At 35.8% G+C, this 72089-nt stretch overlaps 3 protein-coding genes across 3 annotated transcripts; 1 reads left to right on the plus strand and 2 right to left on the minus strand.

Moving 5' to 3' along the window:
* Positions 1 to 16728: 16728 nt before the first annotated feature.
* On the minus strand, positions 16729 to 18562 carry LOC131614357 (uncharacterized). The gene is made up of 2 exons (XM_058885952.1): positions 17743 to 18562; positions 16729 to 17672 (listed from the first exon to the last, which is right to left on the minus strand). The coding sequence occupies exons 1-2, from the start codon at positions 18560 to 18562 to the stop codon at positions 16729 to 16731; spliced, it is 1764 nt and encodes a 587-aa protein (XP_058741935.1).
* Positions 18563 to 37253: 18691 nt separating this feature from the next.
* Positions 37254 to 39592, minus strand: LOC131614358 (uncharacterized). The gene is made up of 3 exons (XM_058885953.1): positions 39142 to 39592; positions 38231 to 38298; positions 37254 to 37346 (listed from the first exon to the last, which is right to left on the minus strand). Exons 1-3 carry the CDS (start codon positions 39590 to 39592, stop codon positions 37254 to 37256), a joined length of 612 nt encoding a protein of 203 aa, XP_058741936.1.
* Positions 39593 to 47516: 7924 nt separating this feature from the next.
* On the plus strand, positions 47517 to 59268 carry LOC131609624 (ATP-dependent helicase BRM-like). The gene is made up of 15 exons (XM_058881383.1): positions 47517 to 47957; positions 48046 to 48235; positions 49553 to 50854; positions 51079 to 52395; positions 52577 to 52692; positions 52916 to 53003; positions 53087 to 53173; positions 53406 to 53498; positions 53586 to 53669; positions 53749 to 53952; positions 54953 to 55195; positions 55268 to 56797; positions 56892 to 57431; positions 57819 to 58070; positions 58246 to 59268. Exons 2-15 carry the CDS (start codon positions 48068 to 48070, stop codon positions 58867 to 58869), a joined length of 6648 nt encoding a protein of 2215 aa, XP_058737366.1. The 5' UTR covers positions 47517 to 47957; positions 48046 to 48067; the 3' UTR covers positions 58870 to 59268.
* Positions 59269 to 72089: the final 12821 nt, after the last annotated feature.

The following is a 72089-nucleotide window of genomic DNA, read 5'->3' on the forward strand; positions in this document are numbered from 1 at the left end:
TTCTAGGATTGTTGTCTCCCTGTGCTAACCCGCCTATCATGGCTCTTTTCAATGCAGCTCTTTCAAAAAATCACTATTTTCATTTCTTCTGTTTAAATACGTAAGCATCCCAATGATAATTTTGAATGAACATATGCATTTGAATATGATTGATGTTTACCAGGAAAAACAGGAATGGCATTCAGGAAATGTCCCGATCATCTGGACATCATTCCATCAGAAGGAAATCACCAAGAGAAACGCATTTCTCAGCAAATTCCTCAAAAAGATCTTCTCTTCAAAAGAAGTCTTATTCCCCAGCAGGTTTGTTCCAGATTACTATCTTCAGAAGGTGTGATCCCCGCACCCGGACTTGGTCAGATAGTGCATCGGAGGATTATGCATCTTCCTCATTCCCATTTGAAAGGGCATCAGAACTTCCAGTTACCTTTGGTTCCCCAAGCGGTAGTCAAAGATCCTTCAACGGGATACCCGGGTTCTCAAAGAATTTCCCCAGACGAGGGTACTCAAGCAAGACAAAAGATCATCAACGATCACAATACATTCATGTCCAGCTGACTAGCGGGAATTTATTTTTCCAATTAGAAGCTTGACATCACATTCATACATTCACATATTCATACATCACACATTCATACATTCATACATTCATACATCATACATCATACATCACACATCATACATCATGCATTATACGCATATTCATGCGCATATTCATGCACAACGTAACATGCATATTTCTCCGGGAATATCTCACATTTACATGCATCATAAACATTGCATATCGCTAACTTGATTTTTCAGGTAGGCAGATATCTTCAACAAAGATGTTCTCAATCACATGCCGTGTTCACCTGAATTCCATGAACGGTTCTCTCAGATATAATCAAGCCGAAGATTCATTCTGATCACTTACCAACTCAAAAACAAGCATCACAGATCAAAGTCGATACCTCAGACGGTTCCAGAACGATCTAGCATCACAGATCTAAAGCGATACCTCAGACGGTTCCAGAACGATCTAACGTTGCAGATCTAAAGCGATACCTCAGACGGTTCCAGAACGATCTAGCATCACAGATCTAAAGCGATACCTCAGACGGTTCCAGAACGATCTAACGTTGCAGATCTAAAGCGATGCCTCAGACGGTTCCAGAACGATCTAACATTGCAGATCTAAAGCGATACCTCAGACGGTTCCACGATGATCAACTTCCAAAATCTAAATCGGAAAAACTTTGGACAAGTTCCGTAACGATTATCTTCCAAGACTTAAAGCGGTAACCTTGGACGGTTCCGAAACAGTCAACACAAAGACTTTCAAATCCTTCATCAAGATATAATCAATGGATTCATTCTGATGAACAAACCCTCAACCCATTTACCAGGTGGCATCTGAAAGCCCATCTCAGGTAATGTTTCAATCTGCCAACAACATTTCGCAGACGACATTCAAATGCAACTTCCAACATCTCTTCTGATCAAGGTAAGTGCAAATTTTCAGGGCATCTAAATATTCAATCATCTTCTACCTTCAGATTTCAGACAATCTCTTCAGGTTTAAGAAGATTGAATAGGGGCAACTGTTATACCCCAAAATTTGCCCACATATTTTTCAAGAAAACTCCAATCTGAAAATTAAGGGTCTCATATAATCATGGATTTTTATTTTAACAAATATCCTGACATATGAAATACTTAGTTTTTAGAATTTTTCTTATACAGTGATTTGGCTTGCAGTTGAATTTATTCTTACGCAAACGCCAAATACTGTTTATTACTTCACACATGCTATTTATTTATTTACAGATAAATAGTACTGACACAATTGGTACAGAGTTAAATCTTTTTGCAGGCGCAGAATCAGGAAACTCAGACTGTACTTGTAACAAGTAGATTATTATTATCTTTTGTTTCCCACTAATTTTGGTACTATATTCCATTATTTTCAAAAATCTTTTCAAATCTCTTTTTCAAAAATCAAATCTCTCTTTTTCCAACACTATCATACACTTTCTTTCAAATCTTACTTCCACTCAAATTTTCCTTTTTGTACGGAATCACATCATTCCCCAACGTCTCTTTCCTTCTTTCCATTCTATAAATACCTCTCATTTCCTTCCATAAAATCTCACATCAAATTCCAACTCATCTTTCAAATTCCTACCTCATATCTATTTTCTCTTCTTCCCTAACAAGAATGGCAAAGTGGATAGAGACACTGTTCCTTACAGTCATCACCATTGCTACGGTGATCATGACTTTCTTCTGCCTGCATAGTCCTGAAGAGTGTGGACCTGCAATGGTTGCACTCCCAATCATCTACATGTTATTGTTCATAGCATGGGTCATTAATCGTCATTCTTAAAATTTGCCGTATTTCTTATTTCTTAAATGTACCGTTTATTCGTCGTACTGTTCAATATAATATGTGATATTTGTACTGTCAGTATTAAATGTTGTACTATTTGTCATAATATTGCTTAATTACTAAGATAATATTTTGTGTGTTTTCTGCCAGTCAAATATTCCTATTTCTGTGCATTAAATGATTTTCAGGGTTATTATCGGTAATTTTGCCCGCATACCGTAAATATTAGTTATTTATTATGTCTGTGTTTTTCTAACAAGTCAAGTAAATAAACTTTCATTTTTTTACATAAAACAAAAACAAAAAACAACAAAAAAAGAAAATTAACTTTGACTGTTGATTTTTCACTCTAACTGCTACATCAATACCTGAACGGTCAGTTGACAGCCAAACTGCTGGCAGTACAATTCTCAGTGTTTTGTACCATCAATCAAATCAATCTTTCACAATTCAAAATTCCAAGATTTTTGTTCTAGAAGTCTTCTGAATATCACGCGATTAGCAGAGACTCAACACTGCACAAAAATCAGGTACGCTTAACTGTCTCCTACACAAACAGTCCCTAATCAGGGTTTTTCTTGTTTTTACAGGAGCAACAAGTTTTTGAGAGCTCAAATGGATTTCATACACATCCATATATCTCAAAGTACCATCATACAAATTTTCAAACTTCAATTCACTCAGACGCACCGTCAGCAGCTCAAACAGTCAACAGACGACCCGTTTGACCAAAAAAGTCAACAGACAGTCAAAAATGAAATTTTTTGTCAAAGTCCATATTTTGTCAAAGGATTCATCATTTGATCATTGGATGATCATAATTCATCAAGGAAAGATCAAAAATCAACAAAACCCTAAGATTCAAAATTAGGGTTTTTGCCTGAAAAGTCAACTCAACTTTGACTGATCATAACTCTCTCATCCTTCATCCAAAAAATTCAAACCAAAGCTTGTTTTGAAGGAAATTCAATTATCTTTCAAATGCCATTGATCCCATGGTCATTGGATTCACCATTTGAAAAATATGATCAAAGACATTACAGGTCATTTTCAAAGTCAACAAAAAGACACTTTTTTCAAAAGGACACACAAGGAGCTTCAAAAATCATTTTGACATGAGACCAAAAGCATTGGTTAGAGGACTCTTTGAGGTTTCCAAAAAGTGCAAGATCTCCTTCATATGACAAAAATTGAAGGATTTAAACCTTGTTGAAGTTGGCTAAATTTTGGGAAAATACATGAAATCAACATTGCTCAAAAATGTATTTTTTCCAAATGGGGCCAAGTTTTCAGCATTCAAACATCATTTCCATGATGATATGGGCCTCCCACGACCAAGACTAAGCCCATACCTTTTTTTATCCATTTTTGCATGATTTTATCTTATTTTAAGATTAAAATTAAAAGGAAAATGCAAGGATAATGGATGGCTTAAATCTTAAGCATGACTCATCAAGGAATCTTCATTTTTCTGCAGAGAATTGAAGAGCAAGGCAAGAGAAGTAAAGGAGAAGAAGACTTGGTCAAATATTCAAGGATTTTTAATATTTAAAAATCAAACTTTCAACCAAGCAATCAATGCTCTTAGCTTCACTTCCAAGCAGCCCTTGGCCTATAAAAGAAGTGGAATACATCAACAACAAAGACACCCACGAAATATAGCAAGAGTATAGCAAGAAAACTCATCAAATTTCTCAAAATTTCCATACACTTTGTAATTTTCAAATTCAATATTCCAATCAATATCAATACAAACCAATCACTCCAATCATCTCCTGGGATCTAATATAGTAAGTTAAGATCATAATTCATGGTTACATGTACATAAAACTCATGCTTTAAAAAGTTACATATTCATGTATTTTTCTAATTTTCGAATCTCATAACTAAGCATGTTTTAACGCCAACTAACGCTTCTAACAAGTTGCTAAGATGGTTTAGGGAAGATTTGAACCCTTACATGCAAGTCTTAACGTGAGAATACACATGTGCCATTCTTGAGGTTCCAAATATGTGAACTTTCGAATCCCATGATGCAGGCGTTTTTAGCCAAAACTAATGCCACCATCGTGTTCAGGAGGTCATTTTAAGTCGACCTGGGTGCCCCTTGTTTTTGTTAATGACCATTTTTGTAGGTTTTTGAAAGCATGAGAATCTGAAGCAAAATCCGCAGGTAAAGTTGTAGGAAAATCCGCAGCAAATTCCATAGGTAAATTGAAGAAGATGATGAATAGTGATGAGGACCCTTTGACTGCACGCGTGGCCTGTCCTTGTCTTTCTATTCGCCAGTCAACTGAACGTGGGTCCCACGCTGGACTCTCAAAGTCAGCATGATCTCATGCTACACCTCTAATCACGTGTGCCATGTGACTCTAAATCTCAGCCCTTGATCTCCACTAAAAAATCAATCCAACGCATCAGACAAGCAGCCCTATACCATGGACTCTCAGATTAACCACACCTGATCAGTATCCTTTTATTTTCTATTTTTATTTTAATTTCTTTGCAAAATTAATTAAAAATAGTTTTACAATCCAAAAAATACACAAAAAATATTTTTAGACTTCTAAAATAATATATTATTTTCTGAAATAAAAATATTTTATTTTCCTTCAAAATTTCAATATTTTGCATAATTAATTAGTATATATTTATATATTTGCTTTTTAATTATTCTAACCAATCAAAAAATCATAAAAAAAATTGTTCTTTGTGTTAAATATTGTTTATATATTATAAACTAATTTTGTACATATTTTGAATAATTTTCTTTTTAAGTTTTAATTATTTGTATAATTATTTGTATAATTATGTATTTATTAGCTTAATCAATTTCCAATCAAATTTCAAAAATTCCAAAAAATTAGTTTTGTTTTAAAATTAATTAACACATATTTTTGTACATATTTTAAACTTAATTTCTAGGTTTAAATCTATTTTCATCTTTTTCTTCATTTTAATTTAATTAATCATGCATTAATTAATTAAAATCAAATCATAAAAAATCCAAAAGAACATGCCTTTTATTTTTCTTGCAATTTAAAATTCCTAGATAAATGTATAGGATGTCAAATTCATGTAAATAGGCTAGTTTACATTTCCCGCACAATCGATGTAATAGCGTAGATTTACTTTCCGCACTTTACATTTCCGCACTTTAATTTCCAGCAAATATAAACTGCGTGTATGTCAAAGATAAAATTGAACCGTTAGATCACTAACTTCAAAGATAAATATCTGAATCCAATCACAATCACACTTGCACCTCTTCAGGTAATCCCTTCTCATTCCTTTCAAAATCAAAGTCAAAATTCCACTGTTTTGAGTACAAAATCGAACCTTGCTTTTATATCCGGTGAAAGGATAGATTTTTAAAGGAAATAGGATAAAGACCTTACAACTCAGGGTAGACCTCCTAGTTTGCTTGCTCAAAATCAAAACAAACAAAATTCTCATACACTGTTGATTTTTCAAAACTTTCAAAAAAGACAATACTTTGTATACATCCAAACACGGGTTATTACAAAGTTAACGTTCTTTTCAAAACATCTTTCGAAAGATAAACAAGCATTTTGTATACATCCACACACGGATCATTACAAAATTCAATTTACAAAAGTATTTGAAACCACATATGAGCAATTTCAGAGCAATTGAAAAGTGATCGAAAAACAAGTGAGCTAAGCAAACTTAAGAGCCCATGGATAACCATGGATACAAAGGGTGCTAACACCTTCCCTTTGTATAACCTACCCCCTTACCCAGAATTTCTTAAAGGTCTTTTTTCTGTTTCTTTTATAAACCTTTCCTTAATTGGATAAAATAAAAGGTCGGTGGCGACTCTGTGAATTTTCAAAAAAATGCGAAAGCATTAAGCGACAAAAAAGAGTCAGTTCATGTATCTCTACAGATCAGAGGTATGGCCCGGTATTAAAAAAAAATCGGAGGTCCACAATCTGCTTAAAAGCTTCAATCAAGAGACACACACTCGTGCTTAAAAGCTTAGAGTGACAATTAACACAAACAACATATTCCAATGCAATCATCAAAGACAATTGCTTGGAGTACAAGAGACAGCTACTAAACTATGGTTCTTCACAATTAACAATCTTTCTCTCTGCGTTCCAAATTAGGATTGCAGACTTTTTATATGCAACTCTTGGGCCTTGGGCCTTTTTAAAAACAAATTAGGGTTAACCAAGTTAACCTAATTTACACACTATCTGGTTGTTACAGAATATGCTGTCAGCAAAATCTTCTGGACGAAATATTTAGCACACAATGAAAGGTTTCCTAAATTGTATATTGAGAGAAATCAGGAAATACAATCAATAAAATATAACAGCTTCTGCTGTCACACAAGGATGTCATGACATCGGTCATGACATTCACTACAAAACCTGTATTAGCTTAACACATATGCAGCCTGCATAACACACTATCAAACATGTCATGACATCAGTCAAGACATTAAATACTCAGGTATGTTCTGCCACAAATGCAGCCAACATGAAAAACATCTTCAATCTCCCCCTTTGGCAAATTTTTGGCTAAAACAACCTGTCACACCATATCAGAGAAACACTTGCAGTAGAAACAAAGCAAACAAAACACAATCAGAGCTAATACAGTACAGACAACATACATCACCAGTATGCACACAGTGCTCAAACAGATCAAAACCAACCACACCACAAGAGCAGCACAAGCACAAACAGATCACCAAAAAAATAAGCACATCAGATTTGTTGATCACACAACCACCATACTTGTTGTTCTGGGGTGACATTACTACTTCTCCCCCCTGTTTGGCCACAAAAGTTGCCAAAACAAACTACTGTCTTCTCCCAAAAATTCAAATAAGTTCAAACAAAACTTAAACTGAACTAAATCGAATAAAATGCAAACAAAGCTAAACGAAAGAAGGCAAAACAAAAAAAAACAAAAGAAAGAAACATAACTCCAGCTGCATTTACTGTCCGGAGTCAGACCCACTTGAGGTGCCTGCATAACTTCCTTTCTCAGAGCCATCAGTAGGACTGGTACTCTCTTCTTCCACATCTTCTTCAGGTTCTACTTCTTTCTCTTGTTCATCTTCTGTTAGAACAAGAATTGTTCTGATCAATAATCTTAGTTTTGATGATAACAATGTATATGAATTTTGCTCAAGATAATGTGGTACTCTAATCCTATGCAATTTCCTTTTCAGGAAATATATAAAGAGTATGCACAAATCAGCGCTAAGAAGCTTTGACTCAGAAGGTTCAGTATGCAACTTCAGCACATGGTCTGGCAAGACATCAGAAGATGGTCAAGCAGAATCAGAACATGGTCTATTAGAAGCATCAGAAGAACTTGAGTTCAGAAGAAGAAGCACTGAAGTCATGGAATCACGCTCAGAAGCATATCAAGATTAGAAGATCAGAAGATGCTCTGCACCAAGCTGTTTGCACTCTGATGATATTCAACGTAGTATTTACAAAGAACAAATCAGAATCAAGTACTAGATGGCAAGCTACGCTGACTGACAAAAGGAACGTTAGAAGCTATTAACTGCAACGTCAGTAGTCACAGCAAACGCAAGGCTCGAGGTAGTTGACAAAAGAGTGAAACATTAAATGCAATGCTGTACGGAATACGCAAAGCATTAAATGCTCCCAACGGTCATCTTCTCAAAACGCCTATAAATATGAAGTTCTGATGAGAAGCAAGGTTACGAATTTTGGACGCACTTTGAACGAATTCTGAACTATCTCTGATACTATCTTGCTGTTCACTTCAAAAGCTATCAAACTTCATCTTCAACCTCACTACATTACTGTTGTAATACTTTAGTGAGTCTAAGCTTAAATCTGTAAGAGAAATATCACAGTTTGTGATTATCGCTTTTAAGAAGCAATTGTAATACTCTTAGAATTTGTTTACATTAAATTGTAAAGGACTAGAGTGATCGGGTTGTGATCAGTATACTCTAGAGAAGTCTTAGAAGGTCTCTAAGCAGTTGTTCCTAGAGTGATCAAGTTGTGATCAGAAGACTCTAGAAGACTTAGAAGTTGTCTAAGTGGAAAACCATTGTAATCTCGTGTGATTAGTGGATTAAATCCTCAGTTGAGGTAAATCACCTTGTATAGGGTGGACTGGAGTAGTTTAGTTAACAACGAACCAGGATAAAAATACTTGTGCAAATTATTTTTATCTTACGAGTTTTTGAAACTACACTTATTCAAACCCCCCCTTTCTAAGTGTTTTTCTATCCTTCAATTGGCATCAGAGCGTCGGTTCTAAGGTGCAAGCACTTAACCGTGTTTAGAAAAGATTCAGGAAGAGAAAAACGCTTCAGTAAAAGATGGCTGGTGAAATTCCAACAAATACATCTGCATCTACATCTGGCTCTGCTGAGCAATACAATGGTAACAATGGTTATACTAGACCACCAGTATTTGATGGTGAAAACTTTGAATACTGGAAAGATAAACTGGAAAGTTACTTTCTTGGTCTAGATGGTGAATTATGGGATCTTCTGATGGATGGTTACAAACATCCAGTGAAAGCCAGTGGCGTAAGGCTTACAAGGCAAGAAATGGATGATGATCAGAAGAAGCTTTTCAAGAAACATCATAAATGTAGGAATGTTTTGCTGAATGCTATCTCTCATGCTGAGTATGAGAACATATCTAACAGGGAAACTGCCCATGATATATATGAGTCATTGAAAATGACCCATGAGGGAAATGCTCAAGTCAAGGAGACTAAAGCCCTTGCTCTAATCCAGAAAGAAGCCTTCAAGATGGAGGATGATGAAGATATTGAGAAGATGTTCTCAAGATTTCAAACTCTAACTGCTGGTTTGAGAGTTCTGGATAAAGGCTACACCAAGGCTGATCATGTAAAGAAGATCATCAGAAGCTTGCCCAGAAGATGGGGCCCAATGGTGACTGCATTCAAGATTGCGAAGAATCTGAATGAAGTTTCTTTGGAAGAGCTGATCAGTGCCCTGAGGAGTCATGAGATTGAACTTGACGCAAATGAACCTCAGAAGAAAGGTAAGTCTATTGCATTAAAATCTAATTTTAAAAAATGCACTAACGCTTTTCAGGCTGAAGAAGAAGATTCTGAAGAATCAGAATCAGAAGAAGAAGAAGATGAACTGTCCATGATTTCCAGAAGAGTCAATCAACTCTGGAAAAGCAAGCAAAGGAGGTTCAGGAGCTTCAAAAGCTCAAAGAAGCCTGAAAGAGGAGAATCTTCTAGAGGCAGAAGAAATGACAAGAAAAAGGTCGTGTGCTATGAATGCAATGAGCCAGGACACTTCAAAAGTGAGTGCCCAAAACTTCAGAAGGAAAATCCCAAGAAGAAATTTCATAAGAAGAAAGGTCTTATGGCAACATGGGATGATTCAGAATCAGAATCAAACTCTGAAGATGAGCAGGCAAATCTGGCACTAATGGCCACAATGGATGACGGATCAGAAACTTCATCAGAATCAGATTCTAAAGAGGTATTTTCTGAACTATCTAGAGAAGAGTTAGTTTCCAGTCTAACAGAACTTCTGGAATTCAAGTCTCAGATTAGTATCAAATACAAGAAGCTGAAAAAGCTATTTGAATTTGAAACTAAGAAGCTTGAAGTGGAGAATTCTGAACTGAAGGAAAAAGTTTTAAATTTATCCAAAAATACTGGATCTCCTTCTGTCTCTGAAAAATCTACTCCAAGTCTGAACAATATTCTGAAAGAATATGACTTAAGTTTCAGAAAGTTTTTATCTAGAAGTATTGGCAGAAGTCAACTTGCTTCTATGATATATGCTGTGTCAGGAAACAAAAGAGCTGGCATTGGTTATGAGGGTGAAATCCCATACAAGCTTGAATCTGTGGATGATATGAAAATATCATACAAGCCTCTGTATAACCAATTTAAATTTGGCCACTCCCATGATATTAGGCACACATCACATGCTCAAAGCTTTCACATAACACACACCAAGAAGCATGTGACAAAACCTAAGAAATATCATGGAACTCAGAACATAAACTATCATTCTGTTCCTCCTATTTCATATAATGCTAAACCCAAGTTCAATCAGAACTTGAGGAAAACTAACAAGAAAGGACCCAAGAAGATGTGGGTACCTAAGGAAAAGATTATTCCTATTGCAGATATCCTTGGCTGCAAAGAAGGAAAAGCACAACATGTCATGGTACCTGGACTCTGGATGCCCGCGACACATGACAGGAAGAAGGTCTATGTTCCAAGACCTGGTGCTTAAATCTGCTGGAGAAGTGAAGTTTGGAGGAGATCAGAAGGGCAAAATTATTGGCTCAGGAACTATAAAGTCTGGTAACTCTCCTTCTATTTCTAATGTTCTTCTAGTAGATGGATTAGCTCATAACTTATTGTCCATAAGTCAATTAAGTGACAATGGTTATGACATAATCTTTAATCAAAAGTCTTGCAAGGCTGTAAGTCAGAAGGATGGCTCAATCCTATTTACAGGCAAGAGAAAGAACAACATTTATAAGACAGATCTTCAGGATCTTAAGAATCAGAAGGTGACTTGTCTTATGTCTGTTTCTGAAGAGCAATGGGTCTGGCACAGAAGATTAGGACATGCTAGTTTGAGAAAGATTTCTTAGATTAACAAACTAAATCTTGTCAGAGGACTCCCTAATCTGAAATACAAATCAGATGCTCTTTGTGAAGCATGTCAGAAGGGCAAGTTCTCCAAACCTGCATTCAAGTCTAAGAATGTTGTCTCTTCCTCAAGGCCGTTAGAACTTTTGCACATTGATCTGTTTGGCCCAGTCAAAACAGCATCTGTCAAAGGGAAGAAATATGGATTAGTCATCGTTGATGATTATAGCCGCTGGACATGGGTAAAGTTCTTGAAACACAAGGATGAGTCTCATTCAGTGTTCTTTGAATTCTGCACTCAGACCCAAACTGAGAAGGAGTGTAAAATCATAAAGGTCAGAAGTGATCATGGTGGTGAATTTGAGAACAAATTCTTTGAGGAGTTCTTCAAAGAAAATGGTATTGCCCATGATTTCTCTTGTCCTAGAACTCCACAACAAAATGGAGTTGTAGAACGAAAGAATAGGACTCTACAAGAAATGGCCAGAACCATGATCAACGAAACCAATATGGCTAAGCACTTCTGGGCAGAAGCAATAAACACTGCATGTTATATTCAGAATAGAATCTCTATAAGACCTATTCTAAATAAGACTCCTTATGAATTGTGGAAGAACAGAAAGCCCAACATTTCATATTTTCATCCTTTTGGATGTGTTTGTTTTATTCTGAACACTAAAGATCATCTTGGTAAGTTTGATTCTAAGGCACAAAAGTGTTTCGTTCTTGGATATTCTTAACGCTCTAAAGGCTACAGAGTATACAATACTGAAACATTGGTTGTAGAAGAATCAATCAATATCAGGTTTGATGATAAGCTTGGTCTTGAAAAGCCAAAGCAGTTTGAAAATTTTGCAGATATTGATATTGATATCTCAGAAGTTGAAGAACCAAGAAGAAAAGTTTCAGAAGCTGAAAACCAAAGCAGCAAAGAATCAGAAGATCAAGTTGCTGCATCCTTGGAAAATCTGAGAATTTCTGAAGAACCAACTATCAGAAGATCATCTAGACTCACATCTGCTCACTCAGAAGATGTCATTATTGGAAAGAAAGATGATCCTATCAGAACAAGAGCATTCCTCAAGAACAATGATGAATGTCAGTTAGGCCTGGTTTCTCTGATCGAGCCAACTTCTGTTGATTAAGCTCTAGAAGATACAGACTGGATAATTGCCATGCAAGAAGAGTTAAATCAGTTTACAAGGAATGATGTTTGGGATCTTGTTCCAAGACCTAAAGGATTCAATATTATAGGAACAAAATGGGTTTTCAGAAACAAGCTGAGTGAGAAAAATGAAGTGGTAAGAAACAAAGCCAGACTGGTGGCTCAGGGTTATAGTCAGCAAGAAGGTATTGACTATACAGAAACCTTTGCACCAGTGGCCAGGTTAGAATCTATTCGTCTATTAATTTCTTTTGCCACTCAACACAACATCACTCTTTATCAGATGGATGTTAAGAGTGCCTTCTTAAATGGTTACATAGATGAAGAAGTTTATGTCCATCAACCTCCTGGTTTTGAAGACTCCATGTCTCCAAATCATGTTTTTAAATTAAAGAAATCATTATACGGATTGAAACGAGCTCCTAGAGCTTGGTATGAACGTTTGAGTTCTTTCCTTCTGGAAAATGGTTTCACTAGAGGAAAAGTGGACACTACTCTCTTCTGTAAAACATTTAAAAAGGATATTTTAATTTGTCAAATATATGTTGATGATATTATCTTTGGAACATCTAATGCTACACTTGGAAAGGAGTTTGCTGAGTCTATGCAGGCTGAGTTTGAGATGAGCATGATGGGTGAACTCAAGTATTTCCTTGGGATTCAAATCAATCAAACATCAGAAGGAACGTATGTTCATCAAACCAAGTATGTGAAAGAACTTCTGAAGAAGTTTAATCTTTCTGACTGCAAAGAAGCCAAAACTCCTATGCATCCAACATGCATACTAGGTAAGGATGAGGTAAGTAAGAAGGTAGATCAAAAGTTGTACAGAGGTATGATTGGATCTCTTCTATATTTAACTGCTTCTAGACCTGACATTCTGTTCAGTGTTTGTTTGTGTGCTAGATTCCAATCAGATCCTAGAGAATCTCACTTAACTGCTGTTAAGAGAATTCTAAGGTATTTGAAAGGTACTACTAATGTTGGTTTAGTCTACAGATTATCTGAAGAATACAACTTAGTATGATTCTGTGATGCTGACTATGCTGGAGATAGAATTGAAAGGAAGAGTACTTCTGGAAGTTGTCAATTTCTTGGAAGTCACCTAATCTCCTGGTACAGCAAGAAGCAAGCAACCATTGCTCTTTCAACAACAGAAGCAGAATATGTTGCTGCTGCTGGTTGTAGCACACAAATGCTCTGGATGAAAAGTCAGTTAGAAGATTATCAAATATTTGAGAATAACATTCCTATCTTCTGTGATAATACTTCTGCTATATGTTTATCTAAGAATCCTATCTTACATTCAAAAGCTAAACACATTGAGATTAAACATCATTTCATAAGGGACTATGTTCAGAAGGGTGTTTTATCTTTAAACTTTGTGGATACAGACCATCAGTGGGCTGATATCTTTACAAAACCCCTGGCTGAAGATAGGTTTAAGTTCATTCTGAAGAATATCAGTATGGATTTATGCCCAGAATGAGAAGATGAGAAAATCTTATGTATGGCTATCTTCTGGAATGAGATTGGATTAATGTTTTATAAGAAGTTCTGATCTTAAATCAAATTAGAAGTAGTGACTCGTTTATTTCTAACGTTTCATTGTCTAAGTTGATTCAAAATATCTTTTAAAGTAAATACAGCTGTATCTAGCTTTCCAGATGGTAACACGTGTCTACCCTATTTGGACAAGCATGCGTGCAGTTGAGGAGGCGCCTTTCCTAGGTAACTGTTCTATCACTTCATTTGTCATAGTTTCTCTCTCCTCTTGTCACGTAACATTAAATGCCATTCATCATTTCCTTTACTTTCTTTTTCGTTTTATATCTTGTCAAACGTTTCCCTTCCCTAGAACGTTTCCTTCCCCACGTTTCCTTCCCCAAATATCGGGGATCGCTGACTTTGATTTCAAGACAGATCTCTCAAGATTCCATGAAGTCTCAAGTCAGATCTCTTCTGTGATGCTGTTATCAACATTTATCCAAAGGAAGAAGACTTTCTTGAGATACTGGATGAAGTTAAGGATCATGTTCTTGACTTCTATGTTAAGAGAAAGCCCCGTTTGCGACATTAGCTCTCTTTCTGTGAACTGTCTCTCACTTCCTCCTTGAATTCATGCATCTCTCCTACAGTGGAGGTTCTAGTCTGGACAGGCTTATGACCAGGCTAGGGTTGTAGTCCTTGTGTCCTTGTAGTTTTCTTTGCTTATTGCACTTGTGTATTCAGCATACTTCTTTTGTAATTCTGTTGGTTTAATCAATAAAAAGCTTTTTCTGCATAATTCTTGTACTTCTGCTTATTTTATCAATGACTATTTGTTTCTCTTTCCATTTGTCCTGTGGTTACATATGAATCTTTTACATCCTTTTTGATGTTATGACAAAAAGGGGGAGAAATAGTGATAAATGATTTGATTTATATTAGCAGTTGCTGGGAAGAAAGCCCCCACATTACTAACAGAAGCTGCAAGCTTCATATGTTTCTAAGTTGTTTTGCAGGATTGAAAGCTCAACATTAGAAGCAAAATCATGAGGAATCGCAAATTCTGTAAAAGGAATATGCTCATGGAAACTGAAGCAAGCTGAGTGCTATGAAGCTTCAGAATCAGAAGTAGGAAGAAAGAAGTGTGATGATATTCTGATAGAATATGCATTAACTTATTTTCTGTCCTTAACATGTTCTGATAATCCTATATCTTATCATATATAATCTGATGCATTGTGTATGTTCTGATATATATATATGTGATAAGTTATGATTTATTCATGCTACAACTTTTGTTGTGGAGTTTGTTCTGTAACATTTCAGAATGTAGAAGATGCTCTGATGATGCTCAAGTACATTCAACAATGTTCTGATACAATCTAGCATGGATTAATTCAAGAAGAAATTCAAGCTCTGAAGCTGTCCGTTGGAAGCAAGAATCAGAATCTGTGAATGTTCCGAGGATCAAAGAAATTCAAGTTCTGAAGTTGTCCGCTGGAAGCAAGAATCAGAAGCTGTGAATGTTCCGAGGATCAAAGAAATTCAAGTTCTGAAGTTGTCCGATGGAAGCAGGAATCAGAAGCTGTGAATGTTCTGAGGATCTAAAGAAATTCAATGTTCTGAAGCTGTCCTATGGAAGCAGAAATCAGAAGCAGTGAATGTTCTGAAGTTCAAGCATATGTGAACGTCTCTACTGAAATACTCAGGGAAGTCTTTTATTTATAAAATTCTTCTAGTATTAATTTCAGGGGGAGATTATTCATCTCAGGGGGAGATTGTTAATCTCAGGGGGAGACACATTCACATTATGTTTATATGCTTATGCTATAACTGTGTAATTGTCTTTTGCCGTCTGTTATTCTGATTGCAAATTCATATCATTTATATATGTTTTTGTCATCATCAAAAAGGGGGAGATTGTTAGAACAAGAATTGTTCTGATCAATAATCTTAGTTTTGATGATAACAATGTATATGAATTTTGCTCAAGATAATGTGGTACTCTAATCCTATGCAATTTCCTTTTCAGGAAATATATAAAGAGTATGCACAAATCAGCGCTAAGAAGCTTTGACTCAGAAGGTTCAGTATGCAACTTCAGCACATGGTCTAGCAAGACATCAGAAGATGGTCAAGCAGAATCAGAACATGGTCTATTAGAAGCATCAGAAGAACTTGAGTTCAGAAGCAGAAGCACTGAAGTCATGGAATCACGCTCAGAAGCATATCAAGATTAGAAGATCAGAAGATGCTCTGCACCAAGCTGTTTGCACTCTGATGATATTCAACGTAGTATTTACAAAGAACAAATCAGAATCAAGTACTAGATGGCAAGCTACGCTGACTGACAAAAGGAACGTTAGAAGCTATTAACTGCAACGTCAGTAGTCACAGCAAACGCAAGGCTCGAGGTAGTTGACAAAAGAGTGAAACATTAAATGCAATGCTGTACGGAATACGCAAAGCATTAAATGCTCCCAACGGTCATCTTCTCAAAACGCCTATAAATATGAAGTTCTGATGAGAAGCAAGGTTACGAATTTTGGACGCACTTTGAACGAATTCTGAACTATCTCTGATACTATCTTGCTGTTCACTTCAAAAGCTATCAAACTTCATCTTCAACCTCACTACATTACTGTTGTAATACTTTAGTGAGTCTAAGCTTAAATCTGTAAGAGAAATATCACAGTTTGTGATTATCGCTTTTAAGAAGAAATTGTAATACTCTTAGAATTTGTTTACATTAAATTGTAAAGGACTAGAGTGATCGGGTTGTGATCAGTATACTCTAGAGAAGTCTTAGAAGGTCTCTAAGCAGTTGTTCCTAGAGTGATCAAGTTGTGATCAGAAGACTCTAGAAGACTTAGAAGTTGTCTAAGTGGAAAGCCATTGTAATCTCGTGTGATTAGTGGATTAAATCCTCAGTTGAGGTAAATCACCTTGTATAGGGTGGACTGGAGTAGTTTAGTTAACAACGAACCAGGATAAAAATACTTGTGCAAATTATTTTTATCTTACGAGTTTTTGAAACTACACTTATTCAAACCCCCCCTTTCTAAGTGTTTTTCTATCCTTCATCTTCATCTTCCATCTTTACAGCATCTGAAAATTCCTTATTCTCATCCATTTCCAGAGTGCTTATCATCTTTTCAAGGGATATCTTCCTAGCTTCCAGCTCTTTGCAGGTCTCTTTTAACATTGCTATGACTTCTGCTTTGCTGGCTGATGCTCTAGACGTGGATGTTTCAGCCGATGTCATGACAATGTCTGGAACATGCGTATCCTGAAACAATTTATAGTGGAAAGCCAATGGGCTTTCTCTTTTGCATACTACATCATGCTCATTGAGAATGTTGGGATACTGAGTCAGAATTATGCCACACAGGAGGGATGGAAAGGCAATTGTACCCTTAACACCGAAGGTTCCAGCATGCTTCATAGTTTGATCGAAAATATATGTTCCATAGTCAAACTTTGCCTTTGCTCCTACAACATACAGAAATCTGCCAAGAACAGTTGAAATAGTGGACTTGTGATTCGTTGGTACCCAATTAGCTGCTCCTATCTTGTGAAGCATTGCATACTTGATGCTCAGTTTACTTGCAGTTAGTTTCTCTTTTAGGGGCCAGCTATTTACCTGCTTGGTTGTGATCACTTGACAAGCTTTGTTGTCTCTCACAAACACCTTTCTAAAGTCCACACTCCTGTTGTTTCCACAATCTTCAGATAGGTTCACCACAAATTCTTTGACCAGCTTCTCATAACACTTGGGAAGATTGCAAACAGTCTTCAATAGTCTAGCTTCCTGAATTAGCGCTAAGACTTCCTTGTTCTCAAGAGCATTTGGAGTCAATTCCCTTTCAATATCCAGTCTCTTTTGGAGCACATATTTCCACCTACTGGCACTAGAGGCATAGCGGAATGACACATTATCAATAGGAACTTCATGAATACTTGCAGCAAGCTTGCTGGTTGTAGGCTTCTTCCTTGATGGAATGTCAGGAACATCCACTTTAACATCAGACTCAGATTCAACAATTTCCCACTCCTTTCTTTTCTTTGGATGGACCAACCCCTGTACTCTTTGCCACAACTTTGCTCTTGATAGGACCAGCAGAAGTACTCTTCTTCTTGACGAAGTCTTTGACAGGGCTTTTCACTTGTGCACTTTTTTTAGGGGACCTTTGGGAAACAACTTTGCCTTTTCTTCTAGTCATTATCCTGTTGGCTACACTTGGATTTAGGGAGGCAGGCAACTCGTTGTCAGAATACTCATCTAAGTCTACCACATTGGTACCTGTTTCAGTATTGACCTTAGTGTGCTCATTATCTTCGATGTCATTGACGTCCTCAGTAACATTGGTATTCTCAGCAATTCCTTGTCCATCCTTGTTGATCTCCTCTTCTGCTGGGTCACAACCAGAAGTGTGAGCAACTTCAGCCTTACTAGTGTTCTTGATGGGATCAGGCATTATGGTTTGAAGAGGGACAAATATCCCAGGCACTTGATGATTTTCCTTCAGAATGTGTGTAACAATCCTGGTAATTGCTTTATCGACATATCTGGTTCCTTCTTTAGTAAGTTCCTCTATGGTATTAGATGAAGAAGGTTTGGTGCCCTTGTTACGAATACCCTCCTTGTGTCGTTTTGCATGTGCCGTTTTAGACTTTGTGGCCTTTACTTCGTCACTGGTAATCGTCCTTAAAGGTACAACCTTCAGAATCCTATTAGGGTTAGAGGGCTCTTCCGGTGTTGCTGAGTCAGATACGGGAAATGCATCACACGATTGCTGAGACATACTGAAACTCCTTGAGACAGAACTTGTGTCACGCTTGTGAAAAGAATCTGAGCAGTTCAACCTTAATAAGTAGCAAGAAGAACCAACAGGTATGTTTGCCATTTGTAGAAGAATAGGAGAGCAAGGGAGCTTTATATGCACACTGAGTGAGGGAAGTTTCAAATCGTGGATATTTAAAAAGCCCAAAAAGTATTCCCCCACATAGGTTAATTGCTATAATATGTTTTGGTTACAAATACCTAACATACCCTTTACCTTCACAATGTCTTCAGATGTTGTTAAAACATTCTCTATGACATTACTTACAAATAGAATTTTAGACTCATTGCTCACATTTGACTTATCTAGTTTTCTTTCCCAATCAGTAATGTCTATCATAAGTCTTACTCTTTCTTCTAGCAGGAATCTGTTGATACTTTTGTACTCCCTTACTTTTGCACGCAGTTTCTCATTCATTAGACAAGTGTAATACGGTGGGAGAACTGACTTTTTAAATGTGCGGATAGCAAGAGTCGCCACCGACTTTTATTTTATCCAATAAGAAAGGCTAAAAGAACAGAAAAAGACCTTTTAAAAGACTTTGAGTTCGGGGGGTAAGTTATACAAAGGGAAGGTGTAAGCACCCTTTGTATCCATTGTTATCCATGGGCTCTTAATTGCTTAGCTCACTTTTGTTTTCAAAAATGTTTGAAGTGTCGTGTGTGAATAGTAAAAAAACTTTGTTAAAGACTTTAGCTTGTAAATAAGTATAGCCTTGTTTTGAAAGTATTTTGTAAGAAAGAGTGTGAAAAAGGAGATTGGAATTTTGAATTTGAATTTGAATAGAGCAAGCAATCAGGAGCACCTACCCTAAGTTAGAAAAATCGTTCTTTTAGCTTTTCGGTTCGAAAAGGCTATCCATACCATAAGAGGGTAGGAAGTCCTTTCATTGGATGTAAAGGGTCATCGAGAAAAGTATCGTTCGACATAAAACTGTCCCTACCATATAGATGGTAGGTAGTCTTAGGGAATGATATAATAGTCATTTTAGGCAACATGCGAGGATACCTTAGCAATGGGGACAATCATCATTTACAAGGCAACATCGAGGGACAAAATTGATGATGATAATGAACTGAGGGCAACATTTGTTTTGCTTAGGTATCCTCAGAATCGAGGGACTTGACTATTTTCACAAATTAAGGCAACAGGCAACAGGAAACAAGAGAGGTAACCCTAAAGGTGTGTCTGTGTCACAATCACGTGATTCAATTCGATTATATTATCTTGTAATTAGTGATCTAAGTTATTTAACAGGCTTGCACTCCCTAGGATTACTAACCACAACAATTAATATTATGGCGAAATAAAAGGGCAGAAAACGTAAATTCCTATGCTATTACAATAAACACCTGTGGGCAGAAAAACAAAGGCAGGAAAATAAAAAAGTAAACCCTAAGCTATTAGAAGGCCTCGGGGCAGTTACAATAATTGATAATAGCAAGCAATAGTAATGTGAATAAAATAAAACCCAAAATTATAAATAATAAGGCAGAATTAAAATAAATAAAGCAAAACTTGAGAAATAAGGGGTTAGTGCATAAAACAAAAAAAGGTTTGTATAAAAAGCCTAAACCTACAGTTTAATGGACAATACCTACCTATTGTGAAATTTTAGGGTTAAGGGAGAACAGTGATTAATAGTCATGATGAAAAATAGTTATCCAAAAAATAAAATCAGGGTTACAAAGCCTAAAAATAAAATTAGCCCAACATTAGTGATTAAAAGTTCGCCTAATAACTTAATTTGACTAAAATATCCTAAGTCTAAAAATTAAATTATTAATCTAAACTAAATTAATTAATCTAATTAAAACCTAAATTAAAATTATTTAAAAAAAACCTAATTTAAGTTATTATGAAAAAATGTTTTTTAGAAAAGTTATAATTTAATATAAAATAAAACAAATAAATATAAAATAAAAAGCAAAGTAGGAACCCCGATTTGGATTGAGTGCAGCATGAATCAAAGAATTCGCAAAAAATATAGCATTATTAATCCTCGGGATCGAACCCAGGTCATCATAAAAACAAGCTCCTCTTCTTTGCCAATTGTACCGCGTGTTGTTAGTCATCAATGTGGCACACGTGATAAACTAAATACGAAACAAAATCTTAAATGGATCAGTCAACCCAAAACATCAACGTGGGGCCCAGACGTGCGCGCATGATCCATGTCGCACGCTCGCGAAAAATGAGAATAGAGTTGCCACTAATATATTTATCCCATAAGGGAAAGGAATATCAGAAAACCTAACAAAGGAATAAGAACAAGGTCTCACGACCAGAGAATCTAGGTACGGGAGTCAGTTACGCGAGGGGAAGGTATTAACACCACTCGCGCCCATCGTACTCGATGGTATCCACCTATGTTTGTTTCGATCTAAAGGGTGTGTACTATGTCTATGTCTATATGCGAATGAATGCAAAATGTAGGGAAAATAAAGAATTGTACTCGCACGGGCCCTACCCCGCTGCCTACGTATCCTTTTCAGGAATCAGAGTTACCGTAGCTCGGCTCAAGATTTTCTGTTTGTTTTTGTGTTTTTTAGTTGGGCAGAGTTAACGTTCGCGCTCTTGCATAAGGGGTCGCCTACGATGCGATCGAGCGGAAATAACAATGCCCTTAGGAAGAAGAAAAGGAGAGATTGGTTTGTGTCTTTTAGGGTAATTCCATGGTGACAAAACCCATTACAAGGCTTCGCATCACTTCCTTACTTTGTTTTAAATCTGACCATTTATTAGGTATTTTTGATGTTCTTGGTTGGTGTTTTTTACGGGAGTTTGTTTGTGACTTAGATCATACCAAAAAGAGTTTTTTTGAATATTTAGAGAACGCACATCGCGGCCTACGCCACAATCGTTTCTCTAAATAGCGACTGAGAAATACACCGAGGCCTCACACCTCAATCATTTCTTTTCCGCTAAGTAAAAAAGAAATACAAAAAGAAGTCCTTTTTTGTGAATATTTAGAGAATGCACATCGAGGCCTACGCCACAATCGTTTCTCTAAATAACGGTTAAGAAATACACCGAGGCCTCGCACCTCAATCATTTCTTTTCCGCTAAGTAGAAAAGAACATACATCGGGGCCTACGCCCCAATCATTTCTTTCCTACTATGAAAAATAGTAGCGGTATGATCATTGTCGGTATTTATTAAGTATTTTAAAAGTTGAAAAGAAAAAAGAATGGAAGGAGGGAACTATTTCTAAACTCTAATCTAAGTTGTCTATACAAGGGAATTCTACATCTAATGGAATCGATATAAATTGCATAAACGCATCAAAAATAATAGACAAAAACTATACGATTCATCAAGGAACATATAAAGCAAACAAAAGGGATTCAATCAAAATTCTATCCAAAATTATTTACAAAAAGAATCAAAGCAAAAAGATACAAATACACTATGAAAAAATGATTTATTAAATGCATTGAAAACAATTAAAAAAATCGACAAAAATTATGACAATTATTTACACATTCTAAAATACCTAAAAACAAATTTTTATGTATTTTATACTTGAGCTAAAAAGGAATTATGAAGCAGAAATTAAAAGAAAACAAAATTAAAGTAAAATTGAAATCTACACAGGTGGGGGTGTATTGGCAGCTTTCTAAATGAACTAAAATTCAGTTAACAGTGAAATGGGCCAGGAAACTGGGGGTGGAGACAGCATGGGCGCGTAGAGGCCCAGTCTAGAACATGGTGGTGCATTAGCGATTAGGAGATGTGATCTAAAAAAAAGACAAGGCCCATGCACGTGGCCCGGATCACACTTCACTCATTCAGCCTTTATTCATTTGTTTTTTTTTCATGTGGAATATTCTGTGAATTTAAATGTAACGTGACAAGATTCTCTACTATGGAAATCAATTGGTGCACTAATCACTTAAATGAGATAAGACAAAGAAATAACTTCTGGACAAATCACATCATGCCAAGTCATATTCTCAATCATTTGAACGAGACGAAACATAATAAAAGTTGGAGACGGCACCAATACATGCTTGCCACGTAAGCTGGCCGTAAGAAAGAACAAAACAAACTCAGACGCCGGAGTTCACCTCCGGTCGTCTTCTCCGGCTGCGAGGGTCACCGGAGTTCAAGAAAATTTCCAGAAAACACAAACTTTCACACCATCTCGATCGGTTTTTCGCGTAGAACACAGATCTAAGCTCGCTTTCCTCTAAAACCATCTCTAAGGCACAAACCGTGGCCATATCTAAAGCCCTAGTATGAACAACGTCTATGGAAGTGCGACGTAACAATGTCAAAACAACCACCACACAACGTAGCATTAATATACCTTATTCAAACGTTCAAACAATCATCATTATAGGCAGAAACGATAACACATCCCAAAGATCCAAAAACTATCACGCAAACACATCACATATTCATAAGAGAATGTGAGCTTAGTCTAGGATCCCTAACATGCTGAGAGAAAATCAAGAAAGCTTACCTGTTGAATCTTTGTAAGAAATGTGTGAAAGAAAGCTCCGCGATCTTACTCCTTGCTCTTGATCCCAATGACGCTTGCTATGAAGCTGATGAAGAAACTCTGAGAAATGAACTCAAGGTCTTGGGAACTTGGTGAGGTTGATGGTGATGATGCTCTATGGGTGATACAATGATGGTAGTAAGTGTGATGCAGAGGAGGTGATGATGATTCGGTCTTGAAGATGATGATGGAAGGTAGAAGATGATGAAGATGAGATTTGGTTGAAGGTTAGTGAAGATTGTTGATGAAAGAGAAGGTTGAAGGTTGGAGAAGATGAAGTTGGTTATGGTTGTTGAAGAGTTTGTTGAGAGTTAGTTATGGTTGAGAGAGAGAGAACCGAGAGAAAAAAAAAAGTGAGGAGAGAGTTTTGAGAGAATGAGAAAAATGAGAGTGTCCCCTTTGAATTAGTGAAGGTTTTGTTTATATAGTGTGCATACAAGTGTTATGGTGCAGGGTGGTGTAGCTGATTATTCTTACCAGCTTAAGACACAAGTCTAAAGCACTTATGGCATGCTTCCGTTGAACTTTCGCACCTGCAGCAATTTGCGTGGCCAAGTCGAGAAAACAATGGTATGCCGACGGGATATGTGCATGTCATGCTGCCTTTAGACGAATGCCTTGCCAAAATAGAACCTGCCCATGATGATGACTTTATGCCCATGCAAATTCTTCTATAAGCCTCCATTTGATTTGTATTCATGATCATGGTGTAGAGAACATATGATAGAGCGAACTTGATGTTGGAAATTCCTTGAAATGATGGCTGGAGGTGTAAGAAAAATAGTAACAAACATTGGATGCAGCCTTATGTCATACGCAACACACTTCAGGTCGATGCCCTTGGCGAAATGCAGCCTTGCAGGGGCATTACTTTGAGCTATCGTATCTTTCCATCCACACGTCCAAAAGTTATGATTCTTAAACCATTGGAAAGAGGACCTGGAAGAGAACTATTTGGACTTGTATTTAGATTGAGAAGAAGTTAGTGATTCTCTGAAATGCGCTTTGAAAACGGCACGCCACATGTTCGATGTAATGACTCACGCGTGCCCTAGATCTGGCCCATACGTTTGGCTGAAAACATGACTTAGTTAAGGCGTGCCTTTAAGTCCCTCTATCTTACTCATTACATGTTCAACCTTAGTGATCTTGGATTCATTAGAAAGAGGACGTGGCAAGGAGTGACTTAGAATAAAGTTTGGTCCATATAGGAACTCATGGAATCTAAAAATGAAGTCCAAATTCCGCCCACCACATGTTTGTTATAATGACGCGCGTGACCTGGAATCCTGTCTTGACTGGATGCGTGATATAAACTTTGCGAGGGCACAACTTTGAAGACTCATAATTGGTTCATCCTTGGTCCAAATGGTCTAATATTTGATTCATTGGAAGGAAAACATGGAGGATAGTAGATTAAAACCTATTTTTCTTTCATAGAACCCTTCATAAACTATAGAATCAGTTTGACATTTGGCATGCCAAGTGTTTGGTAAAATGCTTGGTCATGACCTGGTTCGTGACCTGAGCTGTGGCCTAGATCAACTGAGTTTTTAGCAACTTCAAACCATTTTATCTCTCAATACAAGCTTCAAATGAGAAAGTGTTAAACTACAAAGCTGTTCATCTCCATGAGATGAAATAACATTGATGTTGACCATTTTCTAAAAAGTTGCCAAATGCCACGTGTAATTATGCTACGAAGTATGCTGACCAACCATCCTTAAAACTTCAAAAAAATCTCTAAGTGTAAAACTTTCCACTTTTAGCCATATTTCCCAAAATGGAAACTTTGACCAATTCTCCCTGATTTTATTATTCTTTTGAGTTTTCTTGACTATTTTTCCACCATGGGTCAATATTTGGACAATTCTTCTGACTTTGTCCGAAATGTCCAAAAGTCAACTGTCTGATTTTTCTGATTATTGATAAAATTTCTGATTAAACCTTCTCCAGTCAAATGAATATTTCCACATGATCAATATGCAAGCTTCTCATTCATATAACCAATTCTTGATTAAATCTTGACCAGAAAGTCAACTGGTTGACTTTGGTCAAAGAAACCCTGATTAAGGTGATTAGATGACTTCTAAGGTTGTACACTCTCACCAATGCTCCGAACTGAGGGGAAACTCTAATTTCAAGGGATCTTTGGCATAAGGACGACACCTCATATTGGGCTTCGAATCTCTTCTTCTGATCAAGTACCAATGATATGAATGTATGCAATGACATGACCTAGACGGATGTATGCTTATGGATTGCAAGCCATATAAATAGGGTAGGACAAATTTGGGGTATGACAATCCAATAATATGGAGAGAGAGAGAGAGAAGCTCAACATGTTGACTGGCCAATGAAACAATCCCACGTACGGTCAACTGGTCGTTATTACTGTTCATCATCATCTTCGTTTTACACCTTGACTTTTGGCCACGGTTTCGCTGCTGATTTTCTACGACTTCTGCGATAAACTTCGTAGCGAATCTGGGAAAAAAAGAAACCTCATAAAATGTGTTAAATATGAAACAAAGAATACCCAGGTTTACTAATTCGGGCCCTACGAACTCAATGGTACGATCGGTTCTGCCTGAAACGGCTCGGGAACGCGAGAACGAAGGGCCATATTCGTTTTGCCCTAACCATGGTGGAACTTGGTTCATGCGCCTAAGCTTCCACTCAATGCTTTTAAGCTGCTCTAAACATCATCATAAACTCATAGTAATTGTTAGATTCACTGTAAACACGTTAAATCTTACAAATAAAAATTTCAAGAATATGCATGAATATGGAGATTATGATATATGAATTCTTGGCACAATTACCTGTAGTAAATCACGTGAGTCTGCTTTATAGTACCTTATGAATTGAATAGAATGAATATTTGGCCTTGAGAAACCTTGGAAAGATCCACACGAGTTTACCACTTTTCTTGATATTTTGGAACCTTGAAAACCCTAGAGTTTCTTCTCCTAATTTCGTCCCCTATTCTTCTGTGCTTGATAAGTATTTATAATAGAAGAAATTAGGTTAATAATCTTCAAGCAAATCTCTTGTGATCATGGGGAAATATTTGATTGGAAGTTTGTATACGAATCTTTCTAAATTAGTTTTTTGAATCCAATCTTATTCCAATCATGTTTTACACGAATTTTGAAGGATATATATGATATTTGGATCACTTGATATGTTTGGAAAATAAATCTTGTGATTTAATTCAATTATTTCATATTTTATTTAATTTATTTAATATTTAAAAGAATAAAAATTCAAATAAATAAGATAAATGTCATAAAAATAAAATAATTGATTTAAAAGTCTTTACTCAGCTCATGGACGTGTTTGAGATCCAAGGCCTTGGCCCAATAGTCCAAAATATCAAAATTCACCACTTTGCCTTTTGTGCATTTTTCACAAAATCGCCCAACTTGTAGAAGCCATAACTCATTCAATATTTGTCATATGGAGATAATCTAGGACTTTTTGGAAAGCCCAATATGTCCTCTACAAGCCACTTTGGAATCTTTTTTTCATTTGAGGATTTTATCTTGGAGATATGGCTCCTGACAAAAAACAGCTTTTTGCGATCTTTTAGAAGGACCTGTAATGTATTGGCACATATCTCTTATGCTGAAGCATTTCTGGATCTTGGATCCAACATCAAAGTTGTAGAGAATGAAATTTCCTTGAGAATAGGCTTTGGTTGGGGAATTTCTGATAAAGTATGAAAGAGATATGATCAGTCAAAGTTGGGTTGACTTTCTTCTAAAAACCCTAATTTAGTAACTTGGACATTTGTGGATTTCTGATCTTTCCTTGATGAATCATGATCATACCTTGATCAAATGATGAAGGTGACTTCAAAATATTGATGTTGTCCAAAAAATCAGGAGTTTTGACTGTAATTTGACCATAGTTGACTTTTAGGTCCAATTGGTCGACTGTTGACCATTTGAGCAGTTGACTGAGCATTCTTATGAATCAGAGCTTGAAACTTGGCATAGGGACCCTTTGGGGCATATGAGAGACCATGGGATCCATTTGAGGTCTTATAACTTTATTTGATCTTGAGAGAAGCAAAACCCTAGTTATGGGTTGGATGCTTAGGAGATAAGTAAGTGTGCTCAATTCTTGCATATGCTTGAGTAACTGAAGCTCATATGAGTCAAGATATATTGAAATATGATGGGATAATTTTGGGGTATGACAACAGGTCTCATTAAAACCAGCAGCTATTTCACTTATGGTGAGCTCTCCAACATATGATTCTTCATCAGATTCATCAGGTTCATCAGATTCTTAGCAGTCAACTTTTATTTCCTCTCTGATCAGGGAGTAGTCAGAGGGGTAGTTTGGGGTGTTAGGCTTCCATAGGTTGCAATTATATTTAGACCTAAATCCCTTCATGACTTCTTCATTTGCTTCATTATTGACAATACACTCTTCTTTAGTGAACCTGACATTGAATCCTTCATCATATAGTTGGCTGATGCTTATAAGACTTGCAGCCAGTCCTTGTACAAGTAAAACATTATTTAGATTAGGAACACCCTGACCTTCTGTCTTGCCAACACCTTTGACTTCTCTTATTTCTCCATCACCAAGAGTCACATAGTTGGTCCCCTCAAGTTTGAGGTCTACTAGTGAGTTCTTTCTACCAGTCATATGATTTGAGCAACCACTGTCAAGGTACCAATCTTCTTTGGTAGACATCCTTAAAGAGGTGTGTGCTACTAGAGCAACATTCTTAGCCATCCACCGTTGCTTTCTGTTACAGGTATCATATTCAGGTTTGGCTTGATGAATTAGATTTGGATATCCAAATAGTCTGAAACAGAATGGCTTTATGTGACCAAATCTTCCATAGTGATGACACCTCCATTTTTGGAATTTCTTCTTTGAATGCCTCCTTCTTCTGTTTCCTTGATGTTGTCACATTGGGGCTGACATCTGGTTGGTCACACAAGTTTCGGGCTTTGCTCTCCTGAACTCAGAGGTGAATTCCTCTTTAGGCACAAATCCTACCCCGAACATGTCTCCTGTTCTTTTTCCAGACTCCAGAATTTCTTATAGAATATCAGTTCCATTATTCAACATTTTGAAAGACTTGGTCATTTGATCAAGTTTGTAGTTCAACATGCTTACTTCACTACTGAGAGAGTCTATCGTTTCAAGATGTCTATTCTTCTCAGTTTCTAACTCTTTTATGATTATCTCTTGCTTCTCCACTTGTTTGCAGACTTCAGCATTCTTGATACACAACTTCTTGTATGAGGCAGCAATTTCATCAAAGGTTAGCTCATCATCACTGGAATCATCATCAGATGCATAGACTCTTGTTGGAACTGTGACATGTCTTGCAATTTCTTATTCAGAATCGAAGTCTTCATCCGACCAAGTGACAAACAGTCCTTTCTTTTCCTCCTTGTGGTAGGTAGGACATTCAGCTCTTATGTGTCCAAATCCTTCACATCCATGACACTAAACCCCTTTCCCTTGATTGGAATTCTCCTCAGCTTTGAGTCTTCTACTTGGATCATAGGTCTGGCTGATGTCATTGGAAGTGTTCTTGACATTGGGTCTGGACTTCTGATCAACCCTTTTAATAAGTCTGTTGAATTGTTTTCCAAGCATGGCTATGGCTTCTGATAGATTTTCATCACTTCCACCATTGCTTTCTCTTGAATTATCATCTGTGTTGGAGACAAAAGCTATGCTTTTTTTCTTCTTTTCAACAGGCTCACAGATACTTAACTCAAAGGTTTGAAGAGAACCAATGAGTTCGTCCAGCTTCATGTTGCTGATGTCTTGGGCTTCCTCTATGGCAGTCACCTTCATATCAAATCGCTTAGGCAGTGATCTGAGGATCTTTCTTACCAATTTCTCTTCAGACATTTTTTTCTCCTAAGGCTCCTGAGTTATATGAAATCTCAAGTAAATTCATATAGAATTCATAAATGGTTTCATCCTCTTTCATATTGAGATTTTCAAACTTAGTGGTAAGCATTTGAAGTCTCGACATCTTTACCTTGGATGTGCCTTCGTGTGCTATTTTGAGAATATCCCAAGCTTCTTTAGCTAGTTCACAGTGTTGCACAAGCCTGAACATGTTCTTGTCAATTCAATTGAACAAGGCACTTAGGGCCTTGGAATTGCCCAAAGCTAGCTCTTCTTCAGTTTTATTCCATTGAGCTTCAGGAATTAGAACAGTGGTTCCATCTTCCATAACCTTCTCAGGATGTTTCCATCCGCTTTCCACAGCTCTCCAGGCCTTGCTGTCCACAGACTTTATGACTGCTACCATACGATATTTCCAGTAGTCATAGTTAGAGCCATCCAGGATGGGTGGTATATTCCCAAACACTAACAGTTCCTTCTCCATATTACCATAACTTTGTTGTCCCCAGATCTCACCCAGATGTAAACAGGCAGGGTGCCTGCTCTGATACCAATTGAAAATTCTAGTAACTCACGGTGAATGTCTTACTGGATGTTATGACATCCACAATTACACAGCACAAATAATTAAAACAGAAATGCATAAAAACAATAAAGAACACACATAATTTTTTACCCAGTTCGGTTCAAACAACCTACTCGGGGGGCTACCAAGCCAGGGAGGGAATCCAATATAAGCATAATTAATACGGAGTTAAACTCCCTCATTTACAACTCCTCACTTAAAACCTACCCAATGTAATTCCAATCTATTCCTAGACCCGAGTATCTCCACTCACCCCCCCTCAATCACAGCAGTGATTACAAATAAACATTACACAAATTCAGAGAGAAGACACACTTCAAAAACACACCTTGATCTGCTTAAAAGCTTCAATCAAGAGACACACATTCGTGCTTAAAAGCTTAGAGTGACAATTAACACAAACAACCTATTCCAACGCAATCATAAAAGACAATTGCTTTGAGTACAAGAGACAGCTACAGAACTATGGTTCTTAACAATTAACAATCTTTCTCTCTGCATTCCAAATTAGGATTGCAGACTTTTTATATGCAGCTCTTGGGCCTTGGGCTTTTTTAGAAACATATTAGGGTTAACCAAGTTAACCTAATTTACACGCCATCTGGTTGTTACAAAATGTTCTGTCAGCAAAATCTTCTGGACGAAATATTCAACACACAATGAAAGGTTTCCTAAATTGTAGATTGAGAGAAATCAGGAAACACAATCAATAAAATATAACAGCTCCTACTGTCACACAAGGATGTCATGACATCTGTCATGACATTCACAACAGAACTTGTATTAGCTTAACACATATGCAACCTGCATAACACACTATCAAACATGTCATGACATCAGTCAAGATATTAAATACTCAGGTATGTTTTACCATAAATGCAGCCAACATGAAAAAATCTTCATATCTGATTCTGATAGGCTCAGTCTTGTCACTTATAATTAATTCTTCAGAATGTAATGATATAGGTTTGTGCTTCCTTAAATGGGTCTGGACTGCAACAATTTCTATTTGAACGTCTCTGTTGTCCTTTACCTCTTGTTCTTCTATAGCAGCTTTATTACCTTTAGAACCTGAATAGGTAATCTCACGATCTACAAATTTCTCAAATAGCTTTAACTTTTCAGGGTCAAGCTTATCATCAAATCTAACATGACTTAATTCTTCAATAATATGTGTCTCAGTGTTGTTGTGTAATCTATAACCTTTTGAACATTCAAAGTATCCTAACATGATACATTTTTGTGCTTTAGAATCAAACTTGTTAATATTCTCCTTAGTATTCATTACAAAACATTTACATCCAAATGGATGGAAATATGAAATATTGGGTTTCTTATTCTTCCACAATTCATAAGGAGTCTTGCTTAGAATAGGTTTGATAGAAATTATATTTTGAATGTAACAAGTTGTGTTAACAGCCTTGCCCAGAAGTGCTTTTCCATGTTAGTCTCGTTGATCATGGTTCTGATAATCTCTTGCAAAGTCCTATTCTTCCTTCCTACAACTCCATTTTGCTATGGAGTTCTATGGCAGGAGAAATCATGGAAATGTCATTCTCATCAAACAGCTTCTCAAACTGTTTGTTTTCAAATTCTCCACCATGATCACTCCTGACTCTGACAATTTTAGAGTCTTTCTCATTTTGCACTTGAGTACAGAAGGTGGTGAACACAAAACGTGACTCATTCGTGTGTCTACAAAATTTAATCCATGTCCATCGACTGGATTCATCAACAGCGACTAATCCATACTTCTTACCATTGACAAAAGCAGTTTTCACTGGTCCAAACAAGTTAATGTGTAGAAGCTCCAAAGGCCTATAGGTAGAAACTACATTTTTAGCCTTGAACGAGGTTTTTGATAAATTTCCTTTCTGGAATGCTTCACAAAGAGCCTCTGAATAGAACTTCAATTTAGGTAGGCCTCTGACTAAATTAAGCTTGCTCAGCTTAGAGATTCTTCTCATGCTGACATGGCCCAATCGTCTATGCCAAGGCCAGTGCTCTTCTTTAACAGACATAAGACATTTTATATTCTAATCTTTAAGATCAGAAAGTTTAATCTTATAGATTTTATTTTTTTTTGCCATTAAATAGGATAGAGTCATCCTTCTGACTAACAGATTTACATGAGTTTTGATTAAAGATAATATCATAACCATTGTCACTTAATTAACATATGAAAAATAAGTTATGTATTAGTCCATGAACAAGCAAAACATTATTAATGGAAGGGAAAGAACCGTTACTAATTATTGTTGAGCCAACGATCTTCCCTTTTTGATCACCCCTGAAACCTACAATGCCTCCAGGCTTAAGTTCTAGGATTTGGAACATATGCCTTCTTTGCGTCATGTGTCGGAAGCAGCTAGAGTACAGGTACCATAACTGGTGTCTTAACTTTGCAGCTAAGGATATCTGCAACATAGATTATTAGTTTCTTAGACACCCATAACTTCTTGGGTCCTTTTTTGTTAGATTTCCCAGAGTTTTTCTGACGCATTCGCACCCATTCTGACTACTTTAAAAGGGGATTTTTTGTATCTTTTGAGGGGTTTTGCAAATTTAGACTGAAAATAACGAAAAAGAGTTTTGGGAGTGCGATTTTGAGAGCACTGGAAGCCATTAGAGGCCAGATCTTCAAGGATTTTCTCATGCAATCTTCATCTTATCACTTGGTATTTGTTTATATGAGTGTGAGTAGATACACACTCTTAGATTGGATTTTGTATAATGAACTTATTTTAAACTTGTCGGGACATATGTTTAATTTGTTAGTGCATGAATAATTGGATTTATATTTCTATTTAATTGTCTCTTGTGTTTAATGCTTTTTATTTGAGATACTCTGTTAATCTAATTATGGGCGCATAGGGAATACTGAACATTAGTCTATATGTTGGAACTAGGGCAACTATTGTACTTACGTTGATTGAATAGGATAAGAGACCTCTAGTAGTGGCATTTGAATTAACGTCTTATTGCATTGTCTAATCTCACTTACGCTAGTTGAATAGGGATAGGAGACCTCTAGTAGGGATTAATGAGTTATACACCAAGGGATTGGGTATATTGGTTGTGTTAATTCGCTGTGGAAATATAATGACTTTATCATTCATGTAATGAATTAAACATCAACGGGGGATAAATAAGGGATTTTATGCAAAACCTGACTGCTTTCGCATTATTTCAGAACAACTTTTATATTTCAGAATTAAACTTAAAACCCCCATCCAATTGTTACTATTTAAACTTGCATAACTATTGTTTTATTAACTAGCAGTCCCTGTGGATACCGTCTTATTTTATTACTTCAACATTATCGGTACACTTGCCGAGAAGTCATTAAATACTAATTCGCATGTTCTTAGAGTGAATAAATCCCAAGGTAAACTTCTTTTCACCCTTCTTTATTTCTATTTCTACTCCTTCTCCTTTCTTTTTCACTTGCTTTTGGACGTTGTTGTTGAGTTGTTGGTTAGGTCTAGGCAGGAGTATAGATTGCTAATTCAGAGCTTTAGTGTGAAGCTCTGAGTAGTGCTTTCTTTGAGCTTTAGGGTTAAGGGAGAATTTCTGTAGAACTTTGTTTCTCTAGGTGTTGGAGAATTTGAGGGTGAAGAGTGTTGTACTTATAGTAGGGATTGAAGGGAGTGAGGTGAGGTTTCTACTGAATTTCATACGCGTGAAGAGAATGAGATATTTTCATTATGTTAGCTTGTGCGTGTGAAAGAGTGGTGAGCATAGTGTGAATTATTTTGATAGGGAAATTGAGAGTGATTTGAGAGGGAAATTGATGAATGTAAGGTCTGGATTAATAAATTTAGTAATCTGTGTGCTTTTGAGTGTGAACCAAGGGTTGAGATTTGGAGGATTTGTGTTTGTTTGAGGGAAGTTTGTGCTTTTTGAAATGAAAATTAAATTAGAATGAAATTGAGTTTGTTATGATGTTGATTTTACTATTGTGTGACGAAATGGTCCCACTGATATGTGTATGTGAATGTGATTGTGTGTGGCTTGATTGTTTGATAATGATATGATTTGCTATCTGTTTCATTGTTTTCTCTTGGTTGTATACTGAATGGATGTTGATGGTGGAGCATGGTGATTATGATGAATGAAGACGAGGGCTTGAGGATAATGACGAGGCTCGGATGGCATTGAGGCATGAAGATGTGTAGATGATAAAGTCATGAAGAAGATGGTGCATATGGAATGAAGATTATACCTTAGGCCCTTTATTATATTTTTCTCCTTTTCTCAATATAGTCATTATGTAATAGGCAAGTATGAAAAATAAATAAAAACTCACCTATACTTGTAACAGGCAAGTATGCAGAGTGTGTGTGTGTGTTATTTTTTTTAATTTAGAATGATTATTTAGAATAATTGTTATTCTTTTAAAATAATATATTATTTTTTTAATATATTATCTTAAACAACAAATATAAATCTTATATATATATATATATATAATATTAGGGTTTCAGCCATTTTCAAAATATTCATTAGGGTTCCAGCCGCACATGCCCATCAAATAGATCTTTGTGGAATCGCCGCACAATTGGTCGATTGCTTGCAGATTTTTGTCTCATCCCTGGTCGTCCACTACGTGAACCACCATCTTCGATCGTTAGTTGTTCAAAGATTCCAAATTTTCAATCTTCTCAAATCTGGTAATCATATATTTTTATATAGTTATTTATGGGTTTTTTTTTAATGTCTTTAAATCTTAGTTTGATTTTTTGTCTAATACATTTGTGTTTCTTGTGTGTAATTAAAATAGTGATCATTTCCATTAAAAATTATAATTTTTTTTTGAATTTTAGCAATCAAGGTTTGGTTTTGATGTCTTATACATTTGTGTTTGTTGTGCTGACATCAAACAATAATCCATTCCATTCAAAATTTTAATTTTTTTTATATTTGTTTATCAAGGTTTAGTTATAATATTTTTTTAATTGAAAAATATTACAATATATTTTTATAAGGAATAATTTATACAGTTTAAATTTTAGGATCTTAAGTTTATGAACATAAATATGATAACATAAGAATTTAGATATTGTTAACATAGGGAATAAGTTTATAATATAAGAATTTTAAGACCTTAAGTTCATGCCACTACTAATTATTTATGATATGATTGATCTATTTGATGGTATTCGAAGATAAATTACTTAATTGATTGTGTCTTGTTTGTCTAAATTGTTTGAACATGTTATTGGATATTTAGTTATTAGATTATTAATATACTAATTTATCTTGATATGATGAGATGATGGATGATTGTGTTATATGAGGAATTCCCAGGATAAACAAGATGATGTGATTCTTTGGCACTCAACCTATATGTCTAGTGTGAAATAAATGAAATGATGGTAAGAGAACTTTTTAGTACTTAGTGATGGAGTGACCGTGATTTGATACATCATCTATATTCATATTAGAATTGTGAATCCACCATCGTGTATATGGGTACACAAGACTGATTTATTGGCTCCATCTCTACTGGTATTTTTATTGTTAACTTGGCCTGTTTTTTTGGACCAATTTTCATGGGAAATCAGCTTATAACATATAGACAACATGATAAGTCTAGTGTATATTTTGGTAATTGGGGGGGTGATGTTTATGGCAAGTGGTGAAGATATATTTGATTATGGTAATTAGGAGGATATCAGTGATAATGTTAAAGTTTATGCTTTCGAATAGTCATAAGTTCATTGAATAGTTAGATTTAATATGAGATATATACTTTAAAATTTTATTTGTTTATGTGAATACTTGTGTGTGTGAAATATATGTTCATATTTTACTTCCTACCCTTAATTTTATACATGTACATATATCTTAGCCTCCATGTTTTCTTTGTATAAATGGTATGTTCTTCTATATTGCAGATGGCTGGCCATTTTCCACCTACTTTCCCCATTGATCCAAGGCACGAGCTTTGGGGTGATTTACAGAATGTATATCACGACAACTATGGATATTGGAATTATGATGATGAAGAAAGCACAATTCCTTTCACTGTAAGAGTGACTTTTGTGTATAGAAGTTTTGGCATTGAAGATACCATCATAGAAACCCCAGTACGCATTACTCATGAGGAAACATTTCAACATTTATGGGATATTCATTTCCATATTCATGAGCCTGTTCCAGAAAACTTGGGGAGGAGACGAGTGGGGGGAATTGGTCGCTTATACCCAACACAATTTGGCCTATTTTACCCGAGAGAAATACATATGGATCGCCCGAACACAGTATAAGGTTCTACTATGTCTTCATATCAATGTAGCGTCCTTTCTTTTTCGTTATCGAATCCTTAGGGATTTTATCGTTATAACTAGTGTAGCACCCTTTCTTTTTTGTTATTGAATCGTTGATGCATTTTATTTTATTTGATGTATTTTCCTATGTTCAACTTGACTTATGTGGTAGATCCACAAACATGTTTTTTTAATTATGTACTTTTTATGTATACATATGTGATATGTTTTTTATCTATCAAACTTGTTGAAGTTTACTATCATATTTATAAAGTAATTAAGAGAAGTAAATTTGGTTTCGCCAATGGGACAACAAAGTGTGTCATGGAATGTTTGGAAGTGGAAGATGAGGCAAAAGATTAAATTAAAGGGGTATTCCAATGAGTTTGTAGAAGAGAAGAAAAATAAAATTGAAAGTATATTTATACACCTTTGAATTCATTTTTTTGAATCCTCTCTTCTCCTAAGAATAAAGTAATGTTGGAGAAGATACATAAATGAATTCCTTCATCCTGAGTTTTTCATTTTCTTTCTTTTAGATAAAGATCATCCTTGGATAATACATCTTGTTTCTCACAATTTCGAGAGTTAATGATTTTTAGATTAATAAAGGTCTCGTTTAATGTAGCTTTTTGTTTTGAAACTCTGAAAGGAGAAAACTTACCTACAATTACTTAGGTGTGGTTTATGCTATTTGCAAATGAAAATATGACACGTGTACTTTAACATCATTTAAGGAGTGAAAATAGGATAAAATTGCATATGTGTAAGAAGAAATTATACACTTGTCATATTTTCATTGAAAAAAAGTACAAACCACACCTAAGGAATTGTATCTGAGTATTCTCCATTTTGAAAAATAAAAAATTAGTTTAAATTATGAGTTTTAAATTTTTTAGTTAAATTTTGAATCTCATTTTTAAGTTTGTGTTTTAAAGCTACTATGTTAGACAATATTTGAACCAAATTGAATTTGATGTTTAGAATGTATATTTTGAAGTCTAAAGCACGATGATTGGATTGAGGTCGAAAAAAGTTTGAAAAGATCTCAATATGAGGAGATGAATAAAATATGAAATATTTACAAGAAAAATATTTTGTAGAGAAGTGGAGAGACAAACTAGGGACAATGAATTACATTCCCAAAATGATGTTGTTTGTGAGAACAACAAGGTTAGTGTGACAACGACAAAAAGGAACATCGTGATGGAGACTGTGTCATAATGTTTGAAAGAAGAGAATTTCTTTGTTGACCTCCCTTCTTTCTTGGCCACCCTTGCTGAAATTCCCTAAATGCCCCTTTACTTCGGAAATGCATTTCCGAAACTAAAAAAAGACTGATTTCGGAGATGCATTTCCGAAATCACCTTTTTTACGTAAAAAAAATATTTCGGAAATGTATTTCCAAAAACAACATTTCAGAAATGCATTTCCGAAATATTGCGTGTTTTACTGTTTAAACAAAACAGCCTTCCCCAAAACACATTTACCCTAAATCACTTTCAATCTCAACCTCTCTAAGATTTTCGGCAAACCAAATTCCGAAGCTACTTCAAAGGCTCCATCTACTTGTTCTACTACATTCTAAAGCATCACAATCACCTTCAATTTGTAAGTTTCTAAAACTTTAGATCTATGATTGAAATGCATAATAGGGTTGTTAGAAATTAGAAAAATGATATATGGGTAGGTTGTTAGTAGTCTCTAGGGTTGTTTAGAAGCATAAAAACTAGTTTTGAAGTGTTTAGGGTGCCTTCCATGAAACCTGCAAAAATGGTGTTCGCAGGGGGGTTTCGGAAGTTCATTTCCGAAAACACCTCCCTCACCAGTTTCGGAAATGAACTTCCAAAATGAGTCAGAATGGCATTTTTTTTAATTTTCTTAATTATTTGTATTTTTAATTTTCTTGATTATTTACTATGATTATTTTTATTTTCTAACTGATTTCAATTTTTTTCAGGAAAATGGCAGGCAACAAGGCACGACTTAGACAGGGCAGAGAGACACATATAGCGTCGGCTAGACGCGAGCGGGCGGGCGCAGCTGGCATCGACGCAAGGATGGGGTAGAGCACGAGTACCCGTCCAAGTGGATGAGCCTGGTTCCTCGTCTGGATCGAGGAGTCGGCTGGCTCGGGTGTCTTCTTCCCGTCAGGAGGAGGTACGAGAGGAGGAGGAGGAGGTGAGATACCAGGAGGAGTACGGGGAGATACCTGATGCTGATCCTCCGCACGACGAGGAGGAGGCTACCCGGGAGGGCCTACGGACACTCCCGTGCTGATTTCCTACCACGAGCACGTCGCGCGACGTGTCTAGGAGGGAAAGGTATTTTTTAATTAAACTAACTTTATTATTTAACCGTTTTTTATTTAGCTTTTTATTTCACATTTTCTTCACGATCTAATTAACAATCTTTTTTGTTTTTGTTTTTGTTGTAACAGGAAAGGGCGACACAAATAACATAAATACCGTTGCACCGTCTTTGACCGCTTCATTCACTTGTCTAGCAGTCATTGCCAGGTCATCAGCATTAATAGCTCCAAGAAACAACACCGTCTTCGAAAAACAGTTTATATGAACACGGTTGAATTCTAACCAGTTCATTCCCATAATTATATCAAGTTGTTTCAATGGAAGGCACACTAAGTCCATTCCAAATTCCCTACCAAAAATATCGACCGGACAATTCAAGCAAGCAGACGAAGTAGTTACTGAACCCGACGCAGGAGTGTCAATAACCATACTTCCATTTATATCAGATATTTCTAAGTTCAATCTTTTAGCACAATCCAAATAAATAAAAGAGTGAGTTGCTCCAGTATCAATAATTGCAACTAAAGGTGTGCCATGAATGAAACACGTACCTTTAATCAATCGATCTTCAAGAGTGGTTTTCGACCCAGATAAAGCAAAAACCTTTCCCCCAGATTGGTTCTTCTATGGCTTAGGACATTGTGGGCTAATTTGACCTTCTTCACCACAGTTGTAGCAAGTCACAACCTTCTTCTTACAATCAGCAACAACATGGCCCACTTTATCACACTTGAAACACTTCTTATGGTCAAGCTTGCAGTCATTCTTACGATGCCCAATTTCTCCACAGTTGTAGCACCTGACAAAAGCACTGGAGTATCCCCCACTAGGCTTCTTCCCATCAACAGTCTTACCTCTACCATACGGCTTACCTCTGTCCACATGTTTCTTGCCCTTTCTGTCAACCAACTCGCGAGAGTGAGATGACTTCATCTTGATGTTATCTTCTTCAAACATCCTGCTACAGTCAACCAAATCCGCAAACCGTCGAATCCTCTTATATCTGATACCCTGCTTAATCTCATCACGGAGACCATTCTCGAATTTGATGCATTTCGAGAACTCACCAGCCTCGTCATTGTTGTAAGGAGTGTAATACTTTGCCAACTCTACAAACTTGGCAACATACTCTGGAACTGTCATATTGTCTTGCTTCAGCTCTAAAAACTTGATCTCCTTCCTTCCCCGAACATCCTCAGGAAAGTATTTCCTCATAAATTCCTTCTTGAACACAGCCCAAGTAATTGTTATTCCATCAGTATCTAGCTCTGTCTTGGTAGCAATCAACCAGTCGTCAGCTTCCTCAGATAGCATGTGAGTATCATATCTCACCTTCAAGTTCTCAGCACAATCAATCACTATGAAAATCCTCTCGATTTCTTTCAACCACTTTTGAGCGCCTTCAGGATCATGTGTGCCCTTGAACAACGGAGGATCGTTCCTCTGAAATCTCCCCAATTGTCTGTCAGCACCAATCCCAGCTCCATTGGCATTCTCTCCCAACTCACCAGCAATCATGCCCAGAGCCTCAGCGATAGCATCGTCGTTTCTTCCACCTCTTCCAGCCATTGTTCTGCTAGTCCACAAAACAATTCCATTAGCACCAAAAGTATCGACAGTGATAAGTCACACTAGTCACATATAAGGGAGAAACATACACAAGACTCTGGTCACAACGACCTACTATGCTCTGATACCACTATTGTAACACCCTTCTAAATCCCGCGGTAATTTAATAAATAAATCAGGGTAACATGGAACAAGGGTGCCACAATTCAAAATTTAAAAACAAACATTATATGTCATTGTCATGCATTCACTGAAGAAATTCATCATAATTCATAATACTTATGTTAACACTGCGGAAATTTAGTCATACGGAATAGTTCAACGTCTTTGAAAACTATATCCCACAACTCAAAATAAATAAATAGAAATCATAAACATAAACTCAAAACATTTCATTCCCCAATGTTACAATATCAGAGCATGACATCTGACGCTAAACTAAACGCACTGACTCATGAGCTAATCCTCACCAAGCCGAAAAGCTGTTATCCTCGATCTGAAATAATAACATGTAAGGGTGAGTCTCATCGCAATTAACAAATATTATTGCATCATAAATAATAACATATCATAGTTATATTATTCACCCGATTGTATTATATTCAGACAATTTAACAACACACAACCAAACATCATTAACTCATAACACTGAAACACATTCAATCATGTTGTGAAAATCATGCATATGAATGAACTGACGCTATGCATGTGGTACCAAACATCATCAATGGGAATAACCCACTGACCGATCCAACATCCTCAAGATACAGCCCTGCCAGCACAAATTCCACACAATGGGAATTATGCCCTTCATTGAATCCACAACATCATCTGGATTCAGCCCTCAACATATGATTATGAATGAATGCAAATATATACAACATACTTATAACATCGTCGATCCGATGAACATCATCATCTCATCTCTTACCATTCATCATCATCATCAAGCATGTTTACATATATATTAGCATCATTCAAATACTATCCAATCATCATCATCATACAACCAATGAATTGTCACATGATTATTGTTTCAAACATAACATGTATTATCACATCTCATCGCATATATGCACAATACATCATTCGCCAAGCAATAAAATCATGATTCAAAAGTAATTGAAAGTTACACCTCATTTCATCATGATTCAGTAAAGTTCTAGAATGTGTTTATAACAACGGTTCTGCTGAATGTTAGTGATAAAGCTTCTCATCGTGACTCTCGTGAAAGAGCTTCTGGGGTCTCCTCAAACTCTGAGATTCTTCTGTCCAAGTTTTGAAGATTTTGAAGATAAAGTTATGAAGATTCTAAAAAAAAAGAGATTATGAACACTAAGTGCTGAAGACTCTGAAGATAAGGTTCTGGATGAACAAGTTTTGTAGACTTAGGATTTGAAGACTCAAAGACCAAGTGTTGAAGACTCTGAAGACAAGGTTATGGATGAACAAGTTCTGAAGACTTAGGATCTGAATACTCAAAGACCAAGTGTTTAATACTTTGAAGACACGGTTCTGGTGAACAAGTTCTGAAGACTTGGGTTCTGGTGACTCAAGCTTTGGTCCTTCTAAGCATGCTTCAACATCTACTATCAGAAGCCTTTGAATATTAGAAGATAAAGATCAAATTTGGTTTATGTGAGGAAATTGTACGAAGAACATATGCCTCCACTACCCGGATAGGGTGGCTCAAGGATTGTACTACTGTATTATGTTGTCGACCACTCCCTCACTGGCTGTTGAAATAAAACAATTGGAATTGAGTATTCCAATTCCACCCTCCAAAAGATTCTTTTTGCCCTATAAAAGGAAGACTTGGAAGTTTGATGAAGCTGATGAAAAACAAGTCAATCAACACTACAAAACTACGGTGAATCCCTGCAAAAATCACTTTGATTATTTCTTTGTATAGTTTTGTAAGCAAGTGAACTTTTGTTCTTTAACTTGCAGCAATTAAGCTTTTGTTCAATATTTTCTTAACACTTTTGTGTTATTTAGTTGTATTTCAAACTTGTGTAATCTGCTTTCAAGAAGCAACTCTGTAAACACAAACCTTTGTATTCAACTTGTGAGTTGATAGTTCCTTGGGAGACTAGGGCTTTAGTCAGAATTCTCAAGAAGCCATTGATAGTTAGTCTTTGAGGTTTGCAACAAGTGATAGTTAGTCTTTGTTATGGTTTCTATAATCAGTTTGGTTATAGTGGATTAAGTCTTTGTTGATAAGGCAAAATCACCTTGGTGAGTGGATTGGAGTAACTTCGTTAATAGTGAACCAAGATAAAAATAATTGTGTTATTTATTTTTGTTCTTGCGTTTTTGACTTGGGAAGAATTTGATTTTCCTTGAAACCCAATTCAAACCCCCTTTATAGTGTTTCACGCACCTTCATTCTTTCCAAACAGTAACTAAAATCCGTTAATCCCAAGGCTAAATCGAGATATTACACAGTCTTATTTCGAACCAAGGTGAGCTTTTAAATTGGGCTGAACTCACGAATTGAACCAGAATTTTGAAAAGGATGACCACGAACCACTAAGATTTTATAATAGGTTGATCTCGAACTGAAGCAAGCTTTTAACCAGATTGAGCTTACAAATCGAACTAGAGTTTTTACCAGGATGGCCATGAACTAATTTTAGACTTAATACCGAACTGATATCGAGCCCGAAGAAATATTTTGAACGACTGAACTTTTGAACCTAGAACTTAAAACATGAATCCCAAAAACTAAAGCTTTTAAATAGGTTTAGCTTTAAACTCAAACGAACAATCCATTAGGGATAAGCTATTCTATCAATGTAAAAATTATTCCTTGGAGAATTTATAATACTATCCTTCCAAAATTACAAAATTCTTCACTAAATAGAAAGACCTGTCTCGAAAGCGCTACAACTAATTTTAATTGAGAGAACGTGAAAAAAATTTTTTTTGAGAGAGCGAGGAGTGAGATATGAAAACTCACGATTCAGGATATGAAAATATGAGGAAAGAGACCTCTATTTATAGGCTAGAGGTTGGTAAAAAAAGGAAAATTTCTTCGGCCAAAATTAATGCGCCAATCAATTGACATCTTGCTCCAATTGATTAGAAGACCTCAAATTAATTATTTAGGATATTGAAAAATGAAGGAAAAGATATATTACTGTTGTTGTTCATTAAGACACTATTCTAAATGATTAAGGACAATTTTTACACTAACCCAATCGATTGGTTATAAGTTTCAATCAATTTGGTCAATATAAATGTTGTTCAAAATTATTCAGACAGTTCCTGATTCAAGTGGAAAGAAAAATAGGCTAGAAAACATGTTTTTAGCGTGTGTGTAACTTAGCCATATAATTTTAGAAAAATATCCTTTAGCTTTTACAACATATTATTCACTCAGATGCAATAGGGAGAACTTTCAGACTTCCACTCTTTCACGCCCTGAAGCTTCAAGACTTGTCAAATAATTCAGTCATACATATATTATCTTGAATTTTTCTTGAAGATGATACTTGAGATGTATTCTTGTTTAGTGTCATCCCTATAGAAATTTTACAGTGACCATTAAACCCATCAAACTCTATTTAGTCTGACTGTATTTTTTTGGAATCATTATTGTTCATTTAAAAGCAAGTGAAAAATATGTATAATATACTATAAAAATTATAATTTTGTATTCATTGTATAAAACATCATTTTACAAAATAATATTAATTTTATACACACTTTTTCTTTATATATATAAATATATATATATATATATATATATATATATATATATATATATATATATATATATATATATATATATATATATATATATATATATATATATATATATATATATTCTTCAACACAACTATTGAAAAAATATTTTAGGGTTTCAGTCTCACCTAACACCAGCTGCACCAGCCGCACGAGTCCATCAAATAGCTTTCCGTTGCACTGCATCATAATTAATTATACACTTGTGTTGAAGCTTCACGTTTATCGACCATAGCGCCGTCGATCAATAGCTCGTAGGTTATTATGTCATATAATTTTGTGGGTCAATCGCAGATTTAAATTTCGGAGTCTTCTCAAAACTGGTAATTCCTTATTTTCATTTAATAATTTTTTTTAATGTCTTTAAATTTTAGATTATTTTGTTGTCTAGTACATTTTTGTTTGTTGTGTTGAATAATAATAATGATTTTTTCTATTTGAAGTTTTAATTTGTTTTGAAATATTTTAGGGTTCCGGTCTCTTCTAACCCAGGCCGCACCAGTCGCACGAATCCATCAAATAGCTTTTCGTGGCATTGCACAATAATTGGCTATACACTTGTGTTAAAGCTTCACGTTTCTCGACCAAGGCGTCATTGATCTATAGCTTGCAGATTATTATATCATATAATTTTATGGGTTAATCGAAGATCTAAGTTTTCGAGTCTTCTCAAATTTGGTAATTCCTTATTTTTCATCTAATAATTTTGTTTGAATGTCTTTAAACTTTAGAATATTTTGTTGTGTTGAATAAAAATATTGATTTTTTCCATTTAAAATTTTGATTTGTTTTGAAATTTGATAATCAAGGTTTAGTTGCAATATTATAGCTCTCAATTACCATAATTTTTCAAAAGGAATAATTTATACAATTTAAATTTCATAATCTTGATAATTTTATTGTTAATACGATAATATTTGTTACATATTGTTAACTCGAGAATGAATTTGGGTTATGTTATGTATTGGACTGGAATAGTTTTGATTGGGTCAAGAAGATGACATTCCATAACTCAGCGGGCCCAAGAAACATCATAAAGGAACACTGGATGTTCGGGCGGGCGCGACCCGTTAGTCACGGGCCGCTCGATCTAACCAATTTTTTACCTATTAGGGGATAAGAAAATTGTTATGTGTCAGGCCACGTGTCCTTAAAAGGGTTGTTGTTTACCATTTTTCTAAGGAAGAAACTACTTCTTCCTACTAACGTAGAAAATTGGTCTTCTCGTTCCTACTAGTGAGGAGAACCAATCTTCTTATGCTCCAGACAAGCACTTGGAAGGGAATCGGTTCTTCACCCAATAACTTCACCCAAGAGCTAAGTCTATAAATACCTCAACCCTTAAGATTAAGAGATGAACCATTGATTTCACATACTGATTATACATAACTCTCTTGCATTCTCTCACATAAGAAGGATCACATCTCTATTGTACTTTCTGCAATAAAATAAGGAAATTAGTTGTTGTTCCTTTATTTATAAGGCCAAAAGCCTAGGTCAAATATGTATCATTGCCAAGTTGTAAGGATGTGCCTTCTAGTAGCTCGTAGGACATTTATAGGCTAGATTAGATGCATGCATATAGATCAATGACCCATAGTGGTTGTGCTTTACCAAGATAAAACTCATCGTATCAAGGCATTAAATTCTCTATGTGCTTCCCACAAGTAACGCTTGAGGGACTCGACCCAAGGAACGATTGGGAGACCCGCCTTCTAAGTTATGCTTAAGGGATCCACCCCAAATAACACTTGAGGGACTCGCTCTCTAAGCTGCGATTAAGGGACCCGTCCTTTAAACTACATCGTCCCAAGTAAAGCTTAAGGGTATCGCCCTCTAAGCTATGCTTGATGCAATCACTTCTCTAAAAAGATATCGTCGTCTACTGAACTTAAATCACTTTGCTCTTCCTAGGTCTCATGCTTGAGGGACTGTGGATTGATATGCTTTTTATTCGACCTAGAAGAGAAACATTCATAACCCAGTCGGCCCAAGAAACATCATAAAGGGACACTAGACATTCAGGTTGGCGCAACCTAACAGATAATAGGCCGCCTAATCCAACTCATCGCGCACATGAGGCTAGCCACCCGACCTATTTCTTTATCCATTAGGGAACAACTGAATTGTCACATGCCATACCACATACCTTTGAAAGCACCCGACATGTTTCTTCCTATTAATGTGGATAGCCGGTCTTCCCATTCATATTAGTGGGGAGAACCAGTCTCCCTATCCCTATGCTCCTGTTAAGTATTTGGGAGGAAATCGATTCTTCCCCCAACAATATATATATATATATATATATATATATATATATATATATATATTATAGTCATTTTATTAATAATGTAATTGAATTTTTGATTATAAATAATCAATAATAATTGTGTTAGCAGAACGAGTTATGAGTTAGATTCGAACAACATAACAACTTTATGTTTGAATCACGTTTACAAAATGTAACATATTTAGTGTTCAATAATGTGTCGAAATAAAAATACTATAACTAGAGAGATCCTATATGAAAAAAAATATTTTGACAAAACAAATCACACATTTTTTTTCTCTAAAAAGAGGGTGAACGTATAGGGTGTGTTTGGTATGAGAGAGTTAGAGAAGAGAGAGTTAGAAAAGAGAGAAGTATAAGAGAAGTGTGGTACTTCTTCTGTTTGGCAAGGGAAGAAAGAGAGAAGAGAGATATAAAATGAGTGGGACCCATGCCATTTCTTCTTCTCTTCTAATATGCGAAGAAAGCTCCAGAAAAGAAACTTTTTTATTAACTGGTCTATAATACCCTTGTAATGTGCCTCTATATTTTAAAATATATGATATTTTATCTTTTGTGCTACATAATATTTGTTTATTATTAATAGAAACGTGTAATTATTATAAAAAATATGTGGTTATTAGAAACATATAATAATTAAAAAATTGTTTAGTTAAATAAAAATAATAATCATGTAATAATAAAAATTCAATGCAAATTATATTAAATTTTATGAGTTTTTTTAGAAGGTTATATTTGTACTTTTAAAAATTATCAATACTTCTATCTTCTCTATTTCTCTTCTCTTTCTCTTATAACAAACAATATTTAAAATCTACTTCATTTCTCATCTTTTTCTCTCTTCTTACACTCTTTCTCATATCTTTCTCTCTTCTTAATTTATCTTCACAACCAAACACACCCATAGAGAGAGATGATCTTTATTCATAATTATTCTAAATTCACAAATTTTAACTTCATATAACTTTATTAGGCTCATCACTTTATAAGCTCAGAGTATTGACTTCATTCACTTTTTAAGTCTTATGTTTAATTCCATTAATTTTTTCCCCTTGCTACTTGTGCAATTTTTTCCCAAATGTATGACTAATGTGTGATTCTAGTGAAACATGACCCATTGTTACCAACAAAACTATCAGAACATTTTGCTCCATAATATTTCTTATTAATTTGGCTCTAACAATATATATATGCAATTTCCATATGGCTTATTTTGTATTGATTTGATACCTTATATATCAATCAACTTAAACTATAGAAGTAATATCAATTGTCACATCACACACATTTCTCAAAATCAACGTTTCTAAAGCTAACATGATCTTGAAAACTGAATCAAACTAATTAAACCATAATCATTGAGTAGACTTTGGTGATAGTGATAACTGATAGGTCCAATATAATCATGTAGGACATAGGCTTACAAATATTAGGAAAACCATAAAAATTAATCAAATATATTTTTCTTCATTAGAAAAAGAAATAATTATTATTCCTTCTGTCTCATAATAAGTGTCTCATTTCCACTTTTTCTATGTCTCAAAATAAATGTCCTTTTAGAATACCAATGCAACATTTATTATTCTGTCTCTGGATCTGATATCTCTGTATAACTATCAATTAAATTAATTTTTTATCTGTTATTTATAAACAACTATCAATAAACTAAATTTATATATATGATATCTCCTATATGTAAAGTTGTTTAAGTGTTGAGAAGTAAAGTGTTTTTAATGATGAAATTAGTGGATAGAAAAAGTTGTAATAACAATAAATTTAGTGCTAATAATGTTACATAAAAGTTAAGATATGTAATTTTGATAGGAAAGAGGGGTTAATCTGAATTGCTACTTTTGGTAATTCTCTAACCGTAATTTGTAGCTGATTTTCATGGCTAATATACATAAACGACACAGATCAGTGATGAAAATTTGAAGTAAGAGACGAGAAGCGCTTTTATATAAACACCATTTTTGTTCTAAACAAAACGGAAAACGAAAAGTTGAAAAAAAAAAAGGGAAAAAAATTGCGTTAGGGTTTGACTGTGAAATTGCAAAATCGCGTGTGGAATAATCGATTCCGTCAAGTTCGGTTTTATACGGTGAAAGATCCTTTCTGAATTGCGCACCGAAAGTCGCGGATTCTAGAGAGAGAAAAAGAGTTGGGTCAGTATCAGCAGCTAGAGAGAGAAAATGATGGTTGTTGTGATTTTTTGAACGTTGCGATCGGAGGGAAAATAATGTGGTTTTGTTGAAATTGAGAGGGATTGTTGAGGTTATTGCATTTTTCTCGGTGTTTTTGTTTTGTTTGGAGTTTGTTATTGTTTTTCAGTGGGAGTGATCTCAATTGTGTGGTAATGTAGGTGGTGAATTTTGGGTGACTGAATGCAATCTGGCGGCGCCGGCAGCGGTGGGCCCGGCCGGAATCCGGCAGGGCGGGCAGCGTCGACGTCGTCAGCGGCTGCGTCGCCGTCTTCTTCGTCTTCGGCGGCTTCTCATATGGGATTGGACTCATTGCAGCAGCAACAGCAGATGATGGGTTCTTCTAGACAGGTGTGGATTTTGAGTTGTTTTAGCCGAGTTTCTGTGATGGTTTGATAGAATGGTAGAATTTTGTATTACTCTGATGGCAAATTCTTCTTCATGGTTTTTCTGTTCTGGTAATTCAGTTGTGTCAGATTTTTCAACACATGATTGGCTTTGGAAATGAGAATGTTTGTCTTAAAGCTAATTGGTTGTCAGGGTTTATGGTTTTCTTTTGAACTAATTGTTTTTCAGGCATTTCAAATAATAATATTGAAACTGATGGAATCATTATTGAATAATATGGAAACTGATTCAATCATTGTACATGCAAATGATTGGCTTGGAATTTTTTACTGCTGATGTGTCAGTTCTGGTCTAGCTTCCTTTTAATCACACACCTAACAGATTGCACCTTTCTGTTGACTTTGAATTTTTTATTAATTAATTGGTCTTTGGGTTTAATTTTTGTTCATATATGATGTTCAACTATAGAAAAGTATGAGTGTTTTGTTAATGTTTTTTTTTCATGCAGTTTTTTAGGGAATTTCCTTTTATAAGTCATGTTATTTTGTGTTTGTGTTTAATGAACTCCCTTCTTTTCTCTTTATTTTTCTCTCTCTGCAGAGGCTATTGTTGAAATTTTAATACTATTAATTTTACATTTTGGATCCCTTTGCCCTTTATTTATCTTTAAGTAAATAAGTTGGAAAACATTTATTAGTTCTGGATTGTAACCAAAGAAGATAGACTTGCAGCTTTCTAAAAAGTGTCGTTTCGTCATCTTTTGTGAATTGTCAGCTTGTCTTAATTGTTCCCGCTGCTTCTCTCTTCTGTTATTTTAAGTAAAGACGTTTGATGTCAATAATTAAAATCGTTTGTTTCTTATTTGATTTACAGTTTTCTATCAAATGCAGTCTTAATGGGAAAATCGTCATTGTATCTACCTCAAAGTAGTGTGATCATTAAATATGATTGATTTCTTTATGTTATGTACTTGTTGTACTTAAGGAATATGCTTTCATGGTTATATAATATACTTCCGGAGAGGCCATAGTTTCTTTATTTCCTTTGTAGCCATGTATATAATAACATTTATAGCACCCTACACACAAGTACTTCAAATTTTGGTAATGCTTTTTAAGATAGGCAGTCAACAGTGGTGTTGTAGATTTTGTGAACCAAATTAGCTTATGTTATACTTGACAAGTATTTGTCTACCCGTCTTTGTCTTGAAATCTATGAGATTTTCACTGTGATCTAAGTTACAATTTTTTTTTTTTAAATTTTGAATCATATCATTTATACTGTGGAATGACGACATTTTCTCAACTGATATATATGCAGTCATTTCAACAGCAACTGTGTAGAAAACCTGAAGGGAATGAAGCGGTGCTGGCATATCAAGCAGGGCTTCAAGGAGTATTTGGGAATAACAATTACTCATCTTCTACTGCCATGCAACGGCCTCAGCAGTCTAGAAATTTTTTCGATTCAGCTCAACATGGACCCAACCAGGGTCAAGGCATTGAGCAGCAGATGCTAAGTCCTGTCCAACAAGCATATTATCAATATGCTCTCCAGAGTTCTCAACAAAAGTCTGCTTTGGCAATGCAGTCACAACAGCAATCTAAAATGGAAATGTCAGGTCACACATCTGTTAAGGATCAAGAAATGCGAATGGGAAATTTTAAATTGCAGGAGCTTATGGCAATGCAGGCAGGGAATCAGGGCCAAGGATCAACTTCTAGGAATTCATCTGAACATTTTTCTCATGGTGAAAAGAGGATAGAGCATGGATATCAGCTAGCTCCTGATAAGAAGAATGAAGAAAAGCCTTCAACTCATGGACCAGCCATTGGACATTTGATGCCTGTGCAAGCACTATCAACTCAGCAGAGCATGCCAAATGCTATGAACAACCAGATTGCTATGTCTGCTCAACTCCGAGCTATGCAGGCATGGGCACAAGAACGGAATATTGATCTATCACAACCTGCAAATGCTAACTTAGTGGCTCAGCTCACTCCCTTGATGCAATCAAAGATGATTCAACAACCAAAGGAAAACATTACTAGCATTGGTGCTCAGTCCTCCTCTGTCCCCGTTTCAAAGCAGCAGGTTACTTCTCCGGAAGTTGCAAGCGAGGGATCTGCTCGTGCTAATTCATCTAGCGGTGTGTCTGAACAGGTAGTTTCTGCAAAAGCCAGGCAGACAGCTCCACCCAGCCATTTGGGCTTACCCGTCAATGCTGGTGTGGCTGGAAACTCCAGTGACATGGCAGTGCAGCAGTTCAGTCTTCATGGTAGAGATGCTCAAGGATCTTCGAAGCAATCTGTTGTAGCTGGTAATGGAATGCCTTCTATGCATCCACATCAATCTTCTGCAAACATGAGCTTAGGTGCAGATAGTTCTTTGAATGCAAAACCTTCATCATCTGGATCTGGTTCGGAACCTGCAAAAGTGCAGTACAGCCAACAATTAATCCAACGTGCTTCCCAGGCTGGAGGGCTGATAAAGGAAGGAGGCTCCGGAAATTATACCAAGCCTCAAGGGGCACCGTCTCATACGGCTCAAAAACGAGTTGGTTTTACCAAACATCAGCTCCATGTTCTTAAAGCACAGATACTAGCGTTTAGGCGGCTGAAGGTTAACCTCTGCCTCAATTGAGTTTTCTTTGGTGCCCATTTCACTTGTGATCATATCCCTTTGTTTCTCATTGTCTATGGCTTTCTGCTTCTGCTTGCCTACTTTTTGTGTTTATATAAGCCCTATGAAGATTTACTATATCATATCTGATTCTTTGCAAAAAAAAACTATATAATTTCTAATGAAGATTGTGCTCACTAATTCTATTTTCTGTTGGTTGATAGAAAGGTGAAAGTACACTTCCCCAAGAACTTCTTCAGGCCATTACTCCACCACCTCTTCATTTGCAAGTGAAGCAGCCAATTCACTCTTCAGGAGGCCAGAATCAAGATAAATCTGCGGGAAATACTGTGGTAGAACAAACAAGGAGGAATGATTCCAATACCAAGGATTCACAACCAATCACATCTCTTGATGGAAATTCTTCTAAGCAGGAAACTTTTGTAAGAGATCAGATATCCACTGGAGCAGCAGTTCATAGGCAAGCTATGCCTTCTGTGACAAAGGTCTCCATTGGAAAGGAAGAGCAGCAATCCATTGGATGCTCTGCTAAGTCAGACCAGGAAACTGAACATGGAATTAACAGAGCTCCTGTTAGAACTGAGTTAGCATTAGATAAAGGAAAGGCTGTTGCTTCCCAGGCTTCCATAACTGACATTGCACAAATTAATAAACCTGTACAGTCAAGCACTGTTGGCCAGCCAAAGGATACAGGACCCACCAAAAACTATCATGGGCCCCTATTTGATTTTCCTTTCTTCACTAGGAAACATGATTCCTTTGGGTCATCAATGATGGTAAACAACAACAACAATAATTTGTCACTGGCATATGATGTAAAAGAGCTTCTTTACGAGGAAGGCATGGAAGTTTTTAACAAGAGAAGGACAGAGAATCTAAAGAAGATTGAAGGATTACTTGCGGTAAACTTAGAGAGGAAAAGAATTAGGCCAGATCTTGTATTGAAGTTGCAAATTGAAGAGAAAAAGCTTCGCCTTATAGATCTTCAGGCTCGTTTAAGAGATGAGATTGATCAACAGCAACAGGAGATAATGGCAATGCCAGATAGGCCATATCGCAAGTTTGTTCGGCTGTGCGAACGTCAGCGTGTGGAACTCGCTAGACAAGTGCAGTCATCTCAGAAAGCTTTGAGGGATAAGCAACTGAAATCTATATTCCAATGGCGCAAGAAGCTTCTTGAAGTTCACTGGGCCATTCGTGATGCCCGTACTGCCCGTAATAGAGGGGTGGCCAAATATCACGAAAAGATGTTGAAAGAGTTCTCAAAACATAAGGACGATGACAGGAACAAGAGGATGGAGGCCTTAAAAAACAATGATGTTGACAGATATAGGGAGATGTTGCTGGAGCAACAGACTAGCCTTCCAGGTGATGCTGCGGAGAGATACACTGTACTTTCAACTTTCTTAACTCAGACTGAAGAGTATCTCCAAAAATTAGGAAGTAAGATAACTTCTGCCAAAAATCATCAGGAAGTGGAGGAGGCAGCAAAAGCTGCAGCAGCTGCCGCACAATTACAGGCATGATTCATTATTTTCCCCTCTCCCTAAATTTTTAAAAAAAAAAAAGAAAAAAGAAAAGGAAAACTCTAATGGCCTGAGGGAAAACTTTTACATTTTGTGTGCCTTTTGATTTTGTAACACTTATAACTTCTTTTTGAAATCATCTACTTATCATTGATCCATTATTTTATGATTAAAGGGTCTTTCTGAAGAAGAAGTCAGAGCTGCAGCAGCTTGTGCTGGAGAAGAAGTGATGATTAGAAATCGTTTTACAGAGATGAATGCTCCAAACGATGGCTCATCTTCTGTCAGCAAGTGAGTTTTGTTCAATTTGTGTATCTCTAGTTTTGGGCTTTTGGCACAAGAATGCTTGAGGTCAAGTGCATTGTAGTACTGGCTTTTGGCATGAAATTTACCATTACCTTTTAAAAAAAAATTTAATGACTTACTATTGTTTACCTAAATTAACCTTTTAAACATTTATTGGTTATATAATATGTCTGATGCCTTCTGGTTACCTTCATTGGCCACATACCAGGTATTACAACCTTGCTCATGCTGTGAATGAAAAAGTTTTAAGGCAGCCATCAATGTTGCGGGCTGGAACATTGAGAGAGTATCAGCTTGTAGGTTTCTACAGTTAGTGAAATTGTTCGCATTTTCTTATCTTTGAGTAAATTTTCAAGTATTTGTCATGTTATTTATGAAGGTTGGATTGCAATGGATGCTTTCTTTGTATAACAACAAGTTAAATGGAATCTTGGCTGATGAGATGGGTCTTGGTAAAACAGTCCAGGTTAGTATAATGTTCTGCTGTGTCCTCCCTTAAAATGGGTGTGACCTCTATTGTGTGTTTTTACCGCCAAGTGTTTATACACTACATATTGAAATTCATTGTGTCATAGGTGGGAGATGAAAGTAAGAGGATTATTCTTATGTTTTTAAATGTTATTTGAAGTGTATATAATATTAATTACTTGTTAGCTGTGTGCACCTCTTGTCAACTTAAATATTTCTACCTTGTCCAGGTTATGGCGTTAATTGCATACTTAATGGAATTTAAAGGAAACTATGGCCCACATCTTATAATAGTTCCAAATGCTGTTTTGGTTAACTGGAAGGTGTGCTTCAACTTATTCATTTCAATAATATACCTTTTCTCTGTGATTTAGTGTGCCTAAACCCAAAAATATGCATTGACTCTGCAGAGTGAATTGCATACTTGGTTACCATCTGTGTCATGCATTTTTTATGTTGGAATGAAGGATCACCGGTCAAAATTATTTTCTCAAGTAAGTGTGCCACAACCTATTGATGTACAGTATACTGTTAGGAGTAATTCAATCAGCCCTAAGTGTTTTATATTTGCAGGAGGTTATGGCTATGAAATTTAATGTCCTTGTGACTACTTATGAGTTCATCATGTATGACCGAGCAAAGCTTTCAAAAATTGATTGGAGGTATATCGTAATTGATGAAGCTCAGAGAATGAAGGATAGAGAGTCAGTTTTAGCTCGTGATCTTGATAGATATCGGTGTCACAGACGCCTGCTTCTGACAGGAACACCTTTACAGGTTTGTTTTGTTCTGGTTTGATATGAAATGCATTATTGATGTGGTTTCCTACAAACTCAGAATCTTTTATGCCCCAATTGAACCAAACATCAGCATATCTTAAAACATCCAGATTTCTGTAATATTGTCAGCTTGTTATTCCCTTGCTAACTAATAGCAATAGCAACATTTAAACCATTTATATGTCTTTAATCTTCACCATATAGCTACTTAAATTGTTCACATGTCTTCACCATATAGCTACTTAAATTGTTCACACGTCTTCACCATATAGCTACTTAAATTGTTCACATGTCTTCACCATATAGCTTAAGCTGTTAGGAAAATCAGTTCTTGACACATGGTATCGAATCTTCTATTGCCAAGGGGTCATAAGCTTCACGCTTCGCTTCCGACCATGTACGAATCACAACTTTTTTCAGAAGCTGGAGAAATATATTATTCATTTATATGAGTAGTTTTAGTTTGCTGGTTCTTTTTTGAGTGAGTAAAAACTTAAAATATCCACACAAGGCTAGACTCAGCTTTTGCCAAGCTCAAGTCCTAGTCTTGCCATGCTTGCTTAAATGCTGATGCTAAGATGTGGTTTGAGACTTTTAGCATTATAGTTCATTTAGTTTACAGTCCGAAATTACCTCAATGAATGCTATTAATAAGGCCTTTTATTGAAGGTTGAATGATAGTTTAATTATAAATAAATCTCAAAATAGGTTTCTTGTTGTCACCGAAACTTTGGGGGTCAAGTATGCATATCATATTTTAGCAATGACAGTTGTGGATGTTCAGTTGATTCTTTAATGTGCAAAGTTCTCTGTCTAATGATTCATAATTTTGACGAGTGTTTCTTTATAAAATATGTAAGCTAATGCTTAAACTATTATTTCTTTTCCTACATGTTAATTTTAATGTAGATGTCATTTTGCCAAGTGATAGATCTGAGATTCCTTGTGCAGTGCATATCTTGTTGATGAAATTGTTAATGGTTTAATTTTCTCTGCAGAATGATTTGAAGGAACTTTGGTCACTTTTAAATTTACTTCTTCCTGAGGTTTTTGACAATAAGAAAGCCTTTAATGATTGGTTCTCAAAACCATTTCAAAAGGAAGATCCCACCCAAAATGCAGAGGATGATTGGCTTGAGACAGAGAAGAAAGTTATCATTATCCATCGGCTTCATCAGATTCTCGAGCCTTTCATGCTCAGGCGCCGTGTTGAAGAGGTTGAAGGCTCGCTACCACCAAAGGTTTGACTACTACAACTCTTAACCTTTTAATGTACTTTGTGGCATAGTCCTGATACCAGTGCTGCACTGCAGGTATCCATAGTTTTACGATGTAGAATGTCAGCCTTCCAGAGTGCCATTTATGACTGGATCAAATCAACCGGAACTCTTCGTCTTAATCCTGAGGAAGAGAAACTCCGGATGCAAAAAAGCCCGTTATACCAGGCAAAGCAGTATAAAACTTTAAATAATAGATGCATGGAGCTACGGAAAACTTGCAATCATCCATTGCTTAATTACCCATTTTTTAATGATTTATCTAAAGAGTTTATGGTGAAGTGTTGTGGGAAATTGTGGATGCTGGATAGGATTCTCATAAAACTTCAAAGAACCGGACATCGAGTTTTGCTGTTTAGTACCATGACAAAACTCCTAGACATATTGGAAGAGTACCTGCAATGGCGAAGACTTGTGTACAGAAGAATTGACGGGACAACAACTTTGGATGACCGTGAATCAGCTATAGTGGACTTCAATAGCCCTAATTCTGACTGTTTCATCTTCTTGCTTAGTATTAGGGCTGCTGGGAGAGGCCTTAACCTTCAGTCTGCTGACACAGTAGTCATATATGATCCTGACCCAAACCCTAAAAATGAAGAGCAGGCCGTGGCTAGAGCTCATCGCATTGGACAAAAAAGAGAAGTTAAAGTTATCTACATGGAAGCTGTTGTTGACAAAATCTCTAGCCATCAGAAGGAGGATGAACGGAGAAGTGGAGGCACTATTGATATGGAGGATGAGCTTGCAGGTAAGGATCGTTATATAGGATCCATTGAGAGCCTCATAAGGAGCAATATTCAACAATATAAGATTGATATGGCTGACGAGGTTATTAATGCTGGACGTTTTGATCAAAGGACAACACATGAAGAGAGGCGTTTGACTTTGGAGACATTATTGCATGACGACGAACGGTGTCAAGAAACTGTCCACGATGTTCCTTCATTGCAGGAGGTAAATCGCATGATTGCTAGGAATGAAGAGGAAGTTGAATTGTTTGATCAAATGGATGAGGAAGAGGAATGGCTTGAGAAGATGACTCAGTATCATCAGGTGCCTAAGTGGCTTCGAGCCAGTACAAAAGATGTGAATGCTGCTATTGCTGCTTCATCCAAAAGATCATCAAAGAAAAACACTTTTTCGGGTGGTAATGTTGGCTTGGAATCCAGTGAAATGGGTTCTGAAAGGAGAAGGGGGCGACCAAAGGGAAAAAAGAATCCTAATTATAAAGAGTTGGAAGATGAAATTGGGGAATCCTCTGAAGAAATCTCTGAAGACAGAAATGAAGATTCTGCACATGAGGAAGATGATGGGTATTGTGGGGCTGATGGAGCTCAACCCGTGGATAAAGATAAGAATGTTACTCCTTCTGATGCTGAATATAAATTTCCTAGGTCTTCAGAAGGTGCTAGAAATATTCACGTGGTTAAAGAAATCGGTTCTTCAGCATCATCTGCAGACTGTCAAAGACCAACACAAACCGTGTCGCCATCAGTTTCTTCTCAGAAATTTGCTTCCCTGTCTGCGCTGGATGCCAAGCCAAGTTCGGTCTCAAAAAGGATGGTACACACTTTATTTTGAATATTTTACTATTTTGCCAGGTGATTGTTTTTGTTCTATTACATTCTTATTAATATCTTCTGATAACTTTTACCAGGGAGATGAGTTAGAAGAAGGGGAAATTGCAGTATCTGGTGAATCTCACATGTATCATCAACAATCCGGAAGTTGGATTCATGATCGTGATGAAGGTGAGGAAGAACAAGTTTTGCAGAAACCCAAGATTAAGCGTAAACGTAGTCTTCGTGTGCGGCCTCGTCACACCATGGAAAGGCTTGAGGAAAAGTCTGGCAGTGAGATGGCATCTCTTCAACGTGGAGAATCATCTCTTTTACTAAGCAATAAATATCAATTGCATACAAGGATCGGCCCTGAATCAAAATCATTTGAAGATTCCATTGCCAGTAAGCATGATAAGAAAGAACCTATATTTAAAAATAAGCGAAATTTACCTTCAACGAAAGTACCTAATGCATCCAAATTACATGGCCTACCTAAGTCCAGTCGTTTGAACTGCACATCTTCTCCTTCAGAAGATAGTGGTGAACACTCTAGAGAAAGTTTGAAGGGGAAGCCTATCAATTTAAGTGGATCTGCAGCTCATGGCACTAAAATGGCTGAAATCATCCAGAGAGGGGTATGTGCCATTAAGTAATCAATGTTGTGTCTACTTTTCTGCATCTATCTTATTTTTTCCTGGATGGAATTGATCTTACTGCATTTTATAAGGACTTCCAATAGAAACTTTTAATAATCTTACACAATTTTAATAAGCTAGTAATATATTGCTAATAAATTTTTGAGTATCTGATAGGTTTCTTTACCCATGTAACCTTGAAAGTGTTTCTTATTTTGTTCTGTTTTTCACCATAACTTTCTGTTGGATATGTAAATTGTAATCTCACCTCCTTTATTTTAACAGTTATGTTAAATAATCTATTTAGAAATGTTTCATGTCATATTGTTTTGTCTGCCTGCTCACTTAGTGGAACTATATGAATTCATACAACTTATGTACTTGCAGTGTAAAAATGTAATTAGCAAGCTTCAAAGGAGAATAGACAAGGAAGGCCATCAAATTGTACCTTTGCTGACAGATTTATGGAAGAGGATTGAGAATTCTGGGTTCTCTGGTGGTTCTAGGAACAAACTCTTGGATTTAAGAAAGATTGACCAGAGAATTGATAGACTGGAGTACAATGGAGTAATGGAGCTTGTGTTTGATGTACAATTCATGTTGAAGAGTGCGATGCATTTCTATGGGTACTCATATGAGGTAAGGTTTCTTATCATTGTTTAAAATTGCTTTAACAAAAACATAAACTGATCAATTGTATTTTGCATGATTGAGATGGCTGTCGAATAAGAAGTTGATAATAACACAAGGGTTGTTTATATATGATCTCTATTTTTGCAAAAGGTTAAAAGTTTTGAGTGATCATTATTCACAGGTAAGATCTGAAGCAAGGAAGGTTCATGATCTCTTTTTTGACATCTTGAAAATCTCATTTTCCGATATTGATTTCGGAGAAGCAAGAAGTGCACTTTCTTTTTCTGGTCCAGTTTCTGCCAGTACGGTAGCATCCTCAAGACAAGTGACTGCTGGTCCAAGTAGTAAGAGAAAGAGAGGGAAGAATGATACGGAGACTGATCCATTCCCTACACAAAAGCCACTGCAACGTGGATCCACTTCCAATGGCGAAACTGGCAGGATCAAAGTCCAATTGCCTCAGAAGGTATCAAAAACTGGAAGTGGCAGTTCCAGTGCCAGGGAGCAACTTCAGCAGGATAGTCCTTCAATGCTTGTTCACCCAGGTGAACTGGTTGTATGCAAGAAGAAAAGAAATGAGAGAGAAAAACCATCAGGGAAGTTTAGGATTGGATCAACTGGTCCTATTTCACCCCCTAGCCTGGTTCTTGCTGTGAGAAGTCCGACTTCAGGTTCAGGTTCAGGTTCTACCCCTAGGACTGGCCATGCACAGAAACCAAATGGGTCTGGTGGGTTAGTTGGATGGGCAAATCCCGTGAAGCGGATGAGGACAGATTCTGGGAAGAGGAGACCAAGCCATATGTAGATTTTTTACCGTGATACAAAGGATGGTATATAATTGGAAACATTGCTGTTAGTTTCAGGAAAGAATTTTAGTTGCCCTTATTATCCATGGATAGAGTTGTTCAGCATAAACTGTTAATAATATAGAGTTAGGTCATCTTTAGTATTTTAGAGCTACCTTCAATGGGGTTATATTACAGGCGATTAAATTTTTTGATTGGGTATATGCTGCATCTTGCAGGAACTGCTTTTACCATAGATATATATGCTGAATCTCTTATGTATATTAACTTGCTGGTTCATGTTAGTTCATTCAATAATTAATAATTGTTTCTACATGGCCCTGTTTTCCCCCATTGAGAGCAAACCCTTCCAAATTATTATTGTATGTACTAATAAACCTATGAACTATTGATTTGAACCAACCTAAAGTTTAGGTACTGTGGATGTGGATAGGGTTGATCATGTTACAGTTTAGTCAGAAAATCAAACTGAATCACAACAAAAGTTTATTGAAACTGATTTTTTTTTCTTGGAATCAAATTAACTTTTATTTCCAAAAAACCATAAGTACAAACCGATCAAAAGATCCAGGTATAGATCCAGGTATGAAATATCAAAGGGACAAAACTAAGTTACTCTATGCAAAGAGAATCCTTATCAATGTGTGTGTTGAGTGTCCTATTGAGGGCACATCTATTGACAATATAAAATTTAATGTTCTCAATTAAGTTTGGCTGCATCTTCGCTTGAGTAAAAATCAAGGCATTTCGTTGTTGCCATATGTCATATAAGGTTTCAGCAATAGCCACTTTTAAGATTTTTCTACGTCAGCCTTTTTGTCTTGTTTCTCTAGTCAAGCACTGCATCTCTTCCTTCCAAGCCTTGGACTGTTGTTGGAATCCCATCCAATTCAGAATACCTGCCCATATTGGTTTTGTGGTGCAACATAAAAAATACTGTTCTATATTTTCCTCCTCCCGACAGAATGCACATTTCTAATCAGTGACAATGCCAAAGTTGAGGATTCTCTCTTTCGTGTTTTTCTTTCCATTAGAGTCATCTAGAGGTTAAAAAGGGCCCTTGGTCTCGCATAATTTTTGTACATGATCTTTCTCCAAGGAACCTGTTGTTTCACCCCTCGAAGGCTGCGATACATCTTGGTAGTATGGTAATTCCCAGTCTGAACCACCTCATTTCAGTATTGGGTCTGTACTAAGTTTCCTCTGCATTTCACCATGCTTTTCAACAACCAAGAGTAGTTAGCTTTCGGCATCCATGTCATGATATCTTAAGCTTTCAAATAATAGATGTTGATCCATTTAACCCAAAGTTTATCAGCTTTGGATTGAATGTTCCATAGCAGTGTATTAGAACCGATTTTAATTTGGTTATAATCGAATTCAACCAAATTATTGGTTTTGTACCCCGGTTTTATTGAACCATTTTTTTAAAATAGAACTATTTGTTTAGGTGAATTGAAACGTTATATATATATATATATTTTTTTTGAAATAATTAATAAAAAATTATTTTAGATTTTTTATTTTACCATATTTTTTGTTGATAAGCATGTCTTTTTTCCACTATTAGGAAATGTAATGGTGTTTAAATTTAAATTAAAATCATAAACCTTTCAAAAAAATTAAAAAGCATATAGAATTTAATTTTAACGAATATCATATGTTTCAAATACGTGTTTAAATTAGTCGTCTAAAATTAAATTAGACGGTGCTTGATTTATCTTTAGATCCAATGATTTTTTGTATTAAAAAACAATTCAAACCATATTTCAATTTTTATTGTTTTTACTACATTTACATTTAATTTTATTGCTATTTTATATTTCTAATATTTATAGTTATTTGAGTATTAGGTTGGATGAGGTAGCTCAACTAGTATGTACTAATTGAGATAAATGAGTGTAAACTACTAATTTAAGATACTATTTGAGATAAATGAGTGTAAGCTACCGATCTAAGGTTTAATCCATGTCGAGAATATTTATTTATTATATTTGTGTATTAATGTAAATAAATTATTGATATTTATAAATTAACAATTTTGATTAAAAAAAAGTCATAACATGAACTAATAAACCTATCAACTAAGATCTCTGAAATATTTAAATTGAATTCGAAATTGATTATAAAGTTTATTTGTTGAATTGATGAAAACTACCACCAACAAGTATAACAATATTTAAATGTTGACTATAGAATTATATAAGTGATAATTAAATATTATTTAAAATAGTTATTTTATTTTTAAAATAAAAACTATTTAAAAAAATATTTGTGTACATGTTAGAAAAAGTATAGATGCGTGGCACACATGTTGGTAGAGGTGGCCAAGGGCTTTGGAATTTGTGGTGGTTTAAGGTAAGCTCATGATGGTGTGAAGTCCTGTTTTAGAGTGTTTTCTATGAGGTGTTAGCAAGCTCCATAAGAAGTAGTAATTGTTCCACCTTAATTGAGAAAGTTGTTGATTGCCTACTTCTTAGGGAATTGTGACCAGGACTTCATGCACATGCAATTATAGACTATACGCATGACATCCTACACGGTTCTTATTAGGGTGAGCCACCTACTAAATGGGGTTTACGCTTGGGCGATACATTCTGGGGCGGGCTCCTGATTAGGCTTAGCCCCGTATCTTCCTATTGTGGAATTTTACAAATATATCATTACATAGTCCCTCAAGAATGAGGGCTTGTAAAGGGCTAAGTGATAAAACTCTCCATCTCTTTCAAGCGATATGAGTCGAGTCTCTTAGTTAGGGGTGAGTTCCTTAGTTAGGGGCGAGTCCCCCGGTTAAGGGATGCATCATCAAGCTCCTTCCAGGTGTCTCTTGCGTAACTCGTATGTTACCCGAGGGATGTCAAGTATCAGTCAAGTGACTTTTAGAGACGGCCAAATGTCATTGAGTTATAAAATCTTGATCCTTAGTGAGAAATAAGCGTGCATGACATTTAATGCTGCTCATGATGGTTTTCCTGGGGGAAACTCAGTCTAGCTTCTTTCCTCACATGTGTCCTTGACATGTGGAACCCTTTCCACTTCTTGCAATAGTTGCGCTATTAGGAATGAAAGTTGCTTATGTTATTGGTGTTTTCCTATAAAGAATATTGATTTTCTTTTCGGAAAGGCATTTTCGTCTCCCTTCCATTTTAGAATTTCTAATTTGTTTAACCATAGAAAATTCATATGTGCTTCTTTGAGTTCAGATAGGAGAGGAGAAGATTATGGGGTTTATTAGTTTCTTAGGGATTCAAATACTACAACTTTTTGACCTATTCTCTCTCATAAAAAATTGATGGCTAGGAAGAAAGCTCTGTTTGTGCATGTTCGAGTCATTGTATCCATATATTCCAACTTTGATAGGATCACGAGGTTTCATTAGGATATTGAGTTTTCATGTATGGGGCACGAGGAGGATGTAATCTTGGAGCCCTACTTATAAACATAAAGAGCCAACATAGAAACCTTGGGTGGTTCATCCACCCCTTATTTTTACTTGCATTTCCCTGTTATACATGAATTAAGGGTTCTTATAGCTTTTATGTTTTTGTAAGCAGACTTCCTAGCTATTGCTAATGTCACCCCTCCCAACTCACCCCCAATGTATGGAGCACCATTAGGGCCATTGAGATCATCTATTATTATTTAAACTTCCTCCCCACCGTCAGGATAATCCTTTATTTTTATCATGTAGAGATCCTCCCAATTTGTGGTTGGGTAACTCCACACCATTTGTCTAGTAGAGGTTTGCTGGAACCATACATGGAGCCTTATGAGGACTAGAAAGATATATTCATGCAGTTCAAAGGGAGAGACAACTCTTCCATGCTGACCACTGAGGTGACATATATATTTCACTTTCCTCTGTTGTGGACAACTAATCCTCAGCTCATCAAGGGAATAGAATCCAGTGGCCTTTCCCTCCCTTGAGCGAGAGGTGATTCAGGTGTTAAGTTGCTTCTAGCTTATGAGCTCTTTTACTCTAATCACTCTGGAACAAGAAGGTGACAGTGGGGTATTGAAAGGAAACTTCTTACTTGAACTCTTCCTTACTACTTTATATGTTTTAACACCATCGTTTTGCAAAGGATATATCTAGAATCTTGCTTGATAAGAGGAGGAAGAGCCTGGTTTGGATGTAGGGTGAATAATGGCCTACGACTATCCCTCAGGATGACCCTAGATACTTATTGGCGATTGGAAGAAAGATACAGGACGAGACGTCTTGTGATGGTGATGCTCGTTGTTCCAAGAGCTAGAGGCATGAGAAGGGTCCCTCGAGAGTCCACCAGACAATATCCAAAGGAGAAAAGACGGGTGGGAATACTCTTTCGTTGGCTGGGGATCCTCAACCCTCATTATGGAACGACCCTTATTTCAATGCAGTAAAGTTCACCAGACATTGTCGCCCCTTTCCAAATAATTTCCCTAGTGAATATCAATCAATTCACAACAAGTATTATTCCTATTTAACGAGACTTTCAGATGCTTAAATGTTGATATGTCTCTTGATAGAGAAAGTATAGAGGGAAAAAATATCCAGTCGATTGGCGAGTTGAAGTCTAGGCTTAATTTTATCATATGGTGCATTCAAGCGCGTTAGAGAACGATGACATCGATGGCAAATGAGCGGGACAATTTAAAGTCCTCTTGAAGAATGTTGATTTAAAAGCATATGTCCATACTGAGGAGGGGGACGTTTGAAGGGATCTCTCAAAAAATACCCCAGTTCCTTAAAAGATCTTAAGAAAGAGGCATCATCACTCAAGGAAGAAGTTGTGGCCGCTTTCAGTCAATACTCTAAGATGGCGAAGGAACGTGTAATCTTCTTCTACTCGAACCTGGACTTGAGTCGAATAGACATAGTGTTTTTCTCTTCCTGACTTAGTGTTTTTCTCTTCCTGAATCTTTTCTAACACGGTTAAGTGCTTGCACCTTAGAACCGGCGTTCTGATGCCAATTGAAGGATAGAAAAACACTTAGAAAGGGGGGGTTTGAATAAGTGTGACTTTAAAAACTCTTAAGATAAAAACAATTGCACAATGATTTTTATCCTGGTTCGTTTTTAACGAAACTACTTCAGTCCACCCCCTTAGAGTGATTTACCTCACCTGAGGATTTAATCCACTAATCAACCTTGATTACAATGGTTTTCCACTTAGATACCCTCTAAGTATTCTAGAGTATTCTAATCACACCTTGATCACTCTAGGAACCTTTTACAAATGAATGTAAACAAATTCTTACAAGAGTATTACAATGCTTCTTAATAAGCTATAATCACAACTGTGATATTTCTCTTAAGTTCTAAGCTTAAATCTCACTAAGATATTACAAATGAAGTGAGGTTGAAGATGAAATTTGATAGCTTTGATTCAGCAGTGTTTCAGCAAGTATGAAAGAGTTGTTCGTAAATTCGTAACCCTGCTTATGATCAGAACTTCACTATTTATAGGCATTTTGAGAAGATGACCGTTGGGAGCATTTAATGCGTTGCGTGATCCGTATAGCATTGCATTTAATGTTTCACTCTTTTGTCAACTACCTCGAGCCTTGCTTTTCCTGCTTTAACTGACTTTGCCTTTAATAGCTTCTAACGTTCCTTTTGTCAGTCAGCGTAGCCTGTCATCTTGTACTTGCTTCTGATCTGATCTTTGTAGATACAACGTTTGAATTAATCAGAGTCAAATAGCTTGGTGCAGAGCATCTTCTTGTCTTCTGACTTTGAAGTGCTTCGAGCGTGATACCATAAGAACTTCAATGCTTCTGCTTCTGAACTCAAGTTCTTTTGATGCTTCAATAGACCATGTTCTGATTCTGCTTGACCATCTTCTAATGTCTTGCGAGAGCATGTTCTGATGTTGCATACTTGAACCTTCTGAGTCAGTGCTTCTTGCGTTGAATTGTGCATACTCTTTATATATTTCCTGAAATGGAAAATGCATAGGATTAGAGTACCACATTGTCTTATACAAAATTCATATATAATGTTATCATCAAAACTAAGAATATTGATCAGAACAGTTCTTGTTCTAACAGATCCATCGTGTTTGGTCGCCTCAAAGGGTGGCAAAAGATTCCTCTTTGAGGATCCAACACGTTTGATCACCTCAAAGCGCGATAAGGATCCCTCTATAAGGATCAAGCATGTTTGATCGCCTCAAAGTGCGGAAAGAATCCCTTTATAAGGATCTAGAGTGTTTGATTGCCTCAAAGGACGGCAAGGATCCCTCTATGAGGATCTAGAGTGTTTGATCGCCTCAAAGGATAGGAAAGATCCAACTTTATCTTGCCTATGAGGGTAATTTCCATAAGTTTCATGTATAGAAAGGGGGACGAAAATGCAAATAATTCAAAATAACAAAATGAGGAGCCTCATTAAAAACTCTTGCCCCCATACAAGGTGTAACACCCCAATTTAGATTATATCATTATTTAGAATTTTTATGAATTTGGGTGATTTATTTTATTGATAAATATTAATAATTAAATTATTTTAGGTGGTTAGGGTGTGTGACCATGAGGTAGAGGGGTGTGGAGAGTAATTAAAGGCTGGTGGAGTAATTAAATTATTAAAACTATTTAATAATTAGAATAAAAAGGATTTTTGTGATTTATTTAATTAAAATAGAAGAATAGAGAAATGAGAGGTAAAGTGAGAATCATGGAGAATAATGAGGATAAAATAGAGAGTTAGGGGAGTAAGTGAGGGCAGAATGGGGAAAAAAAGCCCAATTGGAGAGTTAGTTATTATAAATAGAAGAATTAGGGATTAGATTAGGGTTTTTCTATCAATATGTTTTTTGAGAGCAACTTTGAAAAAAAGGCAAGAGGCAAAAGCTTGGATAAAGGTTTAGAGCTTGAGGGAGAAGAACAAAAATTCTAGGAGGAAATCAATCGTTGTCAGGAGAACAAGGTAAGGGTGGGAATTCAGTTCAATGATAGGGGTATGAATGGAGGGATAAATTAGGATTTCATTCTCTTTTTGATTATATGATGAATTTTGTGTGTCTTGTATGTGTGTAATTTTCTATTTTTATGATTGAACATACATCCACAATTGTTGCAATTCCGAAGGTTTTAGGCATAACTTTAAATAAGTGATTTGATGATCTAATTGTGTTAAATTGAGAATGCGACTGCTGACAGAATGGACGTAACTTTTGATTCGTAAGTCTAAATGACGCCCCGTTTGAAGTGTTGGAAATTTAATGCAATTTAAAATCAAATAGAATTATTTTTAGGGGCTCAATGTGTCGTGATAACATGAATAATTGATGAAAGTTGTACAGATTTGTTAGTGTTATCTTGTGACGATGTTATGATGTTGAGAATGTTAATTATAATTGGTTAACAATGCAAATTTTGAATTTTGATGATGTTGATTATGTTGTTAGTGGCATACATGGTCTGTATAGGGGTCAATGTGTATGTGTTGTTGTTTCATGATTAAGAGTCCCTGCATTCTTGTTGACTAAACCTCGGTTCTTTATGATGAGCCTTGATCCTATGGTGATGGTTTGGGTGCGAGTAGCTAATTTCTATTATGGGGGATTAGTGAAGCGTTACCTATGGTGATGGTAGCGATTTTGGTGTGATCTAGTTCCAAGAGGGAATCGATCCTATGGTGGGGATCATGGAGTGAAATGAATCTAAGTGTTCATAATTTGGTTCCACATGCATGTTGAGTCGTTTGTTGAGTACATTTGCATTTGTGATTGCATCTTGATGATTTATTATATCTTATGATGTGTGGATAAGAATACTTAATATAGTTATGTTGTCGTGATTGGTATGTGATGTTGTTAATTATTCTACTTCCAATTATCTTTACTGTTGATTATTGAATTGTATTCCCACCCCTTCTATTTGAATGTTGCCTTTACATGGGCATCATGTAGATAATCATGAGTAGCTTGTTGAAATAAGTGGAAGATATCCTTGAGGTTTCTTCTGTATTTTATCATTTTATTTATTAGCATCTTGCTCTGGTTATGTAACATCGGGTTGGGAACAATTTTTTAATTCTTATGTTTGTTGTGTTTAAGAGATTTTAATAGGTTGAACTCTTGAACCCCCGTATACAAGGAAAGGGAAGTTTATGGCTAACTTCCAACCAAACAGTCAAACAAGGAGTGAAGCAGTGAGTCTTCCTTCCAAATGATGGACCGAAGCGGTTAGTCTCCCTTAAACTTAGAGTCGTTAGTCTTCAAGCTTCCAACCAAAGATTTTATGACAGTCTAATCTTGAACCTTGTTAGGCTTTTAATATATGGATAAGCTAACAAACCTAACATTGGTTTTATACCGGATTAACCAAGAACATGTGAGATTTTATAACGGGCTAATCTCGAATATAAACAAGCTTTTATCACGGGTTAACAAAGAACCTAAACGAAGACTTGCTCACATAACCCCCAAACCAAATCTTTTTATGGGTTTAGTGATAACATGAAAATACATAGTATATTTTGAATCGATTCACATGCATTTTAGTGTTAATTTTATATGCTCTTAGTTTTTAGGTTTTGATCGTCCAAGTTTTCTAGTATGATGTAGGCATAAAATTTACTCTTTAAAAGTGCCAAAGTGTCTGTATTGGGCAATCGATACACCATTGTTATCAAATTCAGAATATTATTGTACTTGGATCAAGCTTTTAATTCAATCTCACATTTATTCTACATTACGAAGTTTTCCGTTCAAGCCATTTACTTTATCGCACTGCTTTATTTCTTAGTAAGTTTTCTATTGCTTTTATCTTACCGCATTTATTCGTCTTAATTTCAAATATTGCAATTGTTATTTAAATTGTTCCTTTCGTTATTGTTTGGTATCTTTGGTTTATGTTATATCGTATGCTAGTGTTGTCGACGCCTTTACTTTGATTTTGCACATACTTGTTATATTGCATGCTAAAGCTAATTTAATTTATTCTACAAATATAATGTTCATGTTTTTCTCAAATATCATTATGTGTTTGATTTCAATTATGTCCGGCTAAATCCTTTGAGCCCGGTATTTGAGGACTGTCATTCTGACGAGACTCAGTATTAAATTGGAATAAAAACCTTATTTTTAAACTATTTTTCTGGTTCTTTTTTAATGGAATATTTCCAAAGGTTTTACGTTACGACGGAAACACTAAGGTTTCAAACCAATATAGCAAGAGTGTGAGGCTTATACCGGATAGTAAAAATAGGATAGTAATTTCTAAAAGCAACGAGAGCACTTTAGAATTAATTAGGATTTGTTAGATTTTCAAAAAGTATTCCTAAACTTAAATGGGTGAACGAGAGTAAAATGAAGGTTGAGAAAAACACAAGAAATGAGGGTTTGAATTAGGTTTTCAAAAACTTTTTCTTTTAGAAAAACTATTCACCAAAACAAAGGAGAATGACACTTTTGATTTATTCAAGTTCACCTTAAAAAAGGTTAATCTTGTCCACCCGCCAAGGTGATTTCGTCTAAGAAAATGAATTAATCCACTAATCTTGAAAGATTACAAACAACCTCTAAGAGTCTAGAAAGATACCTTAGTCCTCTCAAGTATTCAGACTAACAACTTAGTCACTTGAGGAAAAAAATCTCAATAGATTTACAATAGAAAATGTTTACAAATATTGCTTCTAGGGAAGCATATTAAACAAAGTTTAAGAACTAATACTAACACAATAATGAGCAAAAGCTCTTGTGTTTTTTAGATTCTCTTAGAAATAAATTTCTCTCTATGGAGTGTTTAGAATAATATCTCCTAAAACTCTTCTTTCTTTTGCTTTTCTTTCACGTTGAAGTTTTCAGTAGATGAACAGCTTAGCAAAAATTCATGTTCTTCAATGGAGAGTGCTTCTATATATATAGTCCTAAAAAGTAGACCGTTGAGAAGGAAAAATTTTCACTTTCCATACCAGCTAGCATAACGGCTCAAATGAGATCGTGGGAGACAAGAAGCACACAATTCTTGTGGTCGTACACACATTCTTGTAGTAGTGGAGAAGGTATTGTACTGTTGTACCAGTTTTCTTCTAGCACAAGTTTCAGATCTTTCCTTCTTAAAGATATACTTCTGATCTGAAATAGTGAGAACATATAAAAGATCAAGTAATGTGAAATTTTCCAAAGCAGTAGAGTCTTTAGAGCCAGAACCTTGTCTAAAGCATATTGAAAAGAAAACTCTCGGTTAAAAAGGAGTCAACACATAGGGGAAAAGGAGTCAACACACAAATTGATTTACGAGTTTTTCACAAGATTGTGCAATTTAGATTTAGGTGAGTGAAAGCTTTGAAGAACGGGGGTTTCTATCAAATGAGTGATGCTAACCGAAGTATCACTTTGGTAATCTTGGATCAAGATACGTTCGTAATTTGGATTTAGCCGACTGAAAGCTTTGAAGAAAAGGATTCTGTCGAAGAAGTAATGGTAACTAAAAGATTAACTTGGAATTGTTGGGTTACTTATCGAACTCAAGATCAAGGGAAGAGAAGAAGATAAGATCAACATCAACCATAGAGTTTGGAGGGTTGGATTGCTATTTTTTCTCTTGCAAACTACATTTGTAAAGGTTAATTTTTCATTATCTCAATTCCTTTGGAATTGGGGGCAGACGTACCCATAGCAAGGTCGATTGGGGAACTACCTAGAGGTGTCAAAACGGGCTACCCGGCCCGCATCGGGCCGACCCGTGACGGGCTCGGGCTTTTAGCGGGCCGGGCTAAAAAGCCCGGAATTTAAACGGGCTCTAATTTATTTGTTCAAGCCCGGCCCTTTACGGGCTATGGTTATTCGGGCCGGCCCTTATTATATTAAATATTTACTTTTTAATCAAAAAAATGATTTTTTTTAATTAAATTTGTAAATTTGTACTTAAGTAACTTATGAAAAAAAATAAAATAGATAATTTAGTAGTGCTAAACTGTCAAAACTAACAGATGGAAGTGAACTGCTGTAGTGAAATGTCAAAGTTAATTTTTTTTAGCAACAAAACTTAGTGATACATGATAATACAAAGTAACATGCTGAACTTATTATCCCTACAAGCTCACTTGCATGTTGTTGCACTATCTTACATTTTTATATTATCATTTACTTAACTATTTCAACATAGTAAAGGTATTTCAACATTTTCATTTACTTTCTTTTTCTTATACTGTCTTACTTTACATATTTGCATTAGTATCATCAATACAAATCATGTATTTATTATTGAGTTTAGCTTTAACAATTGAAATTTAATAACAGCTTGATTATAAATTGATTTTAGCTTTAACAGTTGAAATTTAATAACAGCTTGAATATAAACTTTTGCTGTATTCTGTAGTCAAACATAAGTGGAATTTAATAGATACTATTTTGGTAATAATATTGTTCCAACAATGATATTAGTATCACTTATAATGGGAATAGTCATTTATACTTTTCTCACTCATTTCACTTTGGTGTAGAGTGTAACAGATATTTTGTTAAAATAAAATTAAATAAAATAAGCGGGCTACCCGCAACCCGAACGGGCTAGCCCGGTTAAACTTCGGGCTTTTAACGGTCGGGCTTAAAAGCCCGGATAATAATCGGGCTCTAATTTTTATGTTCAAGCCCGTATTTTTTTACGGGCTTTTGGCCCGGCCCGGTTTGTCAAGCCCGTTTTGCCAGCTCTAGAACTACCTACACAAATCCTTCTCTCTCTCTCTCTCTCTCTCTCTCTCTCTCTCTCTCTCTCTCTCTCTCTCTCTCTCTCTCTTACGATTACTTGCAAATTGTAAAAATGTTGATTGTGCAATTGATACATATAGATAATTTCTATGTCTAATACTTAAAATTGTTTTGGTTGAGTTGATTGCAATCTATGTGATTGTAATTGGTTTCTCATATCAACAAAATAGAAGAAAAATTTGATTTGAATAGGTTGCAATCTAAGTGTTCGACAAATTGCTTAAGTATATATTTGTTTAATTTTTCATTGGAAATTGATTACTATAGTGTGATTTATATTCAAACTTAGTTGTTGAAAATATATTGATTGTTTTTCTCATCTTACATATTTGTTCTATCGGTTTATGCATATTCGGTCTTTGAAATAACGGTTCAGAATAGACGATTGTCGATTCGGGATTGTTTTTGCACGCCATAGTTAAATATTTTTCAAAACAAAATTTTTATCAGAAAATTTTAATTTCGATCTATTCATCCCCTGTAGATCGTAGCCTATAGACTAACAAGTGGTATCAGATCCTGGTTTATCTTGTGCTTCGAAATCGCTTATTAGATAATGGATTATGAACCTACAGTGGCGTATAATAGAGCGCCCAGTTTCAATGGCAAACAATATGGTTATTGGAAATATTGTATGTGTATTCATCTAAATCCCATTGATAGGAAAGTATAGAGCACCGTCCAAAATGGTCCCTTTTAAATTACTATGACCAATGCGGTCGACGTTGTTGTACCTAAATTGGAAATACATTGGGACATGGAAGATGATAAAAATTGGTTGTATGATTGGAAAGTAAGGAATGCTCCCATATCCTCTTTAGGAGTTGATTAATTGTATCGTGTTTCTCACTATACAACAGCTAAATCTATGTGGGACTCATTGCAAGTTTCCTGTGAGGGTACTAATGAAGTCAAACAAGCTAGAATCATTAGTTTGAATCAAGAGTTTGAACTCTTTCATATGAAGCATGGTAAAACCATTACCGATATGAAAAAGAGGTTCACTCATCTTGTAAATCGTTTGACACTTGGTAATCTCGTTTCTATTGAAATTTTTACTAACAAAATGTTGAGATGTCTTAATAGGGAATGGCTACAAAAGGCTACCATAATCTAGGAAGCTAATGATTTTTTGACATTATACATTTCTATTTTGTTTGGAAAGCTTAAAGAACATGAGAAAGAGATCATTTGCTTAGAGAAACATGAGAAGAATATTAAGAAAGAAAAGAACAAGGATAAGGAGATAGACAAGAAGTCCATTGCTTTTATGACTTCTAGTTCTAAGTCCCCAACTAACAATCAAAGATGAGAGTGACTCTAGTGATGATGATTGTTCGGATGAGGAAGAAATGGGACTGCTTGTTAGAAGATACAATAGTATCTCAAGAAGAATGGAATAAATCATTCAGACAAAGGTCTCATCAAATATACAACACAATCATATTCCTCAAACCAAGATGATAATAAGAAAGAAAAATCTAAAGGTCCATGCTATAATTGTGAAAATGTCAGTC

The sequence above is a fragment of the Vicia villosa genome, linkage group LG6 (genome assembly GCF_029867415.1).
Source record: "Vicia villosa cultivar HV-30 ecotype Madison, WI linkage group LG6, Vvil1.0, whole genome shotgun sequence".
Classification (NCBI taxonomy): Eukaryota; Viridiplantae; Streptophyta; class Magnoliopsida; order Fabales; family Fabaceae; genus Vicia; species Vicia villosa.

Excerpts from the sequence above, each read along its gene's own strand:
- LOC131614358 (XM_058885953.1), bottom strand. The coding sequence starts at position 39,592 with ATGATTGCTGGTGAGTTGGGAGAGAATGCCAATGGAGCTGGGATTGGT. Across the intron at positions 38,299-39,141 it reads TTACAACAATGACGAGGCTG|CTATTAATGCTGATGACCTG; the intron begins GTGAGTTCTCGA and ends TGTTTCTTGGAG. Across the intron at positions 37,347-38,230 it reads CGGTCAAAGACGGTGCAACG|AATGTAGTAGAACAAGTAGA; the intron begins GTATTTATGTTA and ends GTGATGCTTTAG.
- LOC131609624 (XM_058881383.1), top strand. The coding sequence starts at position 48,068 with ATGCAATCTGGCGGCGCCGGCAGCGGTGGGCCCGGCCGGAATCCGGCA. Across the intron at positions 53,174-53,405 it reads GTCTTGGTAAAACAGTCCAG|GTTATGGCGTTAATTGCATA; the intron begins GTTAGTATAATG and ends TACCTTGTCCAG. Across the intron at positions 57,432-57,818 it reads CTGAAATCATCCAGAGAGGG|TGTAAAAATGTAATTAGCAA; the intron begins GTATGTGCCATT and ends ATGTACTTGCAG.
- LOC131614357 (XM_058885952.1), bottom strand. The coding sequence starts at position 18,562 with ATGGCAAACATACCTGTTGGTTCTTCTTGCTACTTATTAAGGTTGAAC. Across the intron at positions 17,673-17,742 it reads GAGCAAAGTTGTGGCAAAGA|TGGATGTTCCTGACATTCCA; the intron begins GTACAGGGGTTG and ends CTGATGTTAAAG.